The following is a 72,089-nucleotide window of genomic DNA, read 5'->3' as shown; positions in this document are numbered from 1 at the left end:
CACGAATTATGCACTTCACATATTCAGTTTTTTTTTTTTTTTTAAATATAGCTCACCTAAATGTTCGTGGTTACTCATCGAAGAAATCGTTCATCGCGTTAACAAAGGTACGATGCATCATGAATGTCATTAACAGTTTCTTTCACATAGGTTTCTGCGTAGTTGCAGACTTAGTAATGTACGTTAATGTCCGTGAATAGTGGTTCACTACGCAATTTTTTTTTTTTTTTTTTTTAAAAAGTTTTTCACATTTTGGCACTCGTTATCGTTCAAATTTTCACACAGTAACAGTTACATTATACATCAGTTTAAAAAAAACATAAGTAATAATACATACACACGTCACATATTTTCTTAGCATAAACATAATACAGTTGCACATAAACATGTTTACATCATCATTACATAGCTATAGGTTATTACATTGTGTCATATTTGATTACATGAATTGCAGATATTTACATCCTCTTTAGCGGTTTTGCTGGGATATTATCGATGTTTTTTGTGATGTCATCTGAAATTAAGATAGGTTAGACACAACATTCATTACATCAGTAGGCAAGACCAGGCGTTTTCACTACTCAATAAATATTCAAAATAGTAAGAGAGAGAAAATGTTCGATTCCTCGCGTTTTGTGCGTGTGTGTAGTGTGTCTGTGTGGCCTTGACTACTGATAGATGCTTTTCGTGTTGAGAGATGTGCGTCTAATCTATTTCTCAAAGTAAAAGATCGCTTCACAGATGACGTCTGTCAGTTCGTCAGGTGTCATACCAGGTCAGTGGTACCTACAGTCACAAATGTTCCGTGAAAAATTTATATATCATTCACTGCTACGTAATCATAAATTTTACTTTAATATTCAGTCTTCTCGGTGGTGCCGCGGCGTTGAAAGAAAAGTTCTTCTGTCTTCAACTGCGTCACTGGAACCGCTGAAATGAAAATTTCTATACTACTTATAATCTATGTTGTAATTTGTTTTAGTTCTTGCCACACAGCAGGTCGTTGAGATAACGGTACGTTATATGTCTTATGATAGAAGATCTTGTGAGGCTTAACTTCAATCTTGTACACATACGTGTTGATAACACCTAATCGTTTGGTAAAAACTTGTAAATATTTGGATAACACTTCCTGTAGTTTTATACGTTCATGTACACTGAGAGCTGTAGCTTCACTTATCTTATGATCAAGCAATGTTTTCAAGTCCATTAGCTCTGTGTCAGATGAGTGTGTTTGCATGTCTTGAATGTCTTTGTCAAGTACTAACTGAACCTTGTACCCTGTACAGTGTTTGTCATGCTTTAGAGTTCTCCTGTCCAAATCAATAATAATTACACTGCCTTTATCATTTAAAATACATTTACCTTTGGAGAAGTCTATAATGCAGTCCTTCTCGCTCATAATATCTATTCCTAATATGCAATTTGTCACAAGGTTTTGTACAACCAGGAATGGCCATTGTACGGTTCCATTACCTATTTTAACGTTTACAAAAACTTGCTTCGTAACCCTACATGACTTATTACCTAGTGCAGTAGTTATTTTACAGTTTTGGGCAGGAAACTCAGGTACAGGTTCCAATTCACACATCCTTTTATAGAAATTAAAAGACAAAACGCTCACAGCTGCACCTGTATCTAGGATAATAGTAGTTGGAATCCCACCTACTACACCAGTAGTGGATGCTAAAACAATTTCATTTGTGTTTAAACGACATTGTGTACTGTCTTGTAAAAGTTCATCTGATATATTGTTATTGTGGTTGTATCTTATAAATAAAACAGGTAGTTTTTGTTTAGAATTACTCGGCATATCATTATTCTGTTGTTCAAGTGTGGTGTCAAATAACTGATTAACATTGAAGCCGCCCCCCAAGGATTCTTCAGCCACGACCTGGGGCAAAGTAGTGACTGTTTCTAGTTTGTTGGATTATCATTTGTACTAGGTACTGACACAGATTGGGGTTGTGCATCAGGTGTCATTTCTATTATATTCACATTCGGATATTGCCTATTATGATCTCCAAACTTTTGCGGTTGTTGTTGCTGTTGCGCATTATAACTTACCTGTCGGTCGTAAGGTATGCTCCAATTTTGACCTGGTGACTGCTGTGGTAAAGCAGAGTTTGAATGAAAGTACTGATCGTTACGAGTCCAACCTTGATGCTGTCTTGGCTCGTAGTTATTATTATTTCTATTTCTGTTTGTGTTTTTGTTATTACCTTTGTATCCGTTGTTACCGTTGCAGTTATTACCGCGGTGCCTTTTGTATGGATTGCCGCATGAAATGTTATTACTGTTGTAACTATTGTTCGTATTGGAATACGCGTGTTGATTTTGATTTCCGTACTGAGACGGCATGTGAGTTTGCTGTTTTTGTTGTACCGCGTATCCAACTGTGGGCGCGCCAGAATTGTGTTGGCAAGCCTGCATGTTTTGCATACCACTAGTGTAAACATTGTGGCTGCTGTTTTGCCGCGCGAAGCGCTGATCTTCAAGTAACATGTCAACCGAATCTAAAGCTGTTAAAAAATAATCTGAATCGTCATCCGGGATATGTAGAAGTTTTTCCTTAATGTTGAAAGGCAATTTGGCCTTCAACGCTCGGAGTATATCACGTGTTGCGACTGGTTCGTCTAAAAAATGTCCCATGTTCAAGTATTTTTCAAAATATCTGCGTAAGTTACCATTTTTACTGTTAAAAGTTTCAGGTTCTAAAATTTGTCTTCTGAGTCGCTCCTGAACGGATTGCGACCAGAATTTGTTCAGAAAGGCACGCTCAAACTCACTGTACGTGGTACATACGTCAGCTTGACTGTATGCCCAGACAGCTGCATCGCCTTGGATGTAACCGACAATATATGAAATCTTTTTCCGGTCACTCCAAGTGCGTGGAAATGCGTTACTAAAAGATTTGAGAAAAATCACCGGATGAATGGTTCGTTTTTCTGGGATAAAAATCTGAAATTGCCTGTGTTTCATTAAGCTTTCTTCTTCCTTTGCATTATGATATGGATTTGTACCACTGTAATTACTGCAATGCTCAGCTGGCGAGTAATTACGATAATGTTGCTGTGGTTTACCATGATAATAGCTTGTGTTTGTGTTTGCACGTTGTGGTATGTGTTGTTGTCGTGGTGTGTTTTGTTCTTGTGTGTATGTTGTGTGCGGTATGTGTGCGTCATACTCGAATGTATATTGATTTCTGAACTGTACATTTTGACTGATATTTTCGTTACATTCAGACTGTGGTTGATCGGTGAATTGTCTCATGGGTGCAGTGACGGATTGTACTGCGTCACTAATCAGCTGTTTGTTATTAGTGATGTATTCCGCTACGGAGTCGTGCACAATTGTTGGTAAATTTTCACGTATGCATCTATCAAAATGTTTGTCTTTGTTCTCTACCCAATCATGAAATTCTTTATTAATATTTTGAAAATGAGCTGTGGCATCAGATTGTAAGATGTCAGTCAGGTGTTGTTCAACATCGTCAAATTTATTCTGCACGTCAGTAATTCGTTTTTCAAGGTTGTCGTGTACTGAAGGATATGTTTGAATTTGTTCAGTAAGAGCTTCACACGTGACATTAAGATTTTTTAATTGTTTCTGTAAAAGTGCTACGTCATTTGTAGTCTTTTCTTGTCTCGTATTAAGCTTGGAAAATTTCGTACTGAGTTCAGTCATCTGTTCGGTCAGTGTGGCGTCTATAAGTTCCACACGTTTACACAAAGTGTCATTACATGCCTTGATTGCTATGAGATCAGATTTAATTTCGTCATTTTGTGTCTTTAACTGTTCATTTTGTGTCTTTAAGGTTGCCATGTTTTCCGCGTTCTGCATCCTTAAGGTTGCCATATTTTCTGCGTTTTGTTTCATTAGCATTTGTAACATGTTGGCAATGTTTACTGTTTGCAAGGTCTCTGCCCCCGCCGCGTCATTAGACGTGACGTCATGTATTAACATGGGCTCTGACTGAGACTTTGAAATTTTTGTGGTGGACGGCCTATTGTCAAAATTTCCGTTGACACTTGCGTCAATATTTGATGTATCGTCACTACCGGTTGCTGTCGTAAAGTCATTTTCTAACATTTGTCTCTCGTCCGAGTCGGATTGCGTCTGAATAGTACGTCTTTGCTGTTCCATTTTTGCGTATTGTTTTCTAGTTATTACCATGCCACACGTGCTATATATTTCAAGAAATTAATGTTTGACACTGGTTTTAAAATAAAATGCAGTTGAGCATGAATCGGTCGTAGCAACAATGGCTGTCTGTTAATTTAAAAATATAAACTGAATTTGAGATTATTGGTAATGGCTGCTGGCCATGTTACATGATATCGTACAGAAGTCGGCCATATTGTACACTCGTGTATTGGTATTGTTGCATACGTTATTGTTTAAGGAAAAATACTGAGAATGGAATTTATCACTGAAACTGTTATGCGGAAAAGAAACACTACAGAATTTTACTGAAAAGCTAATACACTGAATTATACGTCTGGTCAAGCCTGCTAATGCAAAGATGCTGCGTCTTACCTTATTTTGCTGGAAGCTTCTTTGCGTCTTCCCGCAAAATTTTATAATTGGCAAATATCTTCTGATTTTTTTTTTTATTTCTCATATAGTCAAGTCCAGGACCAGAAGGTTGATTTTTCACATGAAACAAAGAGAACAATGTAACAAATGACAAAATAACAAGTCCGACACGCAGTCGCCAATATAAAATAAATAAAATAAAATATTATATTAATTATTTTTATCTGTATGATTGTCTCTCCTATGAGTCGTCAGGTTTTGATTATTCGGTATCAGACGCTTGACAATGGCTTTTTCGTAAAGGCAATGTTACTCGTAGTTGACCGTGAAATAAAACTGAAATAATCGGACTTCGTAATTAAATCGTTTCCAAAGACTGCTGCGGTAGGTGCGGACTCATAAACTAAATCTCAATATTACAATAATTTGCCAGCCATGCCAAAACGTCGTACAGAGGTGATTGTCTACTAAACAAAAAATTACACAGTTAGTTAAATCAGATATATTCAATGAATAAGCCTACAGTTCATAATCCTACTTACTTTTATAAATATAAATTCTTTACAGAATCGAGTGCCTAGTATGGTTGCAACTCGCAGTAATTTTCTATATCATGAAATATGGCGGTGTGCCAGACAATAAACTAAAATACGTGCTTCTCGCACCACTTCAACGAGAGCTCTTCCTTTTTTTTTTTTTTTCAAACATACGACTAACGAAAATGTACTTTTGTTTTATCAGCGACACAGCGCTGCAGTTGTGTGCCATAGGCTTTATTTATTTGTCACTGATTATTTATTTAATTAATATCTCGCGTTTCCGAGGAAACTCACGCTCGGCATGCAAATGTGCCTTTATAGAGAGGTCCTTGGCTAAAGTCTTCCTTCGAGTGAAAAGTTTGATTTCTTTATTTTCGCAAAGTTATGATCTGTACATTCGTTCATTGACGTCTCTGTTCACTATAATAAGTTTAGTGTCTGTGTTTTGCGACCGCACTGCAAAACCGTGCGATTAGTAGACGAAAGGACGTGCCTCTCCAATGGGAACCGAAAACATTTGATCGCAAGGTCATAGGTCAACCGGTTCCTCCACAGGAAAACACGTCTGATATATGCGTCACATGACAGGAATATGTTGTCGACCCACCTAACTTGTACATTTGGCGAATGGGTAAAAGGATTCTTCTACCTTGCCCGATTTAGGTTTTCTTGTGGATGTGACTTGGTGGAAATTGTGTACTGTCAATCTGGTAAACACTTGTCTCATCTTTTTTCATCTAGCCATAATTGACTTTATGGCTCCTGTATCGTAAGTTCCTGTATTTATGTCTCCGCTTTTTTCTTCAGTTGTTTTAGTTGGCTTTCCGATCTGCCGTTGTTGGACAGCATCAGGTTTGTGAATGGTCCAAAGAAGGACACCTCGTTTTGTATTATCGCGAAGTAGGGAAGAGAGGATCACGGATATGGTAAGCGAGTTCGAGTGGTAGTCATTAACATAAGGGCGTTTCAGTTTGCAGATTCATTTTTTCACTGTATTTCAATCTCCAACTTCCCCCACCGCAAGCGAAAACAATTTGACTACCGCAGCTACAATGGGAGAGACGATCGTGGTAATAAAGTAATAGAAATCAGAGTTCACAAGGAAAGATTCATAGCATTTATTCGTTTATCCCATGCGCTATTCGAAAATGGATTGGTAGAAAAATTGTGCGAATTTGGTTCGATGTCCTGTGCCAGGAATTTAAGTGTGACCTGCAGAGCAATCATGTTGATTAGATGCATGTCTTCAGGGAGCTCTTTCGGAAGTAAGAGCTGTCGTGGCAGTAAGTCAAATGTCTTTCGAAACTCAAGAACTGCTGCATCTACCTGTTTGCTTTGATATGATGAGCGATGTTTTCGGAATGCGTACTGACTAGCATGGAGAAGGCCGTTCTGTTGCAGATACCTCAAGAAGTCTGAGCTGAGATTCAAATTTTATATTTTAAGATATCAGTGGTAGTGCGTATCATTTCTGCTACCGTTTCTGTAGACGGTTGTGACCTGCAATTTTGTGCAAATATTAGACACAGTTTTTCTAGAGGGCTGTACACTGTGTTCGTTGTTCTTCTAACTTCAGCCTTAGTTCAAACAAACGCACTATCGGTAACCTATCGTTGAGCGCAGTGTACATAGACAGCGTGTTGTGGCGCCACTGGATGATAAGCTGTTCTTATGTTTTAAGTTTTTGTTGTTATTCTAGGGCGCCGAAGCAACGAAAGCCCTCGGACTTTTTTCCTAGTCAACATACTGCGACTGTAATGCATTTAGTTCTTGTGTCAAAGCTAATAATGCAATCTTGTCGCTCGTACAAAAGTCTATGGGGTAACTTCGTGGCCGGCACACGTTTAAATTTGGTGCATAAAATTATGAAAAAGAGCAGAGAAATATATTACGTTTGATTTAGTTGTGAATGTTTTCGATGAAAACTCCATCGCAATGGTCAGTCATCGCGTAGAGTGAATTATCACGTCAGTCCGAAAACTTCGGGACTAGATTAATAGAAAATAAGGAAAAGTAAAAATAGCGGTTTTAAAGCTTCGTGTGTTATACATACTCTCGTAATTTCAGCACAACGCAAAGAACCTTGATATAACCATGCGGAACTATCAAAGAAGTTGTTTGAGATGTTGAACTCGACTTGAATGTTGGAATTTTTATTTCTGAGAATAAAAAATTCACTCAGCAACAAATAGGGTTAATATGGATATGACTGAGAACTGGCACTTCCGTTAGAAGCCGCAGTGCAAATGCAGCAGTTTGAGCAGACGCATTTGTTGTGCAGCAAGAAGAACACATTCGCCTTCCATTATTAGGATCAAACCCTCTAAATCCTAAAGCGCAACCGATCCAGCGCACTCAGATAATGGAATTTACAGGGGTACCGGGGGGAATAAATTCTCTGTCGATAATCTCGTGAGTGTCAGAAAAAGGCGCTGAGCGTTGTCTTTACTTTCGATTTTTGTTATTCGCACATTCTTCGGGCTTGGTGAAATATCAGGCATCCATTCCGCCGATTGTCGTTTCCTGGTAGATTGCTAATGATAACACGAAGTCTCCTCAAACGTATCGATTTTTTCCGGGGACGAATTGTCCGCGTTTTTCATTTCAACCAAGTCCCAGCAGGTGCCCACCCGTCGTTGTTTTTAAGTGGAAGCAAAGCGTGTGGAACTGGATTTGCACACACTTTTCTCTCCTTCAAAACGTATTGCAGAATGTCTTCAACACTTTATTTGATTATGTTCATTTTTTTCAGCGATAGTTCTTCTGCATCATGGGTGATGATCGGTTTTTAAAAGATTGCAAACTTTATTATTGTTTCCGTTGAATTACTCGTGGTGGGATGTCCTGACCTCTCGTTGTTCTCGCGTTACAACTGTGCTTTAACAGGATTAACTACTGAAACGAGCGTCCAGAATTGTTGGCGTAAGCCTTTTTCATGGACTCAAGTGTCTCCGTAGCATTTTTACCGCGTAAAACGTCAAATCGAATCGGTGCTGGTTGCATCATTGCGATTTGTGACGCAACAACTGACACACTACGGAGTACGTCCGCTACTTAACAATGCCTGCCCACAAGTGACTGGCTGAACGCACATTGTTGTTTACACATGTTAGTTCAAGATGACACCGTAGTTGAAAACTGCGCTGACGTCGCTCCTACGCCAGGAGTAAAAAGCGGTTTTGGAGCGTCTGGACGGACGGTATAAGGTGCGCGGAAAGCAAATTTGTAATGTCCTGACCGGGAGCACTGCTTTCATCTGCTTCGGTATTTTGTCACTCCGTGCAAAACAATACGAACCCACATGACGCATATATATTGTATACACGTATATCCTATCCGAACTGAACTTTTTGTAGCTTAGCTCGTGGTTTCCGTCTGCTAGGAAGTATTAAAATACATTACGTTCGCGACAGAATGTCTTGCAGCTCGTTTTACGTATTAATGCAACTTTTATCAATTGCTCTAAATGAAATTTGAATATTTGTAGTTAGCTTCCCACTGTTTCCACGCATCACACCCACACATGGAATTTTACGTTCCATAGTTCGGAGCGAGACTGCTGCATAAAAATAGCCATGTATGACCGTCTGGTCAACGGATCGTGGATTGCTTTCCGCAGGACGAGCATTTCTGTTAGAAACAACAAACGAGGAGAGTTATATACCACAATACCGAGTTCCGTACGAAACGTATCGTGAATGCGGAGTAACCAGATGGTCAAACGTCTGGGTATGAATTCATTTGCCAATTAATGGCCTGAAAAAGTGACAGTATTGAACGCAGACATTATCAGTCCTCCTGTCTTGATTGTTTCGAATGATCAGAACTCGAATGGATAGTATTCGACAGATACCTCTCTTTCCCTTTGCTCTACATGTACATCTAAATCTACATAAAAGCTCAAGCAAGTCAGTTTATTGAGTTGGATGGAGGGTACTTCTGTACCACTATCATTTTTCCTCATTTCGTGTTCCATGCACGAATGTCGCGTGAATAAAATCATTTTCGCTAAACGTCCGTATGAAGTATTATTTCTCTGTCATTCTCGTCAACATAATTTCGCAAGACGCATGAGAGAGAAAGTAATTTGCTGCTCGGCTACTCCCAGGACGTACACTCTGTGAATTTGAGTTGTAAACCTCTACGTGAAGCAACTGTTCTCCGTTCCAACATCTGTCGCTGGCGTTTGTTGGCATTTCGATAACGCTCTCGCGTCGAGTATGCGATCTCGTGGCGAAACCTTCTGCATTTTTTCCAGTCTCCTCTACGGTTTATATTAATCCTAAAGGGGCCAGATTGGAGCAATACTAAAAAACTTGAGTGCTTTGTAAGCCGGTTCTTCCGTGGTCGAGACATTTCCTTAAGATTCAGTTATTTTACCCAGGCATCTGATTTTCCCACAACCATTTTTATACGGCCATTCCACTTTAAATTATTCTCGCAGATTACTTCCGCGTATTTTACGGTTATTACTGTTTCAAGCGATCTATCCTCAAAAGTGTAATCGAACAGTCGTGGACCTCTTCACAAATTTCTGAACAGCATTTTACATTTATTTACGTTCAGTGTGAACTGCAGAGCCTGCACACCAGTCAGGTCTTTACGGATTTCGTTACTGTGTTTGGTGTTGCAGCTATCCACCAGACAGCAGTATCGTCTGAGAAGAGCATCGCAGCCCTCCCGACGTTATTTACTACACAATTTATATACAGGGTGATTCACGAAGATATGCAAATATTTTAATATGTTATTCTACAAGTAAAACTAAAGAAAAAAGTTCAAATAAACATAGGTCCGCAATTGTTTAGTTACGGAGCTACGGCTAATAAAAGATTTTGCCTGAAATTTAGCTACTTCGCTAATATGAAGCCATCGCAAAACTGTACGAGGCTAAAGTGAAGCACGATTTCCATTTTTTTGTTGGTATTGGTCTGGTGAACCTAATAAAACATGACCCAGACGTGTATCTGCAGCAGTTTTCCAGAACATCCACTATAGAAGTAAATTTGTTGGTTCAAATGGCTCTGAGCACTATGGGACTTAACTTCTGAGGTCATCAGTCCCCTAGAACTTAGAACTACTTAAACCTAACCAACCTAGGGACATCATACACATCCATACCCGAGGCAGGATTCGAATCTGCGACCGTAGCGGTTGCGCGGTTGCAGACTGTAGCGCCTAGAACCGCTCGGCCACCCCGGCTGGCGGAAATTTGTTGACTTTCCATTAAGAATGTAGAAACATTTATGTGATTGTAGGCAACCGTTAGTGAGTTGTTTCAGTCGTTTCCTAACCCTGAAATGTGTTGTTTTTCTGTATTGTTCAGTGAAAGAACATAATAACAACAGCTTCGTTCTTCTGGTTTAACATGAATTCATGTCTGCTACAGTATTAATGAAAGCAGATTATCTGGCGCATTCATACAACTAGTAAAGGTTTTTCGGACTTCGAGCCGCGTCAAGTGATATAAAATCCACGAGCTTTCGGCCGAGTACTCCTTGGCCATTGTCAAGTGGTGACTGTCTTCCGGTTGCTGCTGCATTCTATATATAGCCGCACTGCCTTTCGTGACGTCACAGTCTTAGTTAACGTTATTACCATTATTTTCCAAAATTAAATTCTCTACAACTTCTGTTGAAAACTTAGTGCAATTTTCTGGAATTTAAAAAACAAAATGGTCCAAGTGGTTAATAAATCAAAAATTTTACGAAATTACGTCTTTATTTCTCTGGATCTTGTGGAAAACTAGTGCAGATGCACGTCTGGGACATGTTTTATTAGATTCACCAGATCAATAACAACAAAATAAAAGGAAATCTTACTTTACTTTAACCTTGTACAGTTTTGCGATGGCTTCATATTAGCGAAGTTGCTGAATTTCAGGCGTAATCTTTTGTTAACCTCAACTCCGTAACTAAACATTTGCGGACCTATGTTCATATGAATTTTTTTCTTTAGTTTTATTGCATATCTTCGTGAATCATCCTATATAAGTTGTTCAGCTAAACTGTAAAATTCATATTTTTTCTGGCACCAAGACAGGCAGTTTTGTTTTCGCCTAGATCAGTTGTAAGAAAGTCCATACTAAATGATTACAATCTCTTTTAATAACTATGCTAATCACAGAGATACCAGTATCAATTATGCTTTTGCAAATAGATCTACAGAAATTTGTGCTGTTAGCGTCGCGATTCTAAATGATAAACATTCATGAAATGGATTGTTTTCAGAACGTCATATCACATAAGCAGCAAACTGGGAGTTGTAACAACGTGATACATGTATGAAACGGGCTTTGAGGAAACTTAGCTCCCCTTCCGTCTGTGTCATTCACGTGTGTAGCGTGCAGCTCTGATTGAAACAATAAATAAGTCACAAAAACTAAGAGAAACTGGATACTACATTCACTGTTACCATGCAGAAGGGAAGAGAGGACAACAATTAAATCATACAAAAGTATCCCAACGCAAGCTGTCCAACAGGAATGAACCTGAGCAAATGTGAAGAAAATTGTCACCGTAATGGTGCTAGAATACTTTACAGACATGCAGTTCCTTTCAGCATAATATGGTCAAAACATTGCGTGGACCTTTAGAGAAATGACGAAACTTTACGCTTAACACTAATTTGACGCAGTTTGATAGATTGCTTTATTTAAAATTTCGTACTACTGATATAATGATAATGATGTCATTAAAAGAGTATGGGGGAGTAGATACACTTCTACTGTTGTTTCTTACTGTGATGGCTTTCTTGCTCTAACACCAAATGTGATGAACGCTAATAACTGTCAGCATATGTGCATTAACGGTTATCTCATAATTAGAATGATAGTATAGTTCGAAGTATATGCTCGCTCACGTGTGTTCGTGACTTGTGATACTTTTGCCCCCTCCCCCGCACCCCTCCCCCCTCCCCTCCTCGCCCTTACTGTTTAGCCATGAAAGCACGGTTCTGATTCTGTAAGTAGGCTGTTTACGTTTTTATATTGGTAACGCCACGTAGCGCTCTGTATGAAAATCACTGGCTGTGCTGTGTGCAGTCTGTGGCTGGGTGGCATTGTTGTAATATTCACTGTTGTAGTGTTGGACTGTTGGCTGTTAACAGCGCGTAGCGTTGCGCAGTTGGAGGTGAGCCGCCAGCAGTGGTGGATGTGGGGAGAGAAATGGCGGAATTTTGAGAGTGGGACTTTTGAACACTATTAACGTAAATACATTGTTTGTTCTCTATCAAAATCTTTCATTTGCTAACTATGCCTATCAGTAGTTAGTGCCTTCAGTAGTTAGAATCTATTATTTGGCTGGCAGTAGTGGCGCTCGCTGCAATGCAGTAGTTCGAGTAACGAAGATTTTTGTGAGGTAAGTGATTCATGAAAGGTATAGGTTATTGTTAGCCATGGCCATTCTTTTGTAGGGATTTTTGGAAGTCAGATTGTGTTGCGCTAAAGATATTGTGTGTCAGTTTAAGCACAGTCATTTATAATTTTTCTAAGGGGACGTTTCACTTTCTCTTTGACAAATTGGCGATTGCATCTTTCAATAAGATCGAGCACCGGTCATAATGCACGGCCTGTGGCGGAGTGGTTGCACGACAAAAACATCCATGTAATTTCAAATGTTTCTAAGAAAAATTATTTTAACTGTACATTCAGAATAGTACCTATCGATTATATCATCGAGACTAAAATATTTTGTAAAGTAATTCCTTTTCCTGAATTTTAGCTTGAAATATAACATACTGTGTATAAAATTATATCAAAGTTTTCAGGAAAGCAAGTAAGGTAATACTGACCTGCCCAAAATTCGAAAAATATTACTGGTATCGACAACTAATGTTGATGAAAAGTGATGCTACAGGAGGACGTCCCGTTACACTCACAATACACAATCTTGCTACTTAGATTGTTTATTCCTATTAACATCTGAATTTCATCCTCACTTTCTCTGAGTTTACCAGTGTTAACAAGGACATCTTTGCCTACTGAATTTTAAGTCCACCCCTGAGCTTCACTTTATTTCTGTGATTGTTTGTTCGCTGTAAAGATCGAATAGCAGAAGCGAAAGACTGCATCTGGAGCCCCATCTTACAACCTTTTGAATGTTAGCGCTTCGTTCTTGGTCTCCTAAACATATTGCGTATTACATGCCTGTTCCTATACCTTACATCCATTTCTCATTGCTCAGTGTATTTCGAAAGTAGTACATCATTTTAACAGGTTTTTATTAGGTCGCTTTTTTATCTATATGTCTGGTGCAAATTCTGCAACATTTTAATCTATACTGTAGTTGAGTTAGAGACATGAAACTTCCTACACAGCTCAGAACTCAGTGACATTGCAGACTAGCCCTTTTTCGTGCCTGGTGTGAGGCCTGGAGTAATTTGTATACCATTGCTGTTACCCCCTTTTCGTGTTCCACTTTCGAATGTCTTGCGGTAAATACGGTTGCAGCTAAGTCCCTGTGTGAGAGACATTCTCTCTGGTACTTACCTTAGTGGCAGCTAAGGCCCTGTGTGAGCGCGATTCTGTCTAGTGTTTACCTCAGAGGTCTTTCCTTGAAATAATCGCAGGAGGAAGCACTGTATTGGGTGATTCATTTGAACAGAAACTGAAATAATACTGTAGTTTACCACATGACTGTTGTGGACTCACCGAAATGTTTTAAATGGAATGAAAAATTTTACACACACATAGACTGAAAAGCAGAAAATTATAATTTAACTAAAGAACTCTTTAATATAACACATTTTTAAAACGGATCAAGAAGTGTAAAATAATTTCTGCGGGCACCACACAGGTTCTTAACCCTCTACAGATAACCCTGAAAATTTGTGCTTGCGAATTTTTAATAGCTATCAAAGTACTTGTGGAATTTACAACAGAAAACGTAGGGTGCACATAGTACTTAATTGATGCTTGAATAGTTCAGCTCCTTACTATTATCTGTTGCAAGCAGCCAACGTTTTACGTTTTAAATTCTAAAGTATTTCAATAGCTATTACAAAATTCAAATCCACAAGCACAAATCTGTAGGACTATCTGTACGTATGGGGCTAGGAGAAATTATCTTATAGTCAGTAGTCAACAGCAATAATGACTGTGTGGACGATATGGCCTATTCTACACCTCATTTTAGATCTATGTGACGGTGCTGTGCTGACTATATCTACATGTTTTGACGATGCCATTATGGCCTTATCACTTTAGGACATGTTGTAAAAAAGATCTGAGGATGGTCACAACGGACTGACACCGGTCATCGTCAAAAGAATTGATATTGTGATCAAAGACTGGAGTAAAAAACATTTAACAATTATCTTAAACTTTTTAATCCGTCTTAAAAACGCACCGTGCTAAAAACAAATTGTTTGAATAACCATTACATTCTCATATTAAATCTCCAGAATCTTAAGAAATGTATGCCAAGGTGTACCATTACTGGACTTCTTGATTTCTATTACTTGGTAGATATTTCCAGACCTCACCTATATAGGTTAGTTGGACATTTCACATACGAAGCAGCTACTTGGGTTTCAAAGGACATAATCATTTACATCTGAGTTTATTCTTCTTGTATTTCCTTTGACTGCCGTCTGCTCATCAGACTTTGATCCCCACCCAGTGTTCGTCCCCAGTGTTATCTGTTCCAAGTAATGAGGCTTAATCTGGGACGTCGAGCTTTTAGGCTTTATGCAATCAGTGTCTTCTTTGATAGTCATGAATTACTCCATGATATTATTCCCTAACACTTTAATCAGTGGAATACGCAAAAACATTGTCACGTTGTTTTGAGCCCTAGAAATTAAATAAACAGTGGCCGTCAATGGATTTTTGTGTATGAATAGCTGAGGAATACACTTTTTCCAATTCAGATGTTATCAGTACCTATACTTTAAAAATATGGAGCATAAATAGAGTTTTCAACTTTGTTGCAGATGCTTTACTTTTAATTGCCTCCAAGTCAAGTGGAATTTGTGTTGAGTGCATGCAGTTATTATCTGTATCATTTAGTGAAAAGATTACGACTGCTACGTTATTCAGAACACAGTTGGATCACAGTTCTGAGAAACAGCAAGCTGAATGGCTGTGAATACGGCAACACGAATTCACTTTCCACGTAAAACTTCAAGAAACCATTGAGACGGTCTGCTTTATTGAATATGGAAATTTCTCTAGTGTTGGAGCATCTCACATCACTAAACCGTACGCGCAGGCTACATATGGCCCAGCGAGTAAAACACTCGTTTGTTTTCAACAATTGGTGGGCTAGAATGGCGCCGTTTTACGTATTCCTCAGGTATGAATCCCAGTTCCCGCTAGCAGCGTGCCGACTCCCGCGGTGCAAAGACGTGTAAATAAATTGTCACTGAAGTATGTGGGCTATCTCTCTACCCCGCACGACTGTTCGTGGTCGTTAACTTTCTGATTGCACCAGGTTAATATGGTACAATTACTGTAATGAAATATTACAAAAGCATTGTGGATGTTATTTTTGTGACGGTGTTCGTAGCGACAAACAATTCGCTGTAGAAACGGCTTACGAAGTCACCGCCACACTTTTAATAGCGGGCCGACCGGTCCGCTGGAACAGTGAACAGAAAGATGAAAACTCAAACACTCTGATTAAATAAAAGTCGGTACTTATCTTTATTGTCGAAGATACAGAAACACAATAGTGAACTCCGTGTCTACAGAGATCTGTCTAGTTCGAGTCGGAGCGGCTAGGTCAGCGTCGGTTGACGACAAACAACAACTCTGCTGCGATGAACACACAACTGACTAGCAAGTACACAATTCGGTGGCGAGTATACAACTGAGCGGCGAATACAGAACTGTCCTAGCGCTCGCGACTCCAGCGCTTAAGAGGCCAGAAGCCAACGGTGGCGCGCGCAGACTTGCGGCGATTTCCTGTATCGCTGGCGCTGCTTATGCGGACGGCGTCCGGACTTTGATGCTGCCAACCTTTTGGCAGCGGGATCGGGAGGCATTACTGGCTAGGATATAACACTCCTCCCCCCCAAATCCCCGCACCGTCGCTGAATAATGACGTGGCGAGCGTCGACGGCGGGGGAGAGGTCTGGCCGCAGGCGTAGCAGAAGAGACCGGGGCCGAGACTGTTGTCGGTGGCAGTCCCCGGTCCGCACCCCAGCATTGGCTGCGCGGAGCCTCGGGAAACACCGACGGAAAACCGAGGTCAGGGTGCACGCCTGTGACCATGGGCGCAGCTTCTGGTACTGGACGCGACGAGGCGTCGGGACCCACGAAGAGAGGCAGCGTCTCCTGACGCTCCATCGACGGCTGCTGAGTGGGCGCCGGACAAGGCGCTGCGGGATCAGACTCCTTGGGGGTGCCCAAGGAAAGCGGCTGCAGGACAGGCTGCACAGCCACCGCTTGGGAAGGCGGCCCGGCTGAGGGGTCGACGTCCATCAGCACCTTTAATGTTTTGTGTTTGGCACTATTAGACACACAATCTCAATGTCACATAAGTTCTGTACATTAGCTTATAAATTTCAAAAAACTACTCTCTGAAGTAGGAAAAGCACACATCATAAATATACTGTAAAATCTTAAATAGTATCCTTAGGGTAACTACAATACATCAGTGTCAACACAGTCTTCTTTTTTATATTAACCAATGCCCATTCTTTCAAATACAATTTTTAGCATATTACCAAACTTTTTCTTGTGATTAGAATAGCTTCTAATTTTGTAGAACTCACACAGCATGTGTACCATGAACTCTATGATGCTATCGGATCCTAATTTGTTAAGGACGTAATTAACAAAATTTCCCAGCAACCAGTACACAGCGTTATTTTTTGCTTCTGGGAAACAGCGTGCTTCAGGCCTGTGTATCAATGACAGCGATATATACCCAGGGGATGTTCTTGTAGTCAGAGCTATTTGCTCCCGGATCCACTTCCAACTATTCATGTGACCACTGCAAGTATATCTATGAATTACTGTGTCAACTAGATGGCATTGTTGACATAAATTTGTTTCACGGAGTCCGATTTCGTGCGGTCTTTCATTGGTGCTAACTATGTTGTTAACTGTCTTGTACCATGACGTTTTTATATTAGACGCGAGTACATTAGAACTAATGTTTTTCCAAATCTCAGTCCACTCAACGTTTGGAAACTGTCGTTCTATTTTGTTTCTTCCTTTGCTTTTCTTTCGTTTCCGCATTATGGCTCTCGACGTTAAGTGTCGGGACTGCCTGAGGTCGACACTGACATAACAAAACTCAACATAGAAGATCCTCACGTGCTGTAAGCGACTGTTGATATTCTGCACGTCAATCGGGGGAAGCAGGCTTGGAGGCTTAATGATCTCCAAAAGTTGGCTGGTTATGCTCTCTCGCGAGTCTCTTATTAAATTAACTTGCCTTTTGATAAAAAAGAGCAGAGGCTTTATCCGTTATATCAGTTAATCCTAGTCCACCATTTTTAGGATCTAAAGTGGCTACTTTAGCAGGTACTCTGAACACTTCACCTCTCCACAAAAATTTGGTGATTTTGGACATTATTTTCCTCGCTATCATTCTCGGTATTGGAAACAGCTGGGCGGTATAATAAGCCTTAGCAAGGATGCATGAGTTGATATACTGTGTTCTTTGAACTTGGTTCATATATCGAGTTAAATTCTCTACAATGGCTCCTTGCACTTTATCTGCTGCAACTTTCCAATTTAAAGCCGTCATTTTCATAGGGCATGCTGTCAGGGTGATCCCAAGTGTTTTATGTTGTCGGACTAATTTTCCCCACTCGACGCTGATATTATCAAAACCTCTGAGATTTAACATCTTACTTTTTTTTCCGTTTGCATTGGCTCCAGATGCTCTACAGTACGAATCAATCACTGTTGCTAGCGTGGTTACCTCGTCATTATTCCTTATAATGACCCCTATACCGTCAGCATAGGCTCTTATAACTGTTTTGTTTCCTGATAATGTTAAGCCTTTTAATGTAGCATGGACATGTCGGAGGAAAGGTTCCAGCGAAATTGCGAAGAGCGACATGGACAGAGGACTTCCTTGAGGAACACCTCGTTGTATTTGCATCGGCCTGGATTGTTGACAGTTCACCGCTATTTTAGCATTTATTCCAGTTGCTATGTTCTTAATCAACTGTATAACCCTATCGTTGACACCTATTTTCTTCAATGTCTGTAGAAGATATTCATGGTTTACTACATCGAACGCCTTATAAAAATCTAAAAACAATAAAGCACACTTTATGTTTGTTACAGAAGTTATTGCAATGATATCCCTGAATTCCGCTAGATTTTGAAAAATGGTTCTGCCTTGCGCACAGTTCTGATGTTGACTAATAATTTTATCTGTAAGGCATGAAATTCTCTTGTTTATTATTCTAGCTATTAATTTATAATCAGAATTCAGCAGTGAAATTGGACGAAAATTATTTAAATCTTTGTTTCCATTATTTTTTGGCACCAGAACAATTTTACTCTCCTTAAACTCAGCCGGAATCATTTTACCCTGAATAACCTCATTTACAATGTCCGTGATTTTCGCACCTACTATTGGCCAGTAACAGATGTAAAACTCTGCTGGCAGACCATCCGATCCTGGGGATTTTTTTGGTGGTGAGGCGCACAGAGTCTCATACACGTCTTCTTCACTGAAAACCTCGAAAAAATTTTCGTTGTCATCTTCTGTCAGCTGTGGGGCTAGGATGTCAAGGAATTCTTCCAAGGAAGCAAAAAAAAAAAAAAAAAAAAAATGGTTCAAATGGCTCTGAGCACTATGGGACTTAACATCGATGGTCATCAGTCCCCTAGAACTTAGAACTACTTAAACCTAACTAACCTAAGGACAGCACACAACACCCAGCCATCACGAGGCAGAGAAAATCCCTGACCCCGCCGGGAATCGAACCCGGGAACCCGGGCGTGGGAAGCGAGAACGCTACCGCACGGCCACGAGATGCGGGCTTCAAGGAAGCATCACTACTTTGATGTACAGAATATAGCTCGCAATAATAGCGATAAATCTCGTCCATGATATCCTGCTGGGTTCTGAGAATCGTACCGTGTTTTGTTCGAATTTCATCAGTAAAAGTCCTTCTCCCGTTTTCCGTACGCTTCACTAAATGATATAGGGAAGTAGTTTCATCTGCTGACACCGAATTTGCCTTCGATTTTATTTTCAACCCTTCCATTTGACTTCTCTTGATATTAAGTAACTTGGTTTTGACTTTTTTGATGTCTGCTATCCGAAGTGGGGAACCTGCTGAGACTTGATCATATAGATCTCTCAAAACGGAATAGTAATACTCTATAGTGGATTTCATTTCCCTTGCGCTCTGGGCACTGTATTGAATAAGAACTTTCCTCAACTTTGGTTTTGCCATTTTAACCCACCATTCAATAGCAGTGGCAAATCTACTACGGGCTCGCTGGCATATTGCCCATGTTTCTGTAATCAGATCTTCTAAATCATGATTTACTAACAAGGAAGTGTTCAAATTCCACTGTTTCTTGAATCGGTGAACCGGCTGTCTTGTTAGATTTATGCAAGCTAAGACACTTGAATGGTCTGAAAAGTACGTAGGAATGGTTTCTACTTTTGTCACGGAAGTTACAAGATTTTTAGAAATATATAGTCTATCAATCCTGCTACGTGATGTTGCCGTGACATAAGTGAACTCAACAGTGGAGGGGTATTTGGTTTCCCATATATCCTTTAATTATAAACCAGTAACTAATTGTTTTAGTTCACTTGAGAAATTAAAATTAGGTAACCGATCTTTTCGATTCAAAACACAATTAAAATCACATCCAAGTAATAACTGTCTTGGCGATTTCCTTAACAAGTATATCAAGTCACCTTTGAAGAAACGTGCCCTGTCAGCTCGATGAGAACTTCCTGAAGGGGCGTACGAGTTCCGGATTCCAGTCGTTCCACCTCGCTTACTGTAATCCCTTCCCTTACCAAAATAGCTGTTCCAACACTTGTTTCGGGAGACACATTTATGTAACTGACAAAACCGGGAATTACCAAATCCGAAATTAGAACTTCTTGTAACAGGGCAATATCAGTCGCGGATTCGTACAAAAATTCCTTAAGAGCCAATAATTTCAAACCGGTCGTGATTTTATTTATGTTTATAGTGGTGACAGAATAAGATTGCGTCATTGTGCTGTCACTATGTTGTTGTTTTGTTGAACTAATTTAGTTTACTGTGGTTCAGGGTTCAGTTAAGCTGTAACAGTTTTCTCGGAAGGCTGAACATGGAATAACACTTCAATCAGTTTATTAGTTACTGTCCCGTTTTTTTCTACTTCTGATGTTTTCTCTTGTACCGCAAGCAGACTGATTTCCTGGTAAACTTTCTGATTTTTCCTCCAGTGATTCGTGTACGACCGTTTCGGACTGAACATTCTTTGGGCTTGGTTCGCCCCTACCGGTTTTTCCCTTCCCTTGGTTACGAGCTACATTCTCATTTGGTTGCGTCGGTATTTTACTTCGCGGCTTATCTAGAGCAGCAGCAGACGCTTCAGCAATTTCGGTTGCCGGCGCCTGCTCTGAGGTGTTGACCGTGATTTCAGTTTGGCTACCACTTCCTCGTTCTTTATTAATTTCAGTACTTTAAACATAGCTGCGCAACAGCAACGGTTCCACGTAATCAGATTAAGAGCAGCCGACCAGTTGCAAAGGATAAAGTAATCTTTACCTAGGTTTCAATAGATATAAATCTATCTTCTTCGGAAGACGGCCTGGGGACAATGAACATCGTAATTTATACCTCTTGATAACCGGCCATACGCCTAAACAGTTAGAAGACACGGTTATCCTACACAGACAGGTCAAAGGACGGAGACTAGATCTGTGGGAAGAGCTATTTATTTTTAAACATCTAGAGCTCAAAGACGGCAATATACTGAATGATCAGTTGAACCTTGCCTGTAGACAATTTTTCGAAGGGTTCAAACCCGTACTGTTTAATATATAACATTAATGCTAGTAACCTCAGTGGTATATTTCCTCAGGAAGCTATAACGCACTTTCAAATCTTTCAGTTCACTCTATTTTATATAATGTGTTTTTCTCACGATGTATGGCTGCCACTACAGCGGCCCTCATGTAATTTTCTTTTTTTCTAAAATATGTAGTAACTGGATTGTGGACCAGGTTTCGTAATTTATGTCTTAAGAGCCATTACAGATTGTTCTTAAAGTCTTGACTTATATACGTTCTATGTGCTTCACTAATATGGTAATATAACTTTTATATTCTGGCTGTATAGGCCAATGCATGTAACTCACGGCGGAAGCGCCACCTGTCTTTTTGATGTATGTATCTACGTTATTGTTCCTATACCTCCCACAATGTCATAACGGGAGTGTTAAATGCTTTCCATTTTGTTTATTGTCACTCTATTTAAGAACGCATTTAATATTGATATTTAAATGTTACTTCAGTACGCCAATCGGCACATAGTTCGCGACCTGAGCGCCACCTGCCCTGGCCGCAGTGCTACTACGCTGGCCGATTTTACTCAGTCGCTTATGCGCTCTCCAACTTCCATGTACCTATTTTATTTGTCTGACAAACCCTGTTCTCAGGGCTATATTTTATTTGACTAATGAAACTATGCAGATGTTGGTAAAAACGATAAGGACATATCGCTTCATGTTAATCTAATACTGTAAGTACCAGGAATGCTTCTCACACCTTGTAATACAATATTTTCCTAATATATGTTAAACTTTATTGTTGACTTATGTTTCATACCTTAATATAAATTACTATGTTCATTGTCCCCAGGCCGTCTTCTGAAGAAGATAGATTTATATCTATTGAAAGCTAGGTAAAGATTACTTTATCCTTTGCAACTGGTCGGCTGTTCTTAATCTGATTATTAATTTCACTCACTTTCTGATCGAGGGAAACAAATGGAGACTGCAGTTTTGCAACCTCTCGCTGAATTTGTTTATTAACAGATAGATTCTGGTCTTTGCAATCGGCTACTGCACCTGATGTTTCTTGCAAATCAATGCTGCTTACACCTCCTTCATTTTCTGGTACTGTATGTGTATTATCTTTCTGTTCATTAGTTTCCATTCGCATTTTGCCTTCAGGTTCCTCTGCCTTCTCATCGCACTGTTTTTGCTTGCGAAGTGAGAGAGTGAGACAAGACAGCTCGTCCTCTGAACAACTATCAGTTATCTCCAGAGGTCGTTTTTTCGGTTGCGTTTCAGTTTCACGAGTAGTAGCAACAGGGTTTCCTTTTGTTGTTAACGGGGGAAATTGACTGTTATCGTGAAGGGAGACATCAGCTTGGCCCGTTGCGTTAACATCCTCTACCAGTTGTTCCGGGCTATTCTTTGGTAACAAATCATTTAAGGTAAGCTTCTGACGCTGTATCAAATTACTTTTAAGAACAACAGTTCGCCACGGACATTCTCGTCTGAAGTGGCCGGTTTCGTTACTTATATGACATGTAGCTTCCTGACCTGTATAAACAATTTGTACCTTATACCCACAAACAGTTATGTGAGACGGAATATTCGTCTTAAGGTCCACCTCTACACAGCGGATCCCGTTAAAACACTGCAGTTTAAAGCGAGGCGACCATCTTTCATTTGGAATTGGTTTAACGTCTCCGTAGTTTGAAAGAGCTTCCGTAATCTTATCATTTTCAATTTCAATGGGAAGATTCAAGACACGAACGGTTTTGTAATGAATGTCCGCTCTATAGATGGAAACCCTACTTTTATAACCATTTATATGCACAAAATCTACTTCATAGACCCACTTTCGTAACAATTTATCAACAGTCGAAGCACTGATTAACTTGACAAAAACACAGTATTTTTCATGATCCAGTTGCCAGATACGAACGGTTTCAGAATTGAGACCAATTACCTGTGTAATCCAGTCATCTATTTCCAGCGATGTCGGCTGAACAGGACGGGATTCCTTGTCAAAAGCAAATACCAGAGTATTCTTCTTGAGGTTTGTAGCCATGGCTAATCCAGCGAAGCAATTTCGGTTAAACAACCGAAATTCCAAGTAGCATCAGCAAGACCAGAAAGAACTATCAGATCACAAGGAACAGGAACGAACACGGAGATTAACGGACGGACGGCACTCGGCGAAGCAGAAGTACAGCGATGCAAACACTGAAGTGCAGCGCAACAGTTAACAGTTGTTGTCAATTAAAAGAGCAGTTATAGTGCCAAAGCGAAATAAACTTGTTTTGTTGTTATCTACACTTCACAATGATGAAAAAATCTATGCTGCTAATGGTGATGCTAGAAGACCAGAAATATGTTCAAATGTATATGAAGTCATAAGGGACCAAATTGCTGAGGTCATCGGTCCCTAGACTTACGTACTATTTAAACTGACTTATGCTAAGTACAACACATACACCCATGCTCGAGGGAGGACTCGAATCTCCAGCGGGCAGGGTAGAGCAATCCGTGGCATGGCGCCTGCAAACCACGCGGCTAAAAAATCAGAAATCATCACACTTTATAACCAACCTAACTGTTGCGTCGATACTTTTGGTGAAATGTGTGGACGACACGACGTTACTCGAAATAGTTCCCGATGACCTGTCACACTGTTTTACAATTTTGTCATTGTGGCGGGCATAAATGGTTTTGTGACGTATCAGATGAACTACTCTGAAACGAAACTCGTCCGCCGTCACTACCTACAAGAAGTTGGATTCGTATTAGCAAGACTTTCTGTTGAACGTCGAATATCGCAGCAAAACGTACACAGAGCTATCAAACTGAATGGCAGACTACTTCTAGGGTTTTCATAACAACCCATGTACCCTGTTATTCTTACTCGCGATTGATCACGCGTAAACAATGAAGCAGCATTTGCAGCATTCATCAGGCTCTCTTGTGCACTGAAAGTATGCCAATTGAGTGAAGATGATCGTGAAAAATTGTTTATTGCTTCCATTAGGAGATAAGAAATAAGGACACTAATAAGTTATTTTTTAAATTAGAATTAAGTGAAAATCATCAAAAACGGTGAAACTTCCTGGCAGATAAAAACTGTGTGTCGGACCGAGACTCAAACTCGGGACCTTTGCCTTTCGCGGGCAAGTGCTGTACCAAATGAACTACCCAAACACGACTCACGACCCGTCCTCACAGTTTTAATTCAGTCGGTACCTCGTCTCTTACCTACCTACCTTCCTACCAAACCTTGCCCAAAAGGCAAAGGTCCCGAACTCGAGTCTCGGTCCGGCACACAGTTTGCCAGGAAGTTTCATATCAGCGCACACTCCAATGCAGAGTGAAAATCTCATTCTGGAAACATCCCCCAGGCTGTGGCTAAGCCATGTCTCCGCAATATCCGCTCTTCCAGGAGTGCTAGTTCTGCAAGTTTGGGTGAAGGACTTCTGTGAAATTTGGAAGGAGGGAGACGAGGTACCGGCTGAATTAAAGCTGTGAGGACGAGTCGTGAATCGTGCTTGGGTAGCTCAGTTGGTAGAGCAGGTGCTCGCGAAAGGCAAAAGTCCCGAGTTCGAGTCTTGGTCTGTCACACAGTTTTATTCTGCCAGGAAGTTTCATATTAGCGCACACCCCGCTGCAGAGTGAAAATCTCATTCTGGCATCAAAAACGGTGCTTGAACACTGATTTTTTTAAAGAGTTTTTATTTCTTTGTGTTCTTCAGTTAAAAAGTTAAAGGTGGAAGATATATATATTTCTGGTATTTGTACAAGGTATTTCCTTTAAATTATGTCCTAATTTGTAACTAACATAATTTATTGTTGGGCTACGTATGTATGCCGCGCGTGCGCTCAAGGAGTGTTTACGTGTGGTACCTTTTGCCGTCACTTGGATATACCTCTACATCCGATATACAAAAAAACCGACCAGTAGCACTCCCAAAATATCATCGAGATGTCTGCTGTCAGTTTGAATAATCCAGTAATGTCTGAATCTCTGTCGTTTTACGTAAAGAGTACGAAAACTCAAAGTATTATTTACGTGAATTTTTTTCCAGTGTATCCTGTTCTTCTGCTGCACCCACGCTTTAGTCAGGTTCGCAGAGGTCTGTGGCCACAGATTCAGCATGAGTAGTTGGCCATGTCAGCTGTGTTATCGGTCACTGCCGCTTCTGGCTGATTCACGCTGCTGGGAAACCAGAACGAGACATCTTAAATATGCACGGTGGTCAGTGACGACATCGCCCGAAAAAGGGCCGAAAGCTCAAGGCGTTATGCAACGGTCTCTTCTTCAGCTCGTGTAATGCGAGAGGTAACGCCCTGAACGCTCGTGTTATATTATTCCTATACTCTGACTAGTTTAGCGCCCGCTGCTTCGCTCACTTAGACCGTATGGCCTGCAGAGATTTTTTTATTTAATCGACTTTTTATGGTGTTCACAAACTGCGACACCTTCTATGCTTCTCACTCTAATTAAGGCCATATACGAATGGTCTTTTCTCAATGTTCTTCGGACCAAAAAGCGGTTCTGGTAACTGGAGTCAAAAGTTTTTGCCAATCATACTTTTTGCGTTCTTGTGGAGATACTTCCACAGCAACTTCCATCCTCTAACAAATATTTCTATACACCTATCCCAGGATTGAAGTATCAACTTTGATAAATTTAGCTTTAACATTTTTTTTTTAAATACAGCAGAGTCCAGCTAATCCGAACGCCGATAATCCGAACGTTCGGTTAATCCGAACATGAAAAATATTAGTCTAAGTATGAAAAACTGTGCTGTAAACTGCTGTACATACACACTATTTTAATTTACACAGTACAGTCAACATGTATTAAAAAACTGGCAAGAAAACATAACATAACAATGAAAGGAAAGCTGTCAAACATACTAAAATACAGCGGACATTTTAGATGACAAAAACTCAGCCATTGCTTTTTGGCGTAATGAGGACAGTCTGTTATAAGGCGCATAGTTGCGTCATCGTCTCATAAACATCTAATGAGCAGGTGTTGCAGTGGGCTGTTGCTCCAAATAACGTAGTGCGACGTCAAGGGCTTCTGCTGCGCCGCTGTGTGGCACGAGCTCTCCTTTGTCGCTTTCAGGCTCATTGTCGCTTCCGTCACGGCAGTCCACTTATTCCTGGTCTAGAGTCACAGCAGCAAATAAATGAGTGTCAGTAAGGTTCTCCACACTTGCCCCATCCGCTGCAGTCACTCGTCTACATCTCCTTCACTAGCTTCTTCACATCCAGGGATTGTCTGTATGATTTGTAGTATATTTTCCTCTTCATTTTCTACTAGTTTGTCCTGAAATTCGTGTCAGGGAAGTGTCGTAGGACCGTTGCTATTCACAATATACATAAATGGCCTTGTGGATAACATCGGAAGTTCACTGGGACTTTTTTCGGATGATGCTGTAGTATATCGAGAGGTTGTAACAATGGAAAATTGTACTGAAATGCAGGAGGATCTGCAACGAATTGACGCATGGTGCAGGGAATGGTAATTGAAACTCAATGTAGACAAGTGTAATGTGCTGCGAATACATAGAAAGAAAGATCCTTTATCATTTAGCTACAATATAGCAGGTCAGCAACTGGAAGCAGTTAATTCCATAAGTTATCTGGGAGTAGGCATTAGGATTAATTTAAATGGAATGACCATATAAAGTTGGTCGTCGGTAAAGCAGATTCCAGACTGAGATTCATTGGAAGAATCCTAAGGAAATGCCATCCGAAAACAAAGGAAGCACGTTATAGTACACTTGTTCGCCCACTGTTTGAATACTGCTCACCGGTGTAGGACCCGTACCAGATAGGGTTCATAGAAGAGATAGAGAAGATCCAACGGAGAGCAGCGCGCTTCGTTACGGGATCATTTAGTAATAGCGAAAGCGTTACGGAGATGATAGATAAACTCCAGTGGAAGACTCTGCAACAGAGACGCTCAGTAGCTCGGTACGGGCTTTTGTTGAAGTTTCGAGAACATACCTTCACCGAGGAGTCAAGCAGTATATTGCTCCCTCTTACGTATATCTCGCGAAGAGACCATGATAAAATAAGAGAAATTAGAGCTCACACAGAGGCATACCGACAATCTCTCTTTCCACGAAGAATACGAGACTGGAATAGAAGGGAGAACCGATAGAGGTACTCAAGGTACCCTCCGCCACACACCATCAGGTGGCTTGCGGAGTATGGATGTAGATGTAGATGTAAAGATGTCCACAGTTTTCTCCACGATTTTCTCAGAGTATTTTCTGAAATATTCTGCCGTGCCTCAGCGGCCCAATAAACATCCTTCACATTGGTCTTTTTTATTTAGTCCACTAAAGGATGCTATCATCTTGGACCAGCATTCTTAAAAATTGTTTTCTGTAAATCAGTTTCAGTGTTTGCAGTACGTCCTAGTCCATCGACTGTAGAAGTGGTGTAACATTCGGCAGCAGAAACTTCGCCACGATTTCTCCATCACATAATTCCACAGTGCTGGGGTGAGAGGGCGCGTTATCAGTCAAAACGATTGCGCGGGGAGACAAATGATTTTCCTTAGAAAACCGTCGCACAGAGGGAAGAAACTGGCCGTGAATCCATTCTTTGAACAGCTTACCTAGCTCGTGGTCGTGCGGTAGCGTTCTCGCTTCCCACGCCCGGGTTCCCGGGTTCGATTCCCGGCGGGGTCAGAGATTTTCTCTGCCTCGTGATGACTGGGTGTTATGTGATGTCCTTAGGTTAGTTAGGTTTAAGTAGCTCTAAGTTCTAGGGGACTGATGACCATAGGTGTTAAGTCCCATAGTGTTCATAGCCATTTGAACCATTTTATGAACAGCTTACCACCCATGCTTTTTTCTGGTTGCGATAATATACGGGCAGGGACTTCATGTTGCAGTTTGTAAGAGCTCTTGGTCTAGCAGATTTGCCGATCAGCATTAAAGGCAGCTTGTGAGTACCAGCAGCGTTGCTGCACGCTAATAAAGTCATACGATCTTCACACATTTTAAAACCAGGAGGATGGTCTTCTCCTTTTGCTACCAGGCTTTTTGTAGGCAATGCCCTAAAATTAAGTCCAGTCTCGTTAGCGTTATAAATTTGTTGGGGATAATACTTCCCCTCTCTTATCATTTTTCAAACTCACCCAAGTATTCCTTCGCTGCATCACGGTGAGAAGAAAGCTTCTCTCCAATAATTGTTAGCTGACGGATTCCGTGACGTTTTTTTGAATCTGTCCAACCAAGCCGTACTCGCGCTAAAAGACTCATCACCATTCATTAACTTGTTCAGGTAAACAGCCTTCTCCTGAATTAGTGCTCCACGCAAAGGAGTTCCCCTTTCTCCTTCCTTCGTATACCAAAGGAAAAGAGCTTATCCACATTATCGTAGTGGGACTGTTTCAAAGTCTGCCGAATTTCGAGTGTTTTTTCCCGAAGACGTTGCACAGAACTGTAAAAGCTTCACTCCGTTCTTCTTCCAATCACAAATGGTTACTTTACCAACACCCAGTTCCATTGCCAGTTTAGATACATTCTCACCATTGTCTATCCACTTCAAAGCATTCAGTTTTTCTTAGCCGTTTACTCATGACGAAAATACGTACACCAATACATCTGAAAGAACACACTACACCTGTCACGCGTGCCAGTGATCGATAGCTAACATACCCAAGCGCTTTGCGAGCCAACTGGCAGTGCACTGACCTCAGACACTACACAGGTCTCAACAATGCCCAATAATAAGGGCAGGGACTGAGGGTGAGCCATTCTTCCCACATTTGTTCCCATTTATTTACCATAGTGTACCTACTTATCTGCTTGGTATACTTGATTCTAGAAACTCGTCGCTGTAATTCAGGCTAATACGAACAAATCGGTAATCCGAACAAGGTCCGGTCCCAAGTTAGTTTGGATTAACGGGACTCTACTGTATAACGAAATATTTTCTTAACAAATTTCATCCCCTATTGCACTACCTTAAAGATTAAATTTCGAGAAACACTGAAGTACTTATTTTTTTATTTCTAACCGAGAAGTCAAATACAAATTGTCGTAGATGTTGCCTTAAAAATTCTTCAGCAGATCTTTATTTTCAAAAAACTTTCCCCCACTTAGTGGTTGTTTTTTCAAAAATGCTGAAACACAGGTTGATTTATTTTCTGACTGAGAAACCAAATACCAGTTTTTGTAGTTCCAGCTTCAAAATTTCCTTAATAACGAAATATTTTCAAAAAGCCTTTCATACCCTATTTCACCCCATTAGAAGTGGCATTTCGGACAGTCCCTTCTCAAATGACGCCTACAGTATGTGATCCACATCCTCTCCTAACTTCAAGTATCCTTAGCGGTTTGTGCTGGGCGATGATGTCTCAGTGAATCAGTCTGACCCTGTTTCACCCCTTAGGGGTTGAATTTCCAAGAACACTGAAGCACATGTTTTTTCATCTCCTACCGAGAAGCCGAACATCGGTTTTAAAAAATTTATTTGTAAAAATGCTTTAGCAATGAAACACTTTCATGAAACGTTTCACCCCTTATTTCAGCCCCTTAGCGGTTGAATTTCCAGAAACGGTCAATATATATATATATATTTTTAATTTCTAACTGAGAAGCCAAATTTAAAATTGCGTTGATTTAGCTTTAAAAAAGCTTTCATAATAAAACATTTTCATAAAAAATCTCATCTTCTATTTCACCCCCTTAGGGGTTGTATTTCCAAAAAATACTGTACCGTGTATTTTTTTATTTGTAACCGAAAAGTCAGGTACCAGTGTTCATAGATGTAGCTTTATAAATATTGTAGTAGTTTTTTTAACAATGATAAATTTTCAAAAAAGCTTTCATCCGCTATTTCACTCCTCAAAAATGCTGGAACACGTATTTGTTTGTGTCTGACCGAGAAATCAAATACCAATTTTCGTAGGTCAGCTCCGAAATTGCCTCAAAAAATAAAAAAAAGTGACCCCATTATGGTTGGCAATTCGTAAAATCCCCTCTCAAACGATGCCTACAATATTAGATCCAAACCTGCTCCAAATTTCAGGTGTCTATAAGCGGCGGTTTGTGCTGGGCGATGATGAGTCAGTGAGTCATTCAGTCACTCAGGACGTTGTCTTCTATATATGAGGGTACACTGACCAGCCAACACATTATGATCAGCTGCTTAATACCTTGCTTATCTGCATTTGGAACGAAATACATCAGTGATTCTACGTACCAGGGACCCCACAGTTTGTTGGTAGGTTTGTGGAGGTATGTGGCATTAGATGTTTTCGCACAGGTCATGCAATTCGCTTGAGTAACAGACCGCTGATCCACGTACGCGAGGATGGCGCCCGATAGCGATTCACTTATGGACAAGTAAAGTAAACAAAACCTGCACCATGACTTCTTAGTAATCAAGCTCATCCTCCTTGTTTCCTTGCAGGAAGTAAAGAATGTACTAGTAAATAAACAGCACATTACATGTAAAGTTGTAGCACGAAGTTTTTATGTTGTCTACCAGCAGTATCGCAGAACAGGATGTCCTAGGAGAAATGATCAGCATTCATGGATACGGTAGAAAGGATCATTCGAAACAAAAATTAATAGTAAATATGGTTTCTGAAACGAACAATTTATAAGTTATGAGCACTTCTTCATCTTCGATATTGTGAAACAAATCTCTTCTACTGCAAGATAATTGCTTTCCGTATTTTGGGAGGAGGTAGTGTGGATCAAAACAAAGAAAAATTGCCTCTAAAGTACATACCTTAAGAGCTTTAACTTCTATTTTATTTTTGCTACGTAACACACATTTCTTGTACTGAACAAGTGCCCATTAAACATATGCATTTTACAGTCCAAATACTTTTTTGCTAGAAATTATTGTCCCTGTCATGTTCCTGGGTGTTGACCATTTGCACCCTTTTTCGCAATGCATTTAGGATACACACAAAAAAGGATTCGCCTGTTCCAAGATGAATGATGTTGAGAGAATATATCGGAAGATATCGCTTAAAGTTAATGACATTGGTTGCTATAATTGACAGGGAACCATGTTTTTGCGAAGTCCGTGTAGATAGACCACTTATTTTGTGTTTTTACTAGCTTCCAATTTATTGGAGGGAGCAATTAGAATTCTGCTTCCTCTTCTAATATCTCTGAACTCGCTTTTTTTTTTTTTTTTTTTTTTTTTGTCAGACACATGTGACGAGTGTGAATTGAGCTGAAGCAACAACTCATTTACAAAAGGAAAACGTGAATTATCTTGTTTTTCCCCTGACCCTTCATTTGGTTCCCAGGGCCATACATGCCTTACGCCATATAAAGTCACATTTAACGTATTCAAAGTAAATGCAATGGTAACTAAAAGGAAATAAAATGGAGGTGTTTGGTAGCATTCTTGGTGACTATTTGTTCAAAATCCGATGAGTGGGTAGAATCTAATCTGGCCCAGGTCTAATCTTACACCACGGTTAAAATATTGCGGATTCGCAGCGCTTTATCTGGGGTAGTTCTAGGGGTGTATTTTCAGCTAACAAGGAGGTGCTTTACATTGAGAATACAAATATAACATTAAGCAGATATTACTACACTGCACCTGGCGCAGTGTTTCTTAAAGTGAGAAACACATCAGAGTATGTCGTTACGCTGAAAAAGTTACGTAGAAGGTAGAAGCGTACTTATACGACACGACATGAGTACATCATTGTATGGCGGTACAACAACAGTATAGAGAGACACAGACTATACGTAAAAGAAGTGTACGGTGAGGGTCAGATTTTTAATAGAAATTTACCTCTGCCAGATTGTTCTTTATTAATAACACTGTGCATGTTAGTTGCGCTCAACAAGGTTATCAGCGCATTAATAATCCTGACAGTTTCGGAAGAGCAATCAATCTTCTCCAGACACGTATGAAACAAAATTACACGGCTCAAACAGTCCAACGACAAAGTAACGAAAAATAATTATAATCCTTATCGTAACAGTAAAACAATTTTTGAAAAATGTCAGCTGCACCATTTTTAACATTCATTCTTCATACGCGTAATAATTAATTGCTGTACATAATATCGATAACTAATTACAGGGCCTTAGTCTCTATACTATGATGTGCTGAAAACATCATGCCGTTGTTATGTAAGACCCGTGAATGCGAAAACCGAATGATCCCAAACCAAAATCATTATTAAAAATTAAACTTAGCTTTTTAAATTTACCGCCAAAATCTATCCCACACTCGAGTTATATGAGCGCAAAATGCAGCTCCAAAACAATTAAGAAAACACAGTGAAGCGTAAAACTCCTAGGATATTTAAAAAAAACCGCGACCTGCATATAAAATTGGAGAACCATGCATCAAGTAGTTGCAGCTGTTCACATCATTGTGCATTTGTTCCTTATAAAAAAGATTTTAACCAAACCGTAGCAACATTATTTGTAATTAATTTTCGTTACTTTATAGCTGGAATTGTTGAATAATACTCCTATGCGTTAGAGATTTCTAGTGGTAAATTGCTATTACTGATGCGTGTACTGCAGACAAGAGCGACATTGTTGCGCCTTCTTACGACATTCTAAAGTCTAAGGCAAGTGGCAAAGAAATCCTGCCACGGGTGATAACACAAGGTTATCACAGGAGACGGAAGACTCCGCGGACTCTGATCTCAGACTCATGTCCTACGCTAAGTTCTTAGAGCGCCGAAGGTCATTTGCCAGTACAAGATGTTCTGAATCTAACTGACGAAAGGAGAAAATATAAAACTGCAGCCAATGAAACAGGTAGATGGGAGTATAGAGGGCTAAAAATGAAACTGGCAGAAAGTGCAGATTGGAAAAACAGGAATTGCTAGACGGGGCTGTGAAAGCTTGCATGGTTAGGGCAAAGATAGATGCCGCCTATAGCAAAAGTAAAGAGACCTTTTTAGAAAAGAGAAGCAGCTGTATGAATACCAGCTGGTTATACGGCAAGACTCTACAAAGCCAAGAAGGGAAAGATGAAAGGTGGAAGGAATATGTAGATGATATACACAAAGAAAACTAGTTTGAAGACAATATTGTAGAAAGGAAAGAAGAAGTGAAAGAGTATAAATGAGATAGGAGATACAATATTGCGAGAAAACCTCGACAGAACCTTGAAACTCGTGATTCGAAAGTAATCCTCTAGAGTTGGCGACATTCCCACAGAGTTATTGAGGTTCTTGGAGCAGCTACCCATGATAAAATGATTCCATTTTGTAATATATAAAATCAGACTGGAGAAATGATCTCAGACGGAGAAGGAAGGCATGAGATGACAAGTGTGATTATTAGAGAATCGTCAGTTCAATAAGTCACGGCTGCTAAATAGTGACACAAAATGTTTACTGAAGGATGGAAGAAATGGTAGAAGTCCACTGGTAGCAGATCAGTTTGGGTTTCGGAGACATGTAGCAACATGCGAGGCCAAACTGACCCAGTGACGTATCTAGGATGCTAGCTGGTAAAACGTAAACATACGGTTATAACATCTGTAGATTTAGAGAAAGCTTTTAATAATGTTAACTGGAATACACTTACAACCTGTACAGAAAACTGACGGCAGTTGGAAGAGTCGATGAGCATGAAAGGGCAGCAGTAGTGGTGAATGGAGGTGGTGCTTCAGAAGCATGTTGGAAATTAGATAGGAACATGGAGGAACTAATGAGGAGCTGCCATGTAGAGTTGGTGATAAAAGATATTTGTGGCATAGCTTGATTTAATGAAGTGGGTCGCTGGACAGGACACTTCTTGACACGTCAAGGTATCGTCAGTTTGGTAATGCAACGAAGTCTGGGGATAAAAATTGCAGAACGAGAATACTTTTCGAATTTAGTAGGGAGGATCAAATCATTATGGGTTGCAGCAGTTACACTGAGATGAAGACACTTGTACAGGACAGAATCGTTTAGAGAGTTGTATGAAACCAATCTTCGGATTAGAGAGCACAGCAATACTGAGTGAAACGATCTTTGAGAAATGCTTTGGGTTGCGTTTAGGGAGATATGATGAAACAAAGCTTATGGTTTAATTCACTACCGACTTCTAACTAAGGTTGGATAATGCTCAGTCGCAAATTAATACCGATGGTGATATATTTGTTTGGGAGCACGACATCGTGGTCTTGAGTATATATAGTAACCTCTTGCGAATCGAGAGTAAGAGATTACCATAAAAGTGTCAATATAAATTAAAAAAATGTTAGTTCCCTAGAAAAGAATCAACGTGAATTAAGAAAAGTCAGTTCCTCAGACATAAAGATCGTACACACAGCACACAGTCTCTAGATGCAATCCAAAACTTCCCATTAAAAAAAGAAATGCCAGAGTGAAATATGTGAAACGATACAGCAGAAATCGTGAGTGGCAGAAATTATGGCCATTCGGCAACATATTAACATCTGGTACCTGAGAGTTTAGACGTGAGTGTGGATATTTCACAAAGTATTGAAGCCCGCACCGCATTTCATTAGAATAGAAAACGTACTCCACTAAAATACAACGTGTAGCCAAAGACAGTACAAACTAGTGTCTTCACAGACCGAATCAAAACGCCTTCTTACGGGGGATACTTCCTATACGGAGACGCCTCCAACAACTGTTCCCTCTATTGATATACGACCGTGTGGCCCAACAGCCAATTTACAGGCTATATGCAAATGATCAAGTATTCAACACCGAAACATAGGGTATTCTTTGCGCAACCTTTTGAGTTTTTTCGCATTTTGGTACGCTTTCATAACAGAATCCGTTTCCTAAAATTTGCTTTTATTCTGCCACGTGTGTTTTACAGCTAACGTAGGTTCTCCCTGTGGTCTATACAGATCGTTAATGATGGAACTATCTCCCGTCCTTTTTTTCTTGCATCACATTACTTTACGCTTAGTAATACGTCTAGTATTTTGTTTATTAGGAACGTTGCGAGTTTTCTTAATGACGATTGTTATATTTATCTTTTTGTTCTTTATATAAATTATTGAATACTTTATACCTCATTCAGTTCCCCATGCTGGCTTTTTCCTAATTAAGCTATTATTGTATGGCAGAAATCGATAAGTTTTTGGTGGAATATGTGAAATCATTCGTGGGTAGTGCATGTTATGCAGTTTGAATACTTGTAATATGAGATGACTGAAGTTCTTGACAATGTCTCTTACTGATTTTTGCTGAGTTTTGGTTCTGTGTAACGACCTCTTCTGAAATGCCAACATTTCCGCCAATACAAGTGAAAACCACAATATTGTGTACACTATACAGCATATATTTATTTAGTTATACCGTTTCCGGCCTTTGAGACCATCATCGAACTTTAACTAACTATCGTCCTCAAAGAAGTTACAATATTTGTTAACAACTTTGGAAAATATATTATTAATGTAAGATGAGGCATGAACACATAGCAGATGTCATCTTTGACAGTGCTGTGGTATGCACTTGAAAAATTAAAAACGTTGTATAAGAAATAAATATAAATGAAATGAAACATTCATTGTAAACTGAAAACAGATTAACGAAATAAATTAATAATGGAAAACATATAAAATATTATGCTCTTTATTTATGATTGTATTATTTTACCAAGAAGCGACTGAAGAATCAGTTAACATGATTTCCACCGTTGTTGACGATATGACCGTTTTTCCATTCTTGATGATTGCTTGATATGCCAGTTTATGCTACCGCAAATGATTCGCCCTGGGCTATGTTGTCGTTTTGCTAATGTTTCTGTTATCTGTATTCACAACTGTTGTACGCTTGACTACTTTAAGTATAATGTTTGCCAGGCTTATGTCAGCGATTGTCCAACTAGGTGTCGAGTTCCTACGCCTGTCAGCTACCACTTAAAAATAGTACAGCAGCCGAAATTAGTCAATGGTGAAAAACGAAGAATAATTACTGTAAAATTTGGAAAAGTTGTTATTTTCTAAATTTTATGTGACTGAAGTACCTTCCTACCTGACTAAAAGTTTTGATTCCTTCTTCTGTTAGCAGCCAAGAATGGTTCAAATGGATTTGAGCACTATGGGACTCAACTGCTGAGGTCATCAGTCCCCTAGAACTACTTAAACCTAACTAACCTAAGGACGTCACACACATCCATGCCCGAGGCAGGATTCGAACCTCGGACCGTAGCGGTCGCGCGGTTCCAGACTGCAGCGCCTAGAACCGCTCGGCCACTCCGGCCGGCAGCAGCCAAGAAGCCGAAGATATGCAGAATGTCTGAAACTAGTTCGATAGTATTTGGTAAATGTTCGTATTACTCAGCCTCGGTCGATATTATTACATGAAAAGTTAAGACCATTCTACAAATTCAAGCTGGCGAAAACTTGTTCTCTACATTGCTAGGAAAGCTCTGAAGTGACGTAAAACTAGTAATTTCATAGATGTACTAACACTTTTAAGCCAAAAACAAACTAGCAACTATACATGAGTAGGATAAAAAGTAGTGGCAACACTGCCGTGTCATAAAGGATGTGCATCACATGGCATGTGTGCTTGTAACACTTATATCGATTAGTAGCAGGTTTATATTGGGTAACTGTGTATCTACGATTATGGAGTGTGTGTTCTTTGTTAGTTAAGGTCATTGATTTGAGACAGGATATTTAAAGTTTGTGATGTGTCTATAGAAAAAGATAAATTATTGTTTAAAATAATGGAATTTTATAATATGTGTATATTTATAAGAAAAACAATGACATTGGAAGCTGGTTCATGCTTAGAGCACTTGTGTTGTTAAATGTAAAAGATGTAGTGAAGTCCCTCCACAACGGAAGTGGCATGGCGAGATGTAAAAGGTGGTTTTGGCGATCGAACTGGGCGGCTCCTTGGTGTGAACGGTACGCAGTCAGTGGCTAGCCGTTCCACGGTACATATCGACGGTGCCAAGGGAGGCAATTGGAGACCGCTTTGCAAGGAATTTTGCCTCGGATGTGGATTTGGCTGTTGATTGGTATTCTTGGTAATAAGGAATGGTTCTAATACGTTAAAAATCCGTCACCAAGAAGAAATTTTATAGAGCATTCAAACATCAAAAGCCGTGAGTACAATTAGGCGCCATGTCGCTTGCCACCACAACTCCGCGACTGCTCCGCTAACTTCATACATACAGATATGTATTAAAAAAATGGTTCAAATGGCTCTGAGCACTATGGGACTTAACATCTGAGGTCATCAGTCCCCTAGAACTTAGAACTACTTGAACCTAACTAACCTAAGGACGACACACACATCCATGCCCGAGGCAGGATTCGAACCTGCGACCGTAGCGGTCGCGCGGTTCCAGACTGAAGCGCCTATAACCGCTCGACAGATATGTATTAAAACATGGACCAGTTAATTTGTGTGAGTGATTTTAATACTAATACAAATGCTATAAATCTGTGTTTGGAACCATAACTTCTGATCATGAACCTATGCAGGGTCCTCTCCTAAGTGTTCATAAAACAGAGTATCATGTTTCAAATGAACTAGTTCAAATGGCTCTGAGCACTATGGGATTTAATATCTGAGGTCATCTATCCCCTAGAAGTTAGAATAACGTAAACCTAACTAACCTAAGAACATCACACACATCCATGCCCGAGGCAGGATTCGAACCTGCGACCGTAGCGGTCGCGCGGTTCCAGACTGAAGCACCTAGAACCGCTCGGTCACACCGGCCGGCAAAGGAAGTAGTGATTTGTTTGATGGGCAAATGTGCAAAGATTAGCAAAAGTTGAAGTTAAAACCACAAAAGTGAAATTAGAAATTAGCTAAAGTACCCTCAGATTAGTGCAAAGTATTGTTTTTGCAAAAATATGGTGCTAGATTGTGGAAATGTTACTGTCTAAAATACCTGTCTCACAGGTGATGAAAAAGGCAAATAAGTTAAACTCATTTGGAACATAAATTAGCCTTGATTACTATCATGAATGATTTTTTGAAGTTAATTGAGCTTAGTGATGAGCAATTTGACATCGTAAGAGAGTTACAAATCTCACAGAAAGTTTGAGGTGGGACACACTTGCAGATACATGACGCGCTAAAGGGAAGGGGCTGGTCACTAAATTCCAGATTCCGATCTTCGCGTAGGATGTAGAACATATATTAGTACCATTAACTTTCATATCGCGCAATGATCACTATTCAAAGATGAGGGAAATCAGAGCTCGTACTGAGGCGTTCAGACAGTCGTTTTTCCCTCTCGCGATCCGCCAAGTGGAACAGATGGGGGGAAATATGAGTTTAGCGCGAATAGTGCCGCCCTCCGCCACACACCACTGGGCGGCTAGAGGAGTATATATGTAGATGTATAAATGTAAAAATATAAACTATTCGAAGTGAAGTTAAGAATTAACTTTGGTTGTTGTTACTGAAGTAATCATGGAGTTTGACTAGTGATACTATACCAGTTTATGGGTCCCCACCATATTCTACTCATATTAGAAAGATAATTGGAATATTATTGTTACTAAGTAAACCTGATATATTTCTATAAATGGGAGTATAAACAGTGTAATTGTGGTATTATTTAATTTTATTTGTGGTTGTTACACGTCAGTTAAGTTAGAAGCCCAGTATGTCCAACTTTAGTTCTGTACTTCCTGCAGCAGGATCTCAATACTGAGTCAGGTAATGATCTTGATTGTAGCTGTTATTAGTATGAGTTTGGTACGTTTTGGTTTTCTATGATTAGTGGTTTGTGGATTGTTAGCAGCTATTGCTATCCACAGCTCAGAGTGCCCTGTGTCCGTTTGCACCCTGTGTGCTATTCAAAGGGAATACCAATGAAATTAACTTCAATAACTGATATTCAATTTTCTTAAACTTTTGTTTCCAAATTAATGTGCCTAGTTCGGCTGGGGACCGTTCTTTTTTTTCATTCGCATAATATTTTACTACTTTCATAAAACCCCAAATTTAAAGCCTGTCTAGTTTTCCTGTTAATTGCAGCATATTCAAAACTACAATCCGATACTTTTATCCGTTAGACATACACACACGGCCAAAATTAGAATTCCTCTCAGAGGGTAACATTAGCTTGTGTCACGGCAGGTTAGTCTTATACGTGGCTTTTCCGTGACAGGACTTGAGGTTAGGTTGTTAGGGAAGAGTGACGTATAACAAGCTAATGTTATATGCTGTCTGTAACTGGTAGCGGAAGGCCAATTGAAGTATTGCAGCTAGCGGCGACTGCTGTGTCTGAGTCAATTGCTGTGTGTACTGTGTGGGTGGCCAGCTCATACGACTTCACGGTATGTTTCGGAAACAGAATCAACGTGCACGGATCGAGTTTGCAGTGCGAGTGTACAACAGTGTTTCCTTGCAGCAGTGTATCTTATCGTCTTTCACGTCAATGCACGATGCCACAAGGCGAACCCCCTGCTGGCGTGGGAGATACTGGAATAGCCACCGCATTCAGCCGATACGAGTCCGGGCGATTACGACATGTTGGCCAAAGTGAAGCAACCGCTTCGTGTCACGCTCTGCAATTTTGTGTCCTCGCCAACGGATGCAACCGGAGATGGCGTGCTTACACAGTTCTCGACTTTCACAATGGGTGCCATTTTGGAGCTCGCCACCAACCACAATCGCGGCGCAATCAGCAGTCTCCGTGCAGTCGCCACCAAAATGGACTTCCGCGTGGTGATAATTGGCGACCGCAGACAGCAACGGCGTTGGTGTATGAAGGTTCTCATACGGAATTCCAGGATTGCTGTTAGTAATTGCAGTTCGTAGTGGAGATCTGCCTGAGAGGCTTAGTCTACAAGTGGAGCCGCCTATAGCCTTGACACAGGGACAAGTGTTTACTACAGTGACCGATTGTGTGGCGCTCAGAACGGACGTAGTCTTCCTGACATTGTATTCAGTACGACACGCCTTGACAGGGCACTGTTCGGTTGTACCTGTCTGCAAGCACATCCAACGAGTTGCTGTACAACTTAAGTATCGCAGCGCAATAGAGGGTACATTTGTGTGTCACTAATTTGTTTGCGCTGTCAAAGTTCCTCCGTCCACCGCAGAACTCTTCACCCTAATACACGTGTGAGCCGTTCTACCCTGGTGACTCGCACACATTGTACAACACAAGAGAAGACGTCATGCACGCCATAGGGCGGTCCTTGTGAGACGGACGTGCTGATGGTGTACGACACCTTCCATATCCGCACGCGGAACATGGTCGAGATGTGGGATGACTATACTGGGGGTGTGTAATACGGTGAACGTCTGCCAATAAAGTCTCGTATGAATTATCACCATATTGCCTCTACTGTTTATCCATCCCACGTACCAGAGAAACAAGGACAGCACATGGCATTTAGAACAAGGGATACACTCCAGTCCCATTTACAAAAACCAATAGAAAAAACCAGATGTCAGTGAGCTAGTACATACGAATCAGAATTTCAAGATTACACATTAGTGTATATTGGAATAACAGCACATATTTCAAAACTGCATGCAAAGAATATGTGAGAAGTTGGAAAAATAAAAAACCAGTTATACATTTGCTGAAGGCCTAATAAAATGTGGAAATGAACCATCTAACATGGGACAGGATACGACAGTTATTAACGAACAGTTTAAACAAAAACCTCATAAGACTACAGGAAAACTTTCAGAAAGAGCTCTCGAAGTGAAGAACAAATTATGAAATAACAAAATCAACAAAGTAACAACTAACTGATCATCTTAGCCACTAAAACAATAAAAAAAGAGTGATGTGAAACATAGCCAGACCTAATAATACCTTATCCTCAGCGCAGAGCAGGCCTCATCCACGTACATCCAGGAACAGCAACCCACGGACACACATAAGAAATAATAAATAATGAACATGAAGCCGTGTACAGACAGACACCACAACACAAACAAAAGACGAACGAAAAACATAAAATGACTGTTGGAAACACAACAGTAAACACACACAACCAGTATACAATGAAAGGGGCGTGCTCATGTGTAAAGTGCTTGAGAACGCCAAAAATCTGCCATCCTGGTGCACACACGACGACTACATACTGCTCCACGACGACACGTGTGGAATAATAATATCACAAAATCTTAAACAGAAACAAACAGTAATTTAACGTTACGAAAGTAGTGCTCCATGAAGTTGCTTCTTAAATATAACAGTAAACAAATAACTAGAAATTGTAATACAGTAATTTAATTGGAGTCATTATAAACGGAATTATTACATGCATAGAACAAACAGATACCGCAAGCCACTCAATACGCTTTTTGGAGACTTAAATGCAAAAGTCGGCTAAGAATATCATTACAGATGTATAGCAGGAAAATTGGTTCCTCATAACAGAACCGACGCAAACTGGCACAGGGTCTAAGGTCTAGCCAGACAGCATAATTAGCACTAAAATCTAGTTTCTTCAAAAACACTTCAATAAATCTAAGTACATGGAAATGGTACCACCAAATTCGAAATGTTGTGAACAACAAGTCGATCACGTTGCTATAAGTAGACTCGGCAATGGAGGAACTGAACGTAAAAGTTTCTAAAGTTACCGGTTAGGAATCACACTACTACCTATCATTAAGTTTAGATCAATATTAATAAAAAGAACCAATAGCAACACAAAAGGTGTTTTGGCGTACAGCCAAGTGCCGGCGCGCTAATCGCGAACGAGAGGGCTGCGAAGGAGACGTCAGCCAATTGCACGCTGACCGAGCCCTCTCCATTACCACAACGCGACAGGCCTCTATGCGAAGTGAACAGAAGTGCCGCGGTCAAGAATAGCGACCTGATTAGAAGCGTCAAAGCTCATTACTTTCCATGCACATTCTACGTAGCTCAGACTAGGAACTGTTACACTGAAGAACATTTATTATTTTGCATGTCGCCCTTTCTTGCGGCACATCCATGTAATTCTCTAAATTAAGTATTGTCATTTACTTTTCGTAATAAAACTCATTAATACGATTTGCTTGAACTGTTGTCCAGCATAAGATAAAGCAGGTTTCCTATGCACCCCCTATTCGATGACTAGGCAGGATTCAACTACAAGTTTGTCTCACAGAAGCTTTCAAGGAGAAACGATTGCAAAATTCTTTTTGAAAAAAACAACAACGAAATGTTGGGAACATCATCAAAAGTACACTACACACATTGCAAAAGAAACTATTCCTGTTAAGAGGAAATAGAAACATGACTGGTGGAATGATGACTCTGAGGAGTTAATTATAAAGAAACAATGAGCTTCCAATACTTGTGACGCAAATGAAGATGACAAGAAGAGGGAAAATTTTAGAAAAGCCGGGAAACTTGCTAGAGATCAGCTAACGTGAAACGAATCGTATTTTAAGCAGAAAAACACAAGGAACTTCTATAAAACATTCAAAAACATTTGAAAGTAAGACAACAATCAAGTTAAAAGTCTTAATGAATAACTCAAAATGCAGTGCAGCAGGGGAGGACAATAAATTTGCAGAATTATAGAAACACGTCTTTAGAAAGCATCGCTTCTGCGAAACGCAACTCGCCCTTTTTTCACATGATATCTTGCGAACCATGGATGAAGGGTATCAGACGGATGCCATATTCCTTGACTTCCGGAAAGCGTTTGACTCGGTGCCCCACTGCAGACTCCTAACTAAGGTACGAGCATATGGGATTGGTTCCCAAGTATGTGAGTGGCTCGAAGACATCTTAAGTAATAGAACCCAGTACGTTGTCCTCGATGGTGAGTGTTCATCGGAGGTGGGGGTATCATCTGAAGTGCCCCGTAGGTCCGCTGTTGTTTTCTATCTACATAAATGATCTTTTGGATAGGGTGGATAGCAATGTGCGGCTGTTTGCTGATGATGCTGTGGTGTACGAGAAGGTATCGTCGTTGAGTGACTGTAGGAGGATACAAGATGACTTGGACAGGATTTGTGATTGGTGTACAGAATGGCAGCTAACTCTAAATATGGATAAATGTAAATTAAGGCAGATGAATAGGAAAAAGAATCCTGTAATGTTTAAATGCTCCATTATTAGTGTAGCGCTTGACCGAGTTGCGTCGATTAAATATTTGGCCGTAACATTGCAGAGCGATATCAAGTGGGACAAGCACGTAATGGCAGTTGTGGGTAAGGCGGATAGTCGTCTTCCGTTCATTAGTAGAATTTTGGGAAGATGTGGTTCATCTGTAAAGGAGATCGCTTATAAAACACTAATACGACCTTTTCTGGAGTACTGCTCGAGCGTTTGGGATCCCTATCAGGTCGGATTGAGGGAGGACATAGAAGCAATTCAGAGGCGGGCTGCTAGATTTGTTATTGGTAGGTTTGATCATCACGCGAGTGTTACGGAAATGCTTCAGGAACTCGGGTGGGAGTCTCTAGAGGAAAGGAGGCGTTCTTTTCGTGAATCGCTACTGAGGAAATTTAGAGAATCAGCATTTGAGGCTGACTGCAGCACAATTTTACTACCGCCAACTTACATATCGCGGAAAGACCACAAAGATAAGATAAGAGAGATTAGGGCTCGTATAGAGGCATATAGGCAGTCATTTCTCCCTCGTTCTGTTTGGGAGTGGAACAGGGAAAGAAGATGCTAGTTGTGGTACGAGATACCCTCCACCACGCACCGTATGGTGGATTGCGGAGTATGTATGTAGATGTAGACACTCAAAAATTTCTCGGGTCACTTGTCGCAGCAAATTCGGATTGAATTCCAATCTTTCGATGACATCCACCATCGTATTCGTCAAACATTAAAACTGACTGTCGTGAACTGGCAATGTTCCCTCCTATACTCCCACACAACGGCATCCGACTGGCTGGATAATGTCATGATGGTGCGGACAGAGGTCGCGCGTTCTAAAGTCCATAGAATGGTTCAAATGGCTCTGAGCACTATGGGACTTGACATCTGAGGTCATCAGTCCCCTCGAACTTAGAACTACTTAAACGTAACTAACCTAAGGGCATCACATACATCCATGCCCGAGGCAGGATTCGAACCTGCGACCGTAGGGGTATCGTGGTTCCAGACTGTTGCGCCTAGAACCGCTCGGCCACCCCGGTCGGCAAAATCCATAGATTTAGCTTGCGCTCTGTGTCTGGCTGGAGTTCCTTGCAGCGTCAATCATCGCATCAGGCGGTGAATTACGAGAGGAATTCCTCTTTGTTTTTTCCTTGTTTAGCGCACGCTTCCACGGATTTCTAAGTGCATAGCCGGTGTCTCTGTTGAAGTTGTTTTCACAAAGTCTGATTTCAACAGTTTCTTCGTTCACAGAGTCCCAATAGTTCGAAGAGCGAGGAATTATTCTAGTTTGTTCAAACAAAATCCTGTGCTTACTTAATAGGACGTGCACACCCACCACAGATTTATAGAGATGCCTGTATTTAAAGTTACGCTACCGCTCGACGCAACGATCGTCAGCCGTCCGTACAGAGTGGTCTAGTGCTAGCGGAACTGAAAAGTAAGGACCGAGATCGTTGGAGAAGAATGAAGAGCTAGTTGTCTTACCAGCTGGCAAGGGTACTGCTACAGTTATCCTCAAGGCTGTGTATTATTGTAAGAAAGTCGGTTTGTTATTGGAACATAGTACTTACTAAATTCTGAAACAGGATCCCACATCGGCACTTTGAAGGAAGGCAGGGGAGCTACTTAAGAGTGATGATTTCACTGACGAAGAACTTAAGATGAAAAGCACAGAGGCCACCCAGGTTATATGTTTTGCCTGAAATACATAAAGACAGCATCCCATTAAGACTAATTATTACTGCTATTGCCTCTCCTACACGCAGGCTGACAAAGCATCTGACTAAACTGTTGGTGCCTATAGTCGGTCGCTGCAGGCGCCACATTAAAAACTTACAAATGTTTGTTGATATCATAAAGGAGAAGAAGATTGACCCGAATGAAGTAATGGTTAGCCTTGCCGTGGTCTCCCTCTTCACGAAGGCCCCAGTGGAAGGTACGTTAAAAATGTCTGCCACTCACTTCTCTCCAGAAATTTTGAAATTATTTCGCCACACTTTGACGACCACGTAATTCTTGTACAGTAGAAATTACTGTGAATGATTGATGGAACAGCCATGGGTTCACCACTCTCACCAACTGTAGCTTACTTTTTTATTTAAGATTTCGAAGAAAGATGGTGGAACAATGCTACCTTCCAGCCATATTACTTCTTCAGATACCCATCTGACCACGTGGCAGTGAGGCGCTGCAGCAGTTCGTTGATCATTTGAATGGTATACATCCCAACATGATTTACAGTGAAGGTGGGGAAGTAATTCAGATGGACAACTTGGCCATTCTGTGTACTGAAAACCCACGCATACAGATTTGTATCTCAACGGGCGTAGCTTTCACCATACAGCTTTAAAGAGCCAGAACTATTTCGGACATCGACCACCTCGGTTCCGAGATTAAGCATATGATGACGGTGTTCAGAAGTAACGAGTATTCCGTCCCTGACATTATATCAATGCTGTTGAGGAAACTAAGACGTGACGCCGTGCAAATGTGCCAGGAGGACCAACACCTAGCGCGGCTTCCATACTGCGGTGTAACGACTAGCAATATACACTCCTGGAAATTGAAATAAGAACACCGTGAATTCATTGTCCCAGGAAGGGGAAACTTTATTGACACATTCCTGGGGTCAGATACATCACATGATCACACTGACAGAACCACAGGCACATAGACACAGGCAACAGAGCATGCACAATGTCGGCACTAGTACAGTGTATATCCACCTTTCGCAGCAATGCAGGCTGCTATTCTGCCATGGAGACGATCGTAGAGATGCTGGATGTAGTCCTGTGGAACGGCTTGCCATGCCATTTCCACCTGGCGCCTCAGTTGGACCAGCGTTCGTGCTGGACGTGCAGACCGCGTGAGACGACGCTTCATCCAGTCCCAAACATGCTCAATGGGGGACAGATCCGGAGATCTTGCTGGCCAGGGTAGTTGACTTACACCTTCTAGAGCACGTTGGGTGGCACGGGATACATGCGGACGTGCATTGTCCTGTTGGAACAGCAAGTTCCCTTGCCGGTCTAGGAATGGTAGAACGATGGGTTCGATGACGGTTTGGTTGCACCGTGCACTATTCAGTGTCCCCTCGACGATCACCAGTGGTGTACGGCCAGTGTAGGAGATCGTTCCCCACACCATGATGCCGGCTGTTGGCCCTGTGTGCCTCGGTCGTATGCAGTCCTGATTGTGGCGCTCACCTGCACGGCGCCAAACACGCATACGACCATCATTGGCACCAAGGCAGAAGCGACTCTCATCGCTGAAGACGACACGTCTCCATTCGTCCCTCCATTCACGCCTGTCGCGACACCACTGGAGGCGGGCTGCACGATGTTGGGGCGTGAGCGGAAGACGGCCTAACGGTGTGCGGGACCGTAGCCCAGCTTCATGGAGACGGTTGCGAATGGTCCTCGCCGATACCCCAGGAGCAACAGTGTCCCTAATTTGCTGGGAAGTGGCGGTGCGGTCCCCTACGGCACTGCGTAGGATCCTACGGTCTTGGCGTGCATCCGTGCGTCGCTGCGGTCCGGTCCCAGGTCGACGGGCACGTGCACCTTCCGCCGACCACTGGCGACAACATCGATGTACTGTGGAGACCTCACGTCCCACGTGTTGAGCAATTCAGCGGTACGTCCACCCGGCCTCCCGCATGCCCACTATACGCCCTCGCTCAAAGTCCGTCAACTGCACATACGGTTCACGTCCACGCTGTCGCGGCATGCTACCAGTGTTAAAGACTGCGATGGAGCTCCGTATGCCACGGCAAACTGGCTGACACTGACGGCGGCGGTGCACAAATGCTGCGCAGCTAGCGCCATTCGACGGCCAACACCGCGGTTCCTGGTGTGTCCGCTGTGCCGTGCGTGTGATCATTGCTTGTACAGCCCTCTCGCAGTGTCCGGAGCAAGTATGGTGGGTCTGACACACCGGTGTCAATGTGTTCTTTTTTCCATTTCCAGGAGTGTAGTTAGAGTCCTAAACAGGCAAGGAATCATACCAGTCCTCCGGCCACCCAGACAAATTAAAGATAATCTAGGCCCGAGAGTTCCGGGAATTTAATGAAATTCCTTACGAGTTGGTAAGAGTTACCTGGGCCAGTCTTATACGGACGGTCGCCGACCATTGCGAAGAGCATCAACGTCACCTTTAATTAACGGTATTGAATACTACTATGTCTACAAATTTGTTTTCACCGTTTTTTCTCGAAGTTCGGGGCTTTATTGTGCAAAACTTACAAAAAACACTTTTGATTCATAGTACTGCCCATCCCTGGACACTACATCCTCCCATCTTTCGGATAGCATACGAATCACGTGGCGGAAGAACTGCGCGTCTTTTGTAGGGATCCATGAATTGATTCAATTTTGCCCTTGTTCATATGATCGGAAGTGCTGGTCAGCCGGATAGTATGCCACTGATCTGAAATGGTGGTAGACAGAGAGAGCACCGTATGGAGGATACGGCGGGAGGGATAAGACTTCTCATTTCTACGTTTCCATGTATATTTTGGCGGGTTTTGCGACATGGGGTCGAGCACTGACCTGCTGCAAAATTACCTTTACGTGTCTATCGCTGTAGTGTGGCCGTTTGTGTTTCAGTGCTGGGCTCGAACGCATCAATAGCTTTCGATAATGATGTCCTGTGACTTTCTTTGTCTGTTTCAGTAGCCACGAAAACGTTCTGTGTTCCCCCGCAATGTCGGTCTTCGACATCAAAATCGCCGTTCCTAAGGCGTTGAAAACATTCTCTACAAGTTCTTCCACTAATAGTTCCCTAACCATTGGTCTTACTCAGCAGTTTAAGAGCCAAAGCCGCAGATTTCTTCATGTTAAAGCAGAAAATTAAAACTTCCCGCAAATGGCGAGATCGATTTGGGGGGAAGAGACCAAACAGCGAGGTCGTCGGTTTCATCGGATTAGGGAAGGAAGTCGTCCGTGCCCTGTCAAAGGTACCATCCCGGCATTTGCCTGAAGTGATTTAGGGAAATCACGGAAAACCTAAATCAGGATGGCCGGACGCAGGACTGAACCGTCGTCCTCCCGAATGCGAGCCCAGTGTGCTAACCACTGCGCAAATGGCGAGAAATAGGGACGCAAGTTGACGTACTTAATCGAGAATAATGTTATGAAGCAATCACAAATCGACTAATATTTTATGGCATTATGTTTACAGATGCCTAAGCTTATTGTATTACACCTATGACCAACCACCTGAACCCCACTTGCCGCTACTGCCGTCTATTGCAAAACGGCGGAAGCAAAGTTGTAGACCTAATATCTTTGCACAACTTCATCAACACCTGACTCGTGGAATCAAGTAATAACACTTGTATCTGAAACCTGAAAGTGGCTTTTTTACAGCAACTTTCAACAAGTTTTACATTCTAGCCGATTTCGTCAATGTAGAACTAAGGAAAGAAAACGTATATCTTGCTGCGTATCTACTTAACTATCAATCTATTTATAATGTGGGGCCATAGTACATAAACAGTGACTCCCAGGAATGTTCGAAAGGTGCGAAAGGTTGTAGCGGGTGTCTAAAGCAACAAATTGAGGATACGAACCTGTCCGCAAAAGTCATCCTACGACGCTAAAGGGGGTTGAAGTCATAGGCACCGGCGCCTGCCACTACGACACCCTTTCAGCAGAAAACGTGATTTGTACCCTGATAGACCATAGGCAGAACGTCTCCGAATGGTGTTTGTTATTCACTGATCGCTAATGATTGCCACGATCAACAGTGGAAGAGATGGAGCTAGCTGCTGTATACACGGACCTTATCTCCTATGAATGTGATGCTCTGTTCCCTTGGTGGATAATATTTCCAGACACAGGCTTCCATTTGCAGTTTATTTTTCTCCTGGAATCCTCTAAAACCTGAAATGTTTTGCGTTATGCAGTAGAAAAACAAAATACAGAGGAAAACATGTGTCGGAAACAGTCATCCACCTAGGCAACAGAGCATCGCATTTCTAGAAGACAGGGCGTGTCTATTCAGCAGCTAGCTCTAGCTTCTCCACTGGCGATCGTGGCAATCAGACGCTACCACTGAATAAAAAACAGCGTGGCAAGACATTCCGCGTACGAACCGCCAGCGCAAAAGGTCACGTTTCCCGCCGAAGAGGTGGCCATAGCAGGCGCTGGCGCCTATGAGTTCTACACTCTGTAGCGACTTTGGATGACGTTTTCGGACCCAGGTTCTTATCCTCGGTTTGCTCATCAAGATACCCTCTAAAACCACTAGAAGTTTGTAGAAACATTTCTGGGACAGCCTTTGTTATGCAAGTAGGCTGTTTAGGTTTTATGTTAGTAACGCCACGTAGCGCTCTGTATGAAAATCACTGACTGTGCAGTATGCAGTCTGTGATTTTCATACAGAGCACTACGTGGCGTTACCAACATAAAACCTAAACAGCCTACTTACAACGTTACCTTGAAAAAATCACATTTCATCACCGATATGAAAGAAACTACATTTTCACTTCCATTACATTTTCTTTTTGTGCTGTAGATATACCGTCTCTGACGATCTGTGCGTCTGCTTCAAGTAATTCTAGGATTCTTTCAGAGAGCATTGGGGTCGATTTTGGGTCCTTTTCTCCATTGCTTATTTACAGCTTTTCCTCTAGTGTTTAAGTTTTTACACCTTCATCAATTAATTTTGGTGTAATGCTACTTCATTTCGTAGTTAGCGAAGAGCTACCTAGGTACCTTATAACGACGCCATTGTCTTGGGTGAATTTTACCACCTGTTTCTAGTTGCTGGATTGCACATGCGATTGTCGTTTATTTTGGTGAATGTGGCTTCCATCCTGAGCGTGGCTCGAAATGGTTTACCTGGAAAGAATGGGGAACGAAAGCAGTGATGCTCAGGCAAACCTAAGTCCAAGTGGCAGAACAGAGATATAAACCACGGTATTCATACTGTTAGTCCAGTGCGCCAAAGCACTGGGCATCTTCGTCCGGCGATGATGTCTGCTATAGTACGTCCTTGTAACACACAGCACGACTAACAGGGGGCGATAGCTGTGGTAGCAACTCTACTTGCATAACGCGTAAGAGATATGCTTACAGGGAACGGAATGGACTTCGCGCTATCTCGCGAGTGTTCCAGTTTTAATGCAAATGAAGAGCCAGACTACATTAATGGAACACGTAGCTTCTAGAAGAGGTTATGAGGACAGTCTGCAGCAGAACACTTTATCCGGAGAACCGCTGCGACTCACCTCTGTTCCGCCTTCTTTCCACATCGTTATCTTCTGTCTTTTCTCTCACGCTCTCTTAGACGGCCCATTATAAACAAACAACTACATTCGCTGGACTGAACTTAGTCACCCCGTTAATCGAACGTATTTGTCACATTTAGAGCCCTGTGAACTCTGTAGCTCCGGTACCACGTGGCCATGTCGACCTCCACCTGTGACGTAACTAGTGACAGGAAATGTCAGATGGTGCTAGATGTTCGAAATCCTAAGAAAAATAGGGGTAAGCTGTAGGGGAAAACGGGTAATATACAGCATGTATCAGAACCAACAGGGAACAATGAGGCTGGAGAATCAAGAACAAAATGTTAGGGTTAAAAAAAATAGGTGTGAGACAATGATGCAGTGTTTCGCCTCTACTGTTCAATCTATACGGATTTAAAAGAAAGTTTCAAAAGTCGGATTTATATTAAAAGTGAAAGGATACCAATGATCAATTACTGATGTAGCTATCCTCAGTGAAACTGAAGAAGAATCACAGGATCTGAGGAGTGGTATGAACAGTGTAATCAGTGCAAAATATGGACTGAGAGTGAATTAAAGAAAGACGAAAGCAATAGGAAGTAGCAGGAATGAGAACAGGAAGAAACTTATCATCAGAAATACTGATCACGAAATAGACGAAGTTACGGAATTCTGCTACGCAGGCAACAAAATAAACCATGATGTACGGAGGCAGGAAGACATAGAAATCAGGCTAGCACTCACAGAATGGATATTTGTGGCCAAGAGAATTCTACTAGATCATACATAGCCATTAAGCCATTAACGAGGATGCCCTCCACCCACTCAAGTGGAATGCCAATAATTGGGATTAAAATTAGAAACGTATTTGATGCATTGAAGTCCTATTCTCCTCTCGCCCTCGCTACATACTTACAAGACAGGAATGTGTGCAGAAAAGTGAAGGAAAAAATATTCAATGCAAGGATATTGCAAAAGGTCGTAAGTTAACTCTCTGAAAATAAGGTAAATCACGATAATGATAAAATGTGTACCTCGTGTTAGATGTAAATTAGTTTTACATAATTTAAGAAGACAGTCGCTTTAATACACTTTTTGTAATGATCGTCCATTGCAAATAACGTTCCGTTCGCCTCTAAGAGAATTTGTTCGGTCGTCGGAGCTCTGTTGTGTATTACATCCCAATGGAACTGCACCAGACTAACAGGCGCTTTCATTGCAAATGCAATGCTCCATTATCACGTACTTGTGGTTTCGCAGACAGGGAAATTTACTATCACGTTCTGTGGCCGAATGGAAACGAGCAGTAGCAATTAATTTTCAGCTTTTGTGTACAATACAGGACTCATATTTCTAATTAGCACAGTGTAAACTACGCTAAAGTCCAGCAGTTCCTTTCCACATTAAGCTGTCGCTGACTAGGTTCTCGCGCGACTGCTACGGTCGCAGGTTTGAATCCTGCCTCGGGCATGGATGTGTGTGATGTCCTTAGGTTAGTTAGGTTTAACTAGATCTAAGTTCTAAGGGACTGATGACCTAAGATGTTAAGTCCCATAGTGCTCAGAGCCATTTTTTTGACTAGGTTCTACATACAGACATAAATGTCGTCGGAAAAGAGTTAAAATTTGCAGATCTAGCTACACGTGCGAATCATCCTAGAAAAAGATAGTTGTCGAAAATTTGAACTCACGTAACATTAAATGCAGGACATGCTATTTCCTCCGTTGTACGTGAAGGTGTTCAGAGATGAAACATCGCCAGCTCACATCTGGTCTCGTACAATGAACTTGCACATAGATGATTTCCTGCTTCGTATGACTCTGAAGAGGCGTTCAGCCAACACCAGAAAGTATCTTATGGGAGTGCTCACCAAGTTTGCATTATTGGAAAGCACAAGCACCTTTTATAGAACATCGTCGCGAAGGAAATGTGCCATTCAATAAATATCAATTAGGAATATAAATCGGCAGCTTTAAAGGACGTCAGGGTATAATATACAAATAAGAAACCACTGTAGGAAAACCATAAATGTAAAAAATGTTTATAAGCGTCAATTATAAAACTGAGATTACTGCTAAGAATTAAAAATGTTCTGAACTAATTAAAGGAATAGGGAAGGAATTATAAAACCTGTAGTAGACTGTGGTATATTCAACCTGATTTTCCACATGCTATTTTATGCGGCTGATTCGGCAGGATTAGATTATAGCGAAACCAGTGAGGAGTTAATCACTTGTGTCAAACTAATGGTTAGTGAGTTTGATACTTCGATGAAAATATGAAACTGAACTTCAATATACCTCGAATTTCAGATGTTAAAACACGCCAGCATTCATAACTATGAAGACTGATAAGAAATTGGCATGGAAAAGTTATGTTGGTGTGATGGTAAAAAACCTCGTCTTTCTTTTGGTATGACGTTTTATACTGAATCAAATGTTAAAAAACTGTATGCAATGTGTACACTATATCACTTGTCATTTGTCTTCAGCGGCTTGGATGGAAACAAATGTACTGTGATCCACTCTGCAGAAAACAAGAAATCAATTATGCAATGACTGGAATAAAGAACAGGCAACAATGTCAACCTCTGTTTAAAAGCTGTAATGTAATTACAGTCCTGTCTATCTAGGTATATAAAACAAATTATGCCAGACTGAGTTCACAACTATCGTAGAAAATTCCTCTGAGCGTGGATATCATGCGTAACACATATCAGATTTTAAACAAGCACATTCATCCACTGTTTGTCACTACTTTCTATTACAAAACAATGAAACTGTACGATAAAATTAGGAACAAATGTAAAGGGTCCTCTGAATCAAGAAAAAATTATTTTCATATACTGAAATGCTATTATCGTGTAGATGAATTCATGATTGATACACATACATAATCAAAAGTGTAATTTCTGATCAACTGATATAATTATTGCAGTTTAATTCTTGATGTTCTTTGCTTGTATGCATTATTACTGCACAAAGCATTACGCGGATATTAGTATGTTATCCACGAATTGCGTATAAAATTAGGGAAATATATAGATGGATTTTGGAAAAATAGATGATGCAATGAATACGTCTGGAATCTAACAACAGTTCTGCAAATGATGCAACTGAGAAAGATACAAGAGTTCAATATGTAGCCTTCAAGGAAGCGTGTGAAACACTCATGAGTATTATGAAAGGATTCAGTTTAGGTGAAATAAAACACTAACAGATACTTCATTTTAAGTCAGGTGCTGTGGAGAATTCTCCAAAAACGTTGAAATAAAACAGGAGTCAGGCAGTAGGAATGGAATGCCACCTTTCCTTTTTGATTGTGTTGTGGAAAACGCTATTAGAGAGTGGTGGAACTAAACATGAAAGGAATCAAAAGGACAATATCTATGTGGGGTACCTGGTATTTCAAAATGATATTTTTGTGGTAACAGACGCACCAGATAATGTTGAAATTCAGGTAGAAAAACGAATTGTGAAATTAGGAAACATCGGTTTACAATATTCTTTCTCAATGGCAGAATTACTGACAACTGTAAAAAAATGTCCACAGAAACTCCTCAAAAATGACTTAAAAATCGAGAATGTAAGCCTTTTCAAATATTTAGGCGAGTCTCTAAGCACAAACAGTATGAGGGACAGTCTGGATTTCAGCGCAACTAAAATGAACGGTGCGTTACTGAAGACAAGAAACGTAAACAAGAAATAGACTTGATCGTGGGACATCTAAAGTAAACATTATAATACAGTAATGAGACCTGAGACACTCTAGGGTGCCGAAAAGCTAAAAAAAATGCAGAAAGATGCATAAAAGAACTTATGAAAACAGTAGAATTGATGGTCAGAACCATAATTGGCGCTAGGGCAACAGAAACAGGATACAACATAATTTGTGTAGTCTGCAATTGGCTGAACTGGTCGCAGATGAAGAACTGTAATGCAGAGAAAACTAGTAACCAGTATTGCTTCATTTATCATTACGTTTTTATGTTCTTTGACGCTAGCCATCATCAAAGTCTGTATATAAGGTGGATACATCTGCAATACAAATGTATGGAGCCATTTAGCGATAGCGCATAGGAAGCGGAGAGTACCGAAATAATTACAGACAATACACATGCAAAAAATGTTACCGCGCTGTACATGAAGGCTAGCAACATCCATAACTTTACAAAACAATACTTATCCTGTTTCCGATAAAAACCAGAGGATTATATAGTTACACCACTGACTAACAACGAACGTGAGCAGACTGACAGAATTCAAATGTCAGTACAGAGGGGTACAACGACATAGTCACTAGGTGGCGCCACACACACTACAATCATACTGACAACCAGCCTAACCCAAGAAGAACAAAAGCAACACAGTTAGGTATATCTAACTGAAAAATAAGTCGTCAGGAACATTTCATTATCTTACCTCTTTAATAGCGATTCTCATGCTGAGGTTCGCAATATCGAAAGAAGGAAAAGTCGTCTCACATGGAATTTGTGTATTTTTAAACAACTTCAGCGTCTCATGACTGTTCTTTGCAGACATGTATTAGTATAAGTGAACCCAGACTTACGCTTAGAACCGCAGAAGCTATGAATGAGATAATCCGGTCCCTAACAACCATTAGCCGAAGGGTGGATAGACTGATTAATTTTATGCAACTTTATTTACGGACGGAATATAGGAATTTCATGGCAAATTATTTGAATTTTTATTACCATTTACAGCTAACTGAAATGTTTCTGTAATGGACACCTAGTAACTGCTAGCATATTATTTGCGTGAAAGAGTGCCTCAGTTTTAGACACATATTCCACATCAGAAATCAAAGTAGCAGAGCTACCTTTATCGTGTTTTGCAACGACTACCCTCTTACCAAGTAGCCTGTTATACAACTACTGAAAATAGTAATAGGAGAACCAGAGAAACGTCCAAAACCTACAATAGCACTTTCCCAAAATATGTACTCTGAAATTAGGAGCTTCAGTTCAAAAAACAGGAAATCTGACAAGGAGCATGACAATGTCCACAATTTACAGTACCCGCATCCTCCGCCAATTGCTTAGTTCTTTGGGCCATCCTAATTTCTTTCCTCAAATATATTTGATAAAATTTATTCTTTACGTATAGGGCACTGTTGGGAAATTAATTTAGCCAACTTAGTGCATACTTGGGTACCACATCATTAACTAACCACCCACTTTTCTTTTTGGTACACCTTAGTTGAAATCCGACGCACCACAACCTATCAACGGTATGTATGAACAGGTAGAGGACATAATTTCCACAAAGCACAATCGAAGACTTTCATTCTACGGAAATTTGGATATAATGGAATATTACACTCTGACGAAGCAAAATTTCGGTACAGTTATAATTCTGAAAGGATAACCGGCATGGTTCGACAAACATTAAATGACCTGGAAGAAACAAGCTGCGACATATTAGACGCACATATCAGGAATTCATTTAGGTAAATATTTCAGAAATCAGTCTTCAGGAAACAGAAAACAGCCTCATAACATCAAACATCTTCGGAGACAGAGTTCAGCACCTACGAAAGAAAGTGAGAGAAATGAAATGATCGTATTGCAAGTCTTTTTGAGGGAGCAGAATACATGCATCAAGAATTGAAATACACTCCTGGAAATGGAAAAAAGAACACATTGACACCGGTGTGTCAGACCCACCATACTTGCTCCGGACACTGCGAGAGGGCTGTACAAGCAATGATCACACGCACGGCACAGCGGACACACCAGGAACCGCGGTGTTGGCCGTCGAATGGCGCTAGCTGCGCAGCATTTGTGCACCGCCGCCGTCAGTGTCAGCCAGTTTGCCGTGGCATACGGAGCTCCATCGCAGTCTTTAACACTGGTAGCATGCCGCGACAGCGTGGACGTGAACCGTATGTGCAGTTGACGGACTTTGAGCGAGGGCGTATAGTGGGCATGCGGGAGGCCGGGTGGACGTACCGCCTAATTGCTCAACACGTGGGGCGTGAGGTCCCCACAGTACATCGATGTTGTCGCCAGTGGGCGGCGGAAGGTGCACGTGCCCGTCGACCTGGGACCGGACCGCAGCGACGCACGGATGCACGCCAAGACCGTAGGATCCTACGCAGTGCCGTAGGGGACCGCACCGCCACTTCCCAGCAAATTAGGGACACTGTTGCTCCTGGGGTATCGGCGAGGACCATTCGCAACCGTCTCCATGAAGCTGGGCTACGGTCCCGCACACCGTTAGGCCGTCTTCCGCTCACGCCCCAACATCGTGCAGCCCGCCTCCAGTGGTGTCGCGAGAGGCGTGAATGGAGGGACGAATGGAGACGTGTCGTCTTCAGCGATGAGAGTCGCTTCTGCCTTGGTGCCAATGATGGTCGTATGCGTGTTTGGCGCCGTGCAGGTGAGCGCCACAATCAGGACCGCATACGACCGAGGCACACAGGGCCAACAGCCGGCATCATGGTGTGGGGAGCGATCTCCTACACTGGCCGTACACCACTGGTGATCGTCGAGGGGACACTGAATAGTGCACGGTACATCCAAACCGTCATCGAACCCATCGTTCTACCATTCCTAGACCGGCAAGGGAACTTGCTGTTCCAACAGGACAATGCACGTCCGCATGTATCCCGTGCCACCCAACGTGCTCTAGAAGGTGTAAGTCAACTACCCTGGCCAGCAAGATCTCCGGATCTGTCCCCCATTGAGCATGTTTGGGACTTGATGAAGCGTCGTCTCACGCGGTCTGCACGTCCAGCACGAACACTGGTCCAACTGAGGCGCCAGGTGGAAATGGCATGGCAAGCCGTTCCACAGGACTACATCCAGCATCTCTACGATCGTCTCCATGGGAGAATAGCAGCCTGCACTGCTGCGAAAGGTGGATATACACTGTACTAGTGCCGACATTGTGCTTGCTCTGTTGCCTGTGTCTATGTGCCTGTGGTTCTGTCAGTGTGATCATGTGATGTATCTGACCCCAGGAATGTGTCAATAAAGTTTCCCCTTCCTGGGACAATGAATTCACGGTGTTCTTATTTCAATTTCCAGGAGTGTATTTATTTAATCTCCTCTGTAAAGGGGCCGTTGTAATAAATAAATTAATAACAATAACAATGAGGCATATAGTAGTTCTGTACTTTAAGAAGACAGCTAGTAGAATTGTCGTTATATAACCTAAACACCACTGACGAGTCGCCAGTGTCTCGATCTCATAATCTTCAGGGACGCCAGTAAAAATGTAAAGTCAAATCAAGTCACTGTGGCATTGTCTGAATTAGTTAAATCCGTACCCTGAATTAAGATAACTGTTCTATAGCACTGCCTGAGAGACTGTTTGCTTTATTTATTTCCAGAAATTCCGCTGTGCCTCGTCTCTTAACCTTACAGTGACACGCTGTTTGTAGCATACATTAACAAATATCTGAGAATAGTAATCATCACCGGAATAGCCAAATAAGGCACAAGTACCTGTCTTTATGGCACATAAAAAAGTATGTAAAACCATTTACAACTCGAGGGAGTTAAAGAGTTACAGGCGTTTGCATCGGCGCAGACGTCTATACCAGCTGTACACTGTTACGTGGTGTTAATTAACAAAAAAAGTTGGAGTGTGGTGCCAAAGACAGCAGCTTTCGTCTCATCGGCGCGGTCTGGAAGACGTAACTGCAATATTTGTTTTCTAAGAGTTAGTTGTTTAAATTTTCCGTAGATCACTCGAGCTTTTTTCTTCTTTTATCGAACGATGTGGAACGAATTGATTGACGAAATATGTATACATGATTAGTCCTAACACTAGTGAATACATTATTTTTCAGTCCTATTCACACAATTTCAGTTGAAGCTAGTGTTTTCCGATATGAATGTAGGGACTTGTGAAATGGTCGGTTAACATAACTTGTTCCAAGCCAGTGCGGTGACGCGGAGCTTGTGCCAGCTTCTCTCATCGGCTCTCTCTCTCTCTCTCTCTCTCTCTCTCTCCCTCGCTCGCTCTGTGTGTGTGTGTGTGTGTGTGTGTGTGTGTGTGTTTTTGTGTGTGTGCGCTGGTATGTTCAGAGGCCAATAAAGGCTACACGTGCTGTCGGAGTTGCCACGTGGTGTTGCTGTGTGCCGACAGTTCTCGCCCGAACAAAGGCGCCGCTAACGGCACGTGTCATGTCACGAATATCTTCCGCCGATGCCAGAAGATCAAAGCTGGTTCCTGACAGCTCTTCATAACCAAGGCACAAGCAAGGAGGCATCATGTGACATAGACAATCCTTCTGCTTAATGTTATATTGTGCCTGTTTATGTCTTTCTACATCTAAATTTTTATGACTGCTCTGAAGGGAGTTCATCGGACCACGTTTAGGGTATTTCTCACTATCGAATAGCACGCGCTGAATGAACAAATAAACATTTCCGTGCTTACTGTAACTTCTCTTCATTTATGACAATGATCATTTCTACCTATGTAGGTGGACGTCAACAAAATTTGGAGGAGAATGTTTGTGTTTGAAATTTTGTGGCAACATCTCGCAGCAACGAAAAATACCTTTCTCTTAATGATGGCCACCACAACCATAATTTTAAATCCGTGACAAACTGTCCCCTATTTAGCGATAATACAAAAGTAGCCGTCCTTCTTTGATCTGCCTCGGTTCTAGTAAAGGGCGATTAAACGTAGTTTAGGGCTTGCTGATAAGTGATGCCTCAGAAATTTTTATCCTTTTCTCAGTATCATGAAGTATCTAAATGTCATCCATATCACTCGGTCGACTTTCCTGCAGAGCGACGCAAGTTGACAACCCCTGGCACAATAGGGCTCCGAATATGGCGGCGTGTAATGCTGCAAAGCCAGAGCGTGAGAAACAGCTCAGAAAACTGATAGCACGAATTCGAACAGTTCGTCCAAACATGGACCTCAGTCTACTTCAGCATGACAATCCCAGGCGACAGAGGAGCGCTGCGATGTATACATTAGTCCGACGCCTTCGTTTCACAGTCATCGATCATTCTCCATACAGTCTCTACTTGGCCCATCCAACTGTCGTCTGATCCCAAAACTTAAAGGAAATATTCGAGGACTCCACTTTTATAGTGATGAAGCGGTGCGAACAGAGTTGAAATTGTACCTCCGTCAACGAAGTCAAACATTCTACATGAAGATATCAACAAACTAGTGTCTCGTTGGGAGAAATGAGTTCGTGACCTTGTTAAGAAATAACAATGTAGACATGAAGAATAGAGATGTATAATGTACACATAGATCGTTTTCAAAAATCTTTAAGAAGTTCCACATAAAAAATTCTGAGGCATTACTTATTAGCACTCCCTCGTAACACTGTTGCATCTTCTAAGTCTTTGTCAATGCAACGCAGTCTTTGGTTCGCCTTCCCCATTAAATATTCTATGTGATCGTTCTAGTTGATGTTCTTCGTAATAGTAATCCCTGGGTATTTAGCCGAACTGACGGTCTTTTGATGTGTGTGACTTACCATGTGATCGCAATCGAACGGATTTTTTTTTTCGTACTCAGGGATGTGACTTCATACGTTTCACTAGTCTGTTTAGTGTCGATTGACACTTTCGTTACTATAAAGTCAGCTTGTCTATATAATTTTTCAGTTGGATTTTGTCTTCTGATTACTTTACTAGACGGTACACTACAGCATCATCTTCAAAAAATCTAAGACCGCTCCTCATTTTGGTCTTCTAAATCGTTTACGTAGATTAAGAATAGAAAAGGACGTATGACACTTTCCGTCAGTTACTAAAAACTGTCACCTTTCTGAAAGGTAATGCCGAATCCAGTGGCACAACTTAGATCACACTCAATAGGCACGCAGTATGATTAGCAGACACTTGTGAGGAACGGTGTGAAAAACCTACTCTAAATGTAGATATATGCGATCAGTTTGAGATCTCCTGTCGATAGTGTTAATTATTTTGTGGAAATCAAGAGCTAGCTGCGTTTCAGGAGAGAGGTATGCTCTGAATCCGTATTGACTAGGCCTATGTGCCAATAGATCGTTCTCTCTGAGGTAACTCGTATTGTTCGAACACTGTATAAGTTTCAAAATCGTACAGCAAATCGATGTCAGTGATATGAATCTGTAATTCAGCTGACTAGTCCTGTTTCATTTCTTGAGTTCTGGTGTGATCTTGCACTTTCCAGTCCTTACGTACGGTAGTACCGTTTGTATACGATTGCTAAGTTGGTTCCATCGTATCAGCACACCCTGAAATGAATCTAATTAGTGCCTAGCCTGCTACGCATATTTGCCTTACGCATCTCAAAACGCTTTGCAGTACTAACATCTACGTTTAAGGCTTTATCACAAAATAAACTAGCAAGGTAATGTTCCTACTAATATCTGATGATTAATTGTTGCTGTATTATCATCACGTTGTCATTTTTGTAAGTGACGTTCCGTTTACCTATCTTGTGCCACTTTAGATCCCGCGGGAACTCTAGCACTCGACCCTACGTAGCAATATGTCTCGGTAGTCAAATATATTTGTTGTTTTACTTTCATGTGACATGAGGTAACGGCATCATCGTCAGAGGCAAGACAGCCTTTTACGGAATTTGGCCTCTTGTGGAGAAATATTTCGTTTAACCATCTTTACTGCCGAATATTCCAGTCCTGAATTACAAATTTCGTTACCTTTGATACTGCGACCTTACCGGCTCTTTTAGATTCTGCGTTGAGTATCTTCTTAATCGTTCTGTCATTACTCACCGCAAATGTCCTGCTCATTTCGTCCATTTAATCTTAATGTGACTGACAATATGTCGTTTATTATATAGATTATGTAATTCACAGTAGAAGCTCATCAAACAGACACTAGTTTCTCTCACTGACCCAAGACTTCATCGACTGAGACAAGCCCAACAACTAGGCCGTACTCGTAAAAGAGCAGGACCATCGGGAGTCGTTTCCTCTTCGCCTCTGGGAACAGACCACGAAATTTCTAGAAGTACTCGATTCCATTTACTTTCGTTGAACAAATACGCGGCGAATGTGTCAGCAGAAGTACAAACAATGTGGAACGGAAGTTTAATTAATTTTGGAGGGGAATTATAAGATCAGTGAAGATACATATACAGAAAAACGCTTATATTCTTCATGAATTACTCCCGTTTATTGTTGAGAAACGGATATACACGAAATGGTGATCTGGTTACCGAATAATAAAGGGTTTCCTGGAATTAGGGACGAATATTAGAGTGCTGTAGAACATATAAAATTTACTGAAATTGTAATATGTTTTTTAGGAACATTTTAAGTTATTTCTCCCACTTATGTATGTATAATTGTACCCTCCATATGACCACCCAAGGCCGCGCGGCATCGAGCAGTGGATCGATTGAAGTTCTCGATGACGCACTCACAAACATCTGGTGGGAGGCCGTTAATGATCCCTTTAATTTCGTCCTTCAACTGGTGCACTGTTTGTGGTTTATTCACGTACACATTTGATTTCACAAATACCAACGAAAAAAAAAATCACAAGGCGTAAGGTCACATGATTTGGCAGACCTTTCCTGGTTGCCACGCAAACAGATAATTTTTTGAGGAAACTTTTCATTCAACAGAGTAATCGTTTCACGAGATGTGTGACATGTCGCACCATAGTTCAAATGGCTCTGAGCACAATGGGACTTAACATCTGAGGTCATGAGTCTCCTAGACTTAGAACTACTTAAACCTATCCAACCTAAGGACTTCACATACATCCATGCCCGAGGCAGGATTCGAACCTGCGACCGTAGCAGCAGCGCGGTTCTGGACTGAAGAGCCTAGAACCGCTCGGCCACAGCTGCCGGCGTCATGTCGCACCATCTTTTGAAACCAAAAATCATCTTGTTCATCAATAAGAGGAAAAACCAACCAGAAAGCTTGTTTAACAGTGACGGCATTTTCAGAAAACTCCGTGGCGATCTCTTCCCCTGCCCAGAACCCACACCACACAATCGTGGGCTGTGGATGCATCTTCCAGTCACTCACGTAGTTTCGTTATCCCAAAATCTGCAGTTCTCTTTATTGACGTACCCAGTGAGGTGAAAATGCGCCTCATTTGTGCAAGTTATTCTTTTTGTAAAGTTCTCATTCTCCGCTTGTCGAGCCAACACCCACTGAGCAAATCGATGTCTCTTTCCATACGCTACAGGTTGCAACTCTTGTGTAATTAGAATCTTGTACGCATGCAGATCTTTTGAAAGGGTCTCATGCAGTGAACTTAGTGATAAATTCAATTGTTGATCTCGTCAGCGAACCGATTTTCTGGGGCTACTGTCATATTGTCAAGCACAAGAGCTGTGTCTTCTTGTGTTCGAATAGAACGCGGTCGTCCAGTTCTCTTAGCGTTTGAAACATGACCCGTGGTCTCAAACATCCGAATCAACTTCCGAATTGATGATTCGGTTGGGGCAGCATTATGTCCGAATGTCACAGGTAATTCACGAACGGTTTCCTTGGGACTTTCACTGTTTTTGTAATAACTTTTCATCACTTGGATAAGTTTCTCAGTGGTCCTCTGGTAAATGACGAAAATAAACATCAAGAAACAGTGCTCACCACACAAAAGCTATCAGGCTACTAACGGAAAGGACCGCAGATAACAAATATGAAAAAACCGTGGCTGCCAACCGTCATATGACAAAATGGCGCATAATTCAAATTCGTCCTTACTTCCCGGACACCCCACACACGCAATTTGAAAGTGGATTCGGTAATAACTCCAAAGTAGCAAAATAAGAGGCATTCTGCGTGGCAGTCAATTACTGTGCCATAGGCCTGGTTTAGAGCAGTGCTTTACCACACAACTCTGACTATCCGTTCCCTATATCAAGACGACGAGCTTCGTTATTCAGACTGGGAACCCAACCAACAACCTGCCTGCGCATCACGGGCTACTCGGGTGCGCTACGTGTGAGTCGTAATTATTCCACTAGGTATCACGAAGATATTTTTTAACCATCATGCATAGTGGTCCTGCTAGACGTTCTTGTGTTGTGTTGTTCTATAAGCACAAACATACAAAATCGTTATCAACTCCATACTACAGGTACTTCCTGCAGATATAACACAGTTTCGCAATAAGCTGTTTTTTCCTACTAAAAGTCTCACTAACTTTACGCACACAAATATATTCAGACGGGTAGTCATAAAACATATCGGTTGTGAAAAATTCCTGATAAAGTTACCAAAAATAATTTCTATTGCGAAGAAATTGTTCAAGACACGTTCCATAATTCACACTGCTAGCCGAAATATCATGTAGGGCTTATATGAGCAGGCGGCGTTTTCCTCGAACATATACACAACACATCAATTAAGATTAATGTTAGTTGCTTACAGTAGACAGTCTGAAATGTTAGTTATAATCAAATGTGCCAGAACCGATTAATTATTTGTCTAGTATCTATAGTTCCTTTACTACTCCGTGGAACAAACGGTCTGCAACATATTAGTGCCATTACCCACATACTTTTGTTGATCTTCGAGAAACACTTCTTGTCACCGTCGCATGGCTGCATATCCCTGAGATTTCACACTCCTAAATATCAGTGGCTTAAGGAATGAGGAATAATTCTCTTATGTCACTGAATGCCTGGAACAATCTACACTGAAAAGCTAAAGCATTTAGACCACTGCACAGTGAGAAGCTGGATGCCGCTTGGTGACACGTGCACGTCACACTCTAAAGTTGGTCGGGGCAGCAGAGACGGACGGGGATCACCCTAACGAAGATATGGGCTGTAAAAGTGGGAAATCCACTGAGATAAGCAACGTCGACAATGGGCAGGTAATTATTACGCAACGCCTGTGAACGAGTATCTTGAAAGCGTCGAAGCTGGTCGAATGTTCACTTGCTACTTTCGTGAGCATCTACTGAAAGAGCTAGGAGGGCAGTGAATCTACCACTAGGCGCTTAGTGATTGGACGCCCACGACTCTTCACAGAATTTGGTGTTTGGAGGCTTGTATGATCCGTAAAGTGTGACAGGTGGTGATCTGTGGCATCTCTGCCGAAACAACACAATCCTGCATCCAAGACATTGTCAGATACTATTTCATTGGACATGGGACCATCCGCATTCGACCATCGACGACTGGAAACGTCTCAGCTCTTCGGGCGAATCTAATTTTTGCTACACTACGCCATTGGTCGTCTCCATAAACGCCTTTATAGAGGTGAACGGCGGCTCGAAACGTGCAGCGCTCCACGGACGCAGTCTGGTGGGAGCAGTATTATGCTACGGGACACGTTCTCCTGCTCTTACATGGGACCTGTGGTAGTAATCGAAGACAAGCTGACGCCTGCGAACCACCTGCTTCCCTTTATGCTTGGTGTCTTCCCCGACGGCGATGTCTTCTTTCAGCAGTATAATTACCCGTGTCTCGGAACCAGAACCCTGTTACAGTGATGTGAAGTGCATTATAATGAACTCACGTTGAAGTCTCGGTGGCCAAATTCGCCTGATGTAAATCCTATGGAATCCATCAGGGTCAATATCGGACGCCATCCACGTGTACTCAGATCAGCGGACCTTTATTGAAGCGAATTACATAATCTGTGTGAAGACATCTAATGCCACAATCTCCACAAATCTACCTGTCGGATCCATGATACGCAGAATAAGTTATGTATTTCATTCCAAAGATGGACAAACAAGCTATTAAGGAGGTGGTCATGCTGTTTAGGCTCATCAGGGTATAGTCAAACAGAGTTAGCAACTGCCGAGAGTGGTGGCCGCGAGGTTTGAGGCGCCGTGTCACGGACTACGTGGCCGGAGGTTCGAGTCCTTCTCGGCACATGTGTGTGTGTGTGTGTGTGTGTGTGTGTGTGTGATAGTTTAAGTAGTGCATAAGTCTGGGGACCGACGACCTCAGCAGTTTGGCCCCTTAGGAATTCACACACATTTTAACATTATTAGTTAGTAATTACTTATTGTTATAAAGAAAACACTCAGTGTGGAAGAATATGAATATATTTTACAGCACTGCATAATGAATACTGTACAGAAAGAGTTTGGAGACGATGATTCTATCAGTATTACAATGCATTCCCTACAAATGCAGCATCTACGAGACAATGGTTTGTAGACAATAGCATAACTGAAATTGAGTGGCCTGTCCAGAGTCCTGTCCCGAACACAGAGCTACACCTTTGGTATTAATTAGAACTCTAGACTCCAAACTTCAACATCGCTAACTTCTCTAGACTCAGCTCGTAAGGAAGAATGGTCTCCCATTCCTCCACATGGATTCAAATGCCTCATTTTACGTGTGTTGTCATGTATCGATACCATCCCACGGGCGTCGCGAAGTTGCGATGTTATCGCAAGTTTCTTTAAGACACCAATAGAAATCATGTGGGATGAAGCATGCCCGCTGAGCCATGCCTCCAGCGTCTCTGTACCATGAGATCCCCCTGCCAACGCGATACAGGACGGCTGGCGGGAGCCAGACGCTCTACCCGCACTTGGAGCCTCTTCGCTATGTGACGATACACAGATGTTGCCTAGTGCTCGTGCTTCAGAGAATCTCATCCTAGTTGATACTGTGATAGCTGGACTCTATCTCTTGCTGCAGTATATGCAATGTGTCTTTGGATGCTTCGAACAATACAAGTTAACTAAAGGATAGCTACAAGTACTTACCAAGCCATCACAGCTTCAGAAAGACGTGAAAGTAGGAGAAAAAATATTTGTTTGTAGTTCATAATTCTGAACAGTTTGTAAGGTGACAGACGTTTAATTTCTTCATTAAACATGTTCTCTGTTGTACGGTGTCATTATCGCTGCAAGCGACATTGCTACGAAGAACTGTTTACCTCTTTTTACTTTATGGTTTTCACTCTGGCAGCACAGTGTGGATCATGTTTTGCTTTGGTTCTCATATGTTTATGCGACGATCTTTTTCGGTACTCTAGTGAGAAACTATTGAAACTGAACGTCTGTATATGTCGAATTATTGGTTGTACTGAAAAAATCCTGTTGACATAGACTAGGCCTGGTAGAGAGGGAGACACTGACCTATCTTAGAACCGAGCAACTCAGAAATGCGATGGCTTACACCTGGCAACTTACATTGCACTTGTGTAGTACTGTAACTGTTGCATGATGTACATCGGCTTCTTGACTGCAAAGTGTAATTTTGTACTTGGGCTGACAGGAATCTGTGACATAACGTTTTTCTTGTCTTTCACTTTGAGTGCTGTGTTTTGTGTGACGAAACTTTACTGCATTGTATCAAATATGACGTCACTAATCGGCGTTGGAAACACGTGTTCTCTGGAAAAGTGGTACAGTGATACTGGGAGTTCGTGGGTATATTGTGTAATTTTTGGGGAGAAGCTATTTTGTATCAGATTAGTGTTTCTCGTTAGTTGATACATAACAATAAGCGATTTTCCAGGTCATAACCAGTACCAGTTATAGTGCAGTAGAGATAACAGCCAATTTCATCGAGAAATTATCGATTAAAGTGTGTCGCTTCTACACAGTACACTACGGCGATGACAAAAACAATAGCTTTCGAGAGAATTGACACAGTTTAGTATGACATTAACATGGTCACTATATTTTTCTAAGCAAACTGCAGACGAAAGCCGTATGTGGCAAATCCAAGTTTTATTTTGTACCTCAACTCGGGATAAACATCGATACACTTCTGACGGAACGGAACGGCGATAAATTCTGCACCGCGTTATAAACGGAGGCATTCACACAGGTCGGACAGGAGAGCAACGTCAATCTTTTTGGCAGAAAGCTAAGATGTTCACATAGTTGGGGGGATGGTGACATCGTCTGCTAACATAATAAGTTGAAATGCTGTCACCATAGAATATAAATATCTATGGAGTGATCATTCGGATGCGTAGAACAACAATTCCGTCCGCATCATCTCCTATAGGTCAAGTCACATGATTTTGGGAGAGCGCATTTTGGACTGTAGAGCGCTTAGCGTATTTTGAGTGCGATTACTTCACTGCCACAGATAAATCACCTTCAAAACTACGGTGAAACTTTGCATTCGTTTTTTACAGACGTTTTAACCCTAGTAAGGTGATAGGTTCTATTTTGAACCACAAGGGTTTCTGATGCTCAATAATTTACAGAATATTTGGTTTTAATGAATTACCCTCAATGACTTTGTTTACCTCTTAGCGAAGCATGTTTTGACATAAAAAAATTATTTAGGAGCTTCAGTTTGTCATCCACAGAAATAGTACTTCTCAAGCTGTTTGGATCTTTTTAGATCCTGTGTACTTTAACCTTCATTATTAGAGCAAATTCTGACAATACTCCATTTGCCAACAATGGAAAGTGTAAAGGTGTAGTAAGGTAGGTATAAAGAAGTGAAGTCATTCTTGTTTTGAACAATGGAATGTATATTTCTCTAGAAAGGAGGGAAGTGGGATTGCAAGTCATTGTTTTTTCCTGTAACCAAACCAGTTTGTAAAGTGGTTCACTTCTAGTCAGGCCACTTGGTTTTTACCTTTACAGTACATATAATTTGGAAGTTTTTTCCGCAAGACGGTGGCCTCATTGCAAGATTGGAAAATAGCAAACATACTGATGAACGTATCTGATAGTGATGATTTAGTTTTGGAGGATTAAGGTCATGTTTCAGAATGAAGCTCTTCGCCTTCACTAGAAGGTGCAGGTAATACGCCAGAACAGCAAATTGTGTGAAGTGCAATTGTGACGTCAAAGAATAAATCAACTGAATTGAAGACGGAACCTCCACCTCATCTGGGACGCCATGCAGCATGTAATATAGTTCACCTGACTACAGCTGACTCCAGTACCAACAAGGTATGCCACCTGTCACATTGCAAATGAATACTCTGCTTTCAAATTCATCCCTCCTCCATCAATTGAAAATATTATACTCACACTTTATAATGCTGAAAGAATGTGTTTATGTGGAAATAAGGGAAAAAAATTAGATGTTCTTGATCTAAATGCTTACACAGGTCTCTCGTTATCAGCATGAGTTTATTAGTCATGTAATGAGTCTGCTGAAAGTTTATGCGATGATTACAAGGGTCACCTAGTTTCAAGAGCTACAGTGTCACTAGAAACGTTCAAAGAGATATCAAGGGTCATTCGTTTTGGTGTTCGTGAGACAAGGCTACAAAGACGTGAACAGGGTAAGTTTTTGTTTATACGGGATTTGTGGCAGAAATAGGTGGAGATATTACCCAAATTATACAATGCCAATTTTTATTACAGTAGAGGAACAACTTGTTGCATTCATGGGAAACTGCCCTTTCCGCCTGTATATGTCTAGCTAACCGGCAAAGATGGGCATCAAGTTTTGGGTACTTTGTGGCAAAAAACAAGTTATGTATGGCATATTCAACCATGTAATGAGAAACGACCAGGTAGTGTCAGTGAAAAGAACCAAGGTCTAATGGTTGTAACTCACTTGGAGGCTTGATAGGGCATAATATTACGTGTGACAACTTTTTCACCTCTTATGAGCTAGGAGAAATGCTGATGATGAAAAATATCGCAATGATTGGAACTGTGCGAAAAAAGAATCCTTCCACACCACCAGAACTACTGCACACCGGCGAGGGGGGGAGGAATACCTAATTACACATCAAAATATGCAAATATGCTTTCCCAAACGACACAACGCCTGTACCATACACCCCAAAGAAAAGCAAATGAGTTAGTGTGCAAAGCACTCTATAACGCGATGCAAAAGTCAGTAAAAGCATGAAGAGGAAACCTCAAATTATTTTAAACTACGCCGATACGTAAGGAGCTGTGGACGCAGTTGACATGATGGTGCGAATTGTGCAGTAAAAAGGAAGACAAGTAGATGGCTTATTGTTGTGTTCTCATATATCATGGACATATCTGCTTGCATCTATTCTGTGCTGTGTAAGGCATTTTATCACCAATGGAAACAAACAGCCTACAGCGAAGAACTGTTCCTAGAAACCGTTGGCGAGCAGCTAATTAATGGGGGTATGAAGAGACAAGGACATCTTCCAAGAGGAAATGCTGCAAGATAAGCTGCAGAGAGAAGAACATCGTTTGAATCTGTACCGTCCACATCAGAAGAAAATGATCATAGGATTAGAAAGAGCGGCGGATGGCATTTATGTGGAAAAAGTTCAGTGAACTGTGTTAGGTGCAAAAGTTCACTTGCGTGGAACATCTTACATGCATACGTTAAATGTATTAGTGCAAGTTAGGAAAGCTGTAACAAAATCAACACACACATAATTATAATATTCTGTTATTGTACTCTTGTACTACTCTGTTGTGAAATATGAGTGATTAATACATTAAACTATCCAACTTATAACTTTACTTATGATTTCAGGACCCAAATGTGTCAATGTATACCTGCAGAAAACAGAAAAAAGCGTCTTTTTTCATCCGAACGTCGTAAGTATACATGCAAAATAAACATCATTGCAGGGTTAAAGAAGTGAAGAGCAATGGTATCGTGCTTTTTCTCCTGAGTGTCATAGCTTAGTTACACTTCATTTACGCTTTTTCGATAATGGGGTAAGAAGTGACAGCCAAGAATATGGTTTTCTGTCGCACTTATTCGTATTGTCGAACCCCCGTTCTAATTAATTACGTTAAAATGACACTGTAGCCACCGCGAAGCCCAACGAAAAGACAACGCATATAGAACTATGAAATTGTTACAGTAAACACGGTAAGCCATTTGCACCACCTGCTAGTTCATTATTATATTCAATAGTTCTTTATTTTCCCCTCTGCTTTTTATAGACAATTAAACTATCGGTAACATTTTATCGCTGTTTCATCAGAAAAGTAAAGCCATACACTAAGCACCAAAAAAAAAAAAAAAAAAAAAAAAAATACAAAATTGCTTCTTGAATTTCGGAGTGATAAAAAATATTACAGCCAAAAATATTATTTTATGTGTTATATTGTCGAATCTCTTTTAATTAGTAACGTTGCAGTGATACCATACAGAAAACCGCCTCATGCTGAAACAGATGTACACAAGGGTTTGGAAACCTGCATAAACTGGTGTAAATTTATCAAACTGTTATGTATAAGTATTGTCTGCATATGAACATAGCACTAGTATGTAGACACTGACTGACAATTTTTTCAGACACACTTGCTAATTTATTTAGCACTTTGCCATTAACCCTAAGTAATTATCCCAACAATACAACACTTCATAATACAGTGTCTCAATATGTTTTAACATATAAATTGCCTCATACCTCATTTTTTGTATTTACCCATGACACGTAACAAATCATCCTTCCATGTACTTCTCTTCACACCTGTAGCTACGACGATACTGCCCCTCAGTTTTTACTAAAACTAAACTGTGGAGAATGGTACAATGATCACCCAAAGCATTATGATCACAAATCTCTTGTCGATATAAACTCTTCCAGTTAGTAGCAGTATCACCTGGTGAGGACCGATTTCTTGTCAGACACACGCATGCTGCATCTAGTATCAGTGTGCGTGCTGTCTGTGTGTAGAATGGGCAAGGCGCGCGAGCTATCTGAGTTTGGGCGAAGGTAGATTGTGATGCGCCGGAGGCTCGGAGTGTTTCGAAAACCGCATGACTTGTTGGGTGTTCGAGAAGTGCCGTGTTGAGTATCTTCAACACGTGGCAAAACTCAGGTGAAACCACGTCCAGATGTCGTGGGTTTGGGCGGCCACCCCTCATTACAGACGTAGGACGGCGTACGCTGGGCAGACTGGTAAAACAGGAGAGGCGGCGGGTTTTGGAGGAAATACCATCGGACCTTAATGCTGGGAAGAGTACAAGTGTGTCTGAACACACAGTTCATTAAACACTCCTAGTAATGGGTCCCCGCAGCCAACGACCCATGCATGCGCCAATGTTACCACCACATCAGCAACCATGACGGAAATGGGTACGTGACCATCGACACTGGACGTTGCCACAGTGGCAGAGACTTGCACGGTCTCATAAATCCCGATACCTTCTTCATTGTGCGGATGGGAAGCTGCGAATCCGTCGTCTTCCATGGGAACATTTCCTTGATACCTGTACTACGGTACAGAGACAAGCTGGCGGCGGCTCCTTTACGCTCTGAGGATCACTCACGTGGGCATCGATAGCTCCAGTGGAGCTCGTGCAAGGCACCATAACGGCTAATGAGTACAGTACACTGGTTTCAAACCACGTGAATCCCTTCATGCCCATAATGTTTCCCGACGGCAGTGATATTTTTCAACAAGGTAATGCGGCATGTCTAAATGCCAGGAGTGTGATCGAGTGGTTCGAGAAATAGTGTGGCGAGTTCCAATAGAATCGGCAGTTGGAAGACGGGAATAAACACCAAAATAATAAATCGCGACTTTGCCGAATTCCAGTCATGAAAGGGTACAAGCAACTATAGAATACAAGAAAGGAACGAAAACCAACCTATCAAACCTTCAAAACCAGGTCTGAATATTCTGTAACTTGGAAGAAGGAAACAAAGAGTCGATTTATTTCTGTCTTCCAACTACTGCCACGTATGGCCAAAAGATGGGAGCAGCGCACGGGACAAGTTAGTTCTTGCTCCATCTGCTGGATATCTTTTTAATTGGTTACTTTGCAAACAGTTGGTTGATGTGGCTACGTGTTCGTGTAGAGCTTTTACTAATCACTAATTTCTTCGTACTACATCATACTTACATAACGTCATCGATTTCTGAGAGTGATTCTGAATTGACTTGATCGTTCAGAAACAAGCGAAATAAAGGAGTTCGCAATGTTCACTGTTGTAAACTTGAAGTACAGAAGAAGCAGCGTCTTATTGGTCAACAATATGTGAGTACCTCCACAGGTTACACTACTCCTGCAAAACCAAACGGCAACATTTCGTGTTCT

This window comes from Schistocerca piceifrons, chromosome 2, assembly GCF_021461385.2.
Source record: "Schistocerca piceifrons isolate TAMUIC-IGC-003096 chromosome 2, iqSchPice1.1, whole genome shotgun sequence".
NCBI lineage: Eukaryota > Metazoa > Arthropoda > Insecta > Orthoptera > Acrididae > Schistocerca > Schistocerca piceifrons.
The sequence above is the reverse complement of the archived record's forward strand: the minus strand, read 5'-3'. Positions refer to the sequence as shown.